General features: G+C 37.1%; 1 long non-coding RNA gene across 1 annotated transcript; it reads left to right on the forward strand.

Moving 5' to 3' along the window:
* The first annotated feature begins 22420 nt into the window (after positions 1-22420).
* Positions 22421-57327, forward strand: LOC143434221 (uncharacterized). Its single transcript, XR_013103560.1, has 5 exons — positions 22421-22506; positions 41673-41759; positions 42690-42826; positions 43025-43202; positions 56755-57327. It is a non-coding gene; the product is annotated as an uncharacterized LOC143434221 (long non-coding RNA).
* Positions 57328-72089: the final 14762 nt, after the last annotated feature.

The following is a 72089-nucleotide window of genomic DNA, read 5'->3' on the forward strand; positions in this document are numbered from 1 at the left end:
TACTGGGTGTTGACTTAAGCTTCCAGTGATCTGTGGGCAATGGGAAATAATAAACAAGTGTACAATGAGAGCCTGACTGTGTGAAGGAATACAATCTGAAGTAAACGACAGGCTTCTTTTTGCTGAATTGAACTTTGTAGTTAATCTTTATAACTTTTGAGATTATAATTACATCATTCTTTTCTCCCTCTTTTCCCTTCAAACACTTGCATCTATCCCTCCTTGACCTCTTTTAAATTCATGTGTCCTTTTTCATTAATTGTTGTTACATGCATATATATGTGCATATAGAAATATATATTCCTAAATATAACCTTCTAGGTCTGTATAATGTTGCACATATGTGTGTTTTCATGGCTGACCATTTGGTATTGGATAATGGAGTGGTAGCTTTTCTCTAGAGAAGACTGTTTAACTTTCAGCATTGTCTAGGTTTTTGCATTGCTAGTGTTCTTCACTCCTGACCATCTTAGTATATCTCATCTTGTTATCCTTGTTCACTTCATATTTAGGTAGTCATGGTGAGCTTGTATGGGTATAGCTTCTGATATACTAGAAGACACAGTCTTAGAGAAAACTCTATGATCCTCTGGATCTTACAATCTTTCTTCCCCCACTTATGTAATGATACTTGAGCCTTAGATGTGGGTCTTGTTTTATAGATGAATCTGTCGAGATTGGTTCCACATTTCTGCATATTCATTGGTGGTAGTTTCCTGTACTGGTCTCCAACTGTTACAAAAATAAATTTTCTTGATGAGGGGTGAGGATGACCCTTATCCGTGAGTATAAGTTTAAATGTTTAGAAAGTAGTTAGGGGAAATATATTTGATTAGAAAAGTAGGTTCTCCTCATTACTTCACTAGCCCAGGTTAGTTGTCTTTGTTTCAAGTACCAGATATGATTTCACTCTTTGAATAGATCTTAAGTCTAATTAAAGAGCTGTTGGTTCTACACACTACCTAGGTATGTGTGTCCCTACTGTACTCTCAGATATTCATGCCATCTTGTTCACTGATGTGGTTCATAGACATCATTGCTGTAAATAACTGTTTGTTGCTTCTCTCCCTTAAAAACTCACCTAATACTTTCTGGTTGCTGTTAGTCTGTGGCAGGTAGATAGTAGGAAGCAAGGATGCAGCTTGTTTGTGAAAATGGATATATTTAGAGTAAACAATAGATATTATCCCCATATTGAACATTTTAAGTATTTCCTTTGTTCAAAAATAATATAAAGAGGAGGCATCCAGGTCAGTTCCTCCTGGTCCTGTGTCTGAAAGGCATGGTCTTGACACCAGTATAGACTTAACCTTCCATTTCTGGGGAGCAGATAAAAGAAATAGCAGTAGTCTGTAAAGTTTGGGGAGTTTCTTGGATTTCCCTGACCTGTGTTTTAGATATCCTTAAGCTGCAACAATTCAAAAGTCAGCTTCCTTTGCCTGGCATTGGATTTTTCTTAGGTGGTCTTTAGCTCTTAGAGTAAATATTGTCAGCTCAAATGACACAATTTCATTTAGACTACATGTGTATGTTTATACAGTGTTGTGTATACTGTTTTTCTAGGTAGATAGTTAATAGCATTATTCTTTATTACTTTAAAAATATTCTTACTGTTATTTTACCCTCTGTGTTCTGTTTTTGTTTCTTCTGCCACTCTTAACTAGAGCCACATTTTTCCAGATCAGTTTACTTATAACAAGTCCCCCCCTCTAACTTCCTACCCTGGCAACAGTCTCAATGTATTTTTTTCTATTTCACAACAGGGTTTTTTTCTTTTGATTGAGCTTAATGGGAGTGTTAGCTACTCTTCCTCTTGTACCATTTACATAGTTTCTAGCTTCTTGTTAGCAATGACCTCCTTGTACCTTTGTTGGGAGGCAGATGAGTTAAGCCAATGATTATGTTAATAAATAGATGCTTGTATTTGTAATGGGAGTGTCAATAATACAGACTCATTATTGAGGAATGTAAGAGTTGCTGGTGGTAATTTATCTAATCAGAAGCATCAAAATAACTACTTTGTGAAAATCTGAGTATGCCTGTAGATACATTTCCATATATGCCCATATATATTTTTATAAATCAACTCGACTAATGGCTAAATATCATGAAATTCCCCAGAAAGTTAAGCAAGTATAAAACAGAGGACAAAATTGTTAATGAGGTTTAGGTTATAAAGGTTGAAGTGATGCTACATAGAAATGATCTTTAGAAGTTTTGTATTCGTTGACCTTGAAAATTTCATGACAGCTCTCTTGCAACTATTTACTCATTAAACAATTAAGTGTCATATTGTATTCTGTTGTAATGGCTGAGTGTCAATATTCCACAGGTCTATATAAAGCACAGTGTTTCCACCTGCACTTAATGCCCCACCATGTGTTATTCTTGGGCTCACTTAGCCAGCTTATTATTTTTTCTTTGCTATATGTAATAATCAGGAAGACTGTGGGCATTGATGTTGCTCCTGAGCTGATTATCACTCACTCAAGTTAGCTTGGTGACTGACATGTTGTATAAATAACATGTTGAAAATACAGTATGGGAATAAGGGGAGCCAATTGTCAAAAGAATGCTCTGAAAATAATCATTCAAATTTATGCAAATTGCCCAATTAATTGACCTAATTTTTGCTTGCAGATATTTGCTGCCTTCCCCTTTGTGAGTTGGGTACTTTTTATTGTGCTCCAAAACAATCTTCCAAGCCTAATTAAGTCTTTCAAGCCATAGGTTAATATTCAATTCATATGTAAACATATTTATAAACGTTAATCAAATCTAAATTGCTCATTTTATAAGTACTGTTTTATTCATTTTAATTTAATAGATGTGTTCGCTGCATTTAAGCAGAGTTGGTCTGTTGAGTACATGTTTGGGGAAAGGATAGTTATTTAAATGGCAACCTAATGTTTACTTTCAAGTTGATTACCATGTTGCCCCATTCCCAATTGTTTGTTTCTATAAAGATTTAGTAGAAAGTCTTCACTTTCTGTGTCAGTGGAGCGTATAAAATATAATGAAGATGATCAGAGAACTATTTCATCCTAGAGCACTTGCATTTAAAAGAGATGTCAGAATTAAGATGGGCTGCCTCTTTGGGTTGTATGCAAGCAAGAACAGAATCCCAGTAGAATCAATAGAATTTCAAATCTAGCCTTAGCTAGGCATGCATTTATTTATCTAGTAAATGACTAATGTATTTCTTTGCCTTTCCATTCTTTCAAACATTCAATACTATCTGCTAAATATCTACTTATTTTAAAATTTGTAAAAATATTTCTTCTTCAGTAATGCCCCATGCTTTCTCATTGACCTATTGAATCTGATATATATGACAAACTCCATGAGAAATTTTATGTGTATCAAATTTAATAACTTGTCTTATATACCCTATGTACTATGCAGACTCTAAAAGAGTAATCTGGTGACAGAGCACTGGATATGCAACAGTGAATGAGGCAGACATTTCTTTACTTAAAATTCTATATTATATTTCTATATTATGTCTCCTCTCAGGAGACATAGTTGGGTGATCTTATGGGACTGAGCCTTGAGATCTCAAAACAAATCAAAGTACAGGAAATGTCTCTGTAAAAAACTGTCATTTCAAGAAGAGCCTAAAGAATGAATGGGATCTTTTCACACAGAAAATAATTAACCAGGATACATAGTATTGTGCTTGAGGAAACTTCACAGTGTGTGTGTGTGTGTGTGTGTGTGTGTGTGTGTGTGTGTGTGTTAGGTCATGTGACACTAGAATCTGAGAAGAACCCCATCTCTCAGGAGCAAGCTTGTGATCCAGGAGTAAATGATATGACTTAGTGTAATTCTGCAGATCTGAGAACTGGAAGACAATCCCAGTTGGAAAAGGAAAGGAATGAAGAGAAAAACAGTGAAGTCAATGAGTCAGGACAAAGCACACTCCTCCTCCTTTACTGTTTATTCTGTTCAGTTTCTCAATAGATATATAAAACATGTGAAGTATCATCCAGAATCCCCACTAATGATGAAAATTATAAAATAAAGTGTAAAAAAAGAAAAGATAAAAGTATCCATTATCCCCTCGTGTCATGAGTTTATTCCTAATCTGGTATTTCTAGGGACATCAATAATGAGTCTTGTGCCATAACACCAGACATGATGGGGTTGCTGTTGGGGCAGTGGGCTGTCAATTCAATTACATTATTTTGTGCTTTGTATTAATCTTAAGGGAACATCAAAGAGCCAGAGTGATTTATCACTGAATACAAAATCTTCAAAATGTTGGCTTGGTCATAATTTCATCTCTAGATGATTTATGGGCTTAAATAAAATGTGGTCTCCAGAAGACTCCTCAGAGTCAAAGATTATTGCTTGTCCTGCGTTTATATTTGTAAACAACTCTTAGTTGCAACCTCTTTGTAGACCTCCTTACTCCTTTATTTTCTTCCCTTTCTTCATCTTATAGCATCTTGTCATCTTCTTCCTCAATGAAAGGATCATTCTTGAATCCTTCTCATTTTAACCCAGATGGAAGACACTCATGTAAGGTATGGAAGAAAGTCATCTGCTGCTAAGACTACAACCTTCTTTCCCTAATATGGAGTGACTCTACTTTTATATTTTTCTCTTAAGTGATGGAGAGACAATAACATAGTCATTTGTGACTTCTGGATGAGCCATGTAGCCTAATTTCTCGTGTTGAGGTTTCTAAAATGTACAGTTTTAAGCTAAAATATGTTTCAGTTTATTAGTAGTAAATAACATGTGTGTGTGCGTGTGCATGTGCATGTGTGTATGTATGTGTGTGTATGATAGTTGTGAGCCTAGTAGGGAGTAAATAGGAAATACACACAGATTTTTCTAAAGCTGAATGTGGGAACATGGTAAAGGCTGGGTTGATAGGCTGCTCCAAACATAGAGGAGAAAACACAGATGAGTTTGTGAATGCATGTAAGTGCATGTTTATGCACTATCTATGTGCCTACGTGACTGCACATATTTCTGTGTTTATATATTTGGACATACAGTGTGCATGTGTGTTAGAATGTATAGAGAGAACTCTGAGGAATGACTGTAAGATGCATTGAGGCTGTAAATTGAATTTTGAAGTTTGTCAAGGTACATCTTCAACTTTATTCCTGCACCCAAGATTCAGGGACCATTTGAAGATGAGAGGGTGGAAAGACTGTAAGGGAGTTTCCTGGAAGATTGTCACTTTAGAAATGTCAGAAGCCACACCCATCCACTCTCATCAACATGACTGCCTAAACAACAAGAATAAAAACAATAGACATGCTAACATGGATGGGAGATATTCCCTGAGTTAAATCATTCAGACCTATAAGCAGCCCAGAAATGCCAAGAGCAGGAGAAATAGTATTCCCCATGGAAGAGAAATCAGTAATCCAATGCCAAATGGCCAGTCCAGAAAGCATCTGAGTAACATACAAACTGAGTCGACTGTGTTTATATATTTATGAATATGTGCATGTACCTGCTTGCATGCACACATATGCAACTACAATTAAGCAGAAAAGAGGTCATAAAATTTAAAATGAGCAGGATGGATAGTGCATAGGAGGGCTTGCAGGGAGAGAAGGGAAGGAGGAAAGGATGTAATTGAATTAAGATCTCAAAAACGTATTTAAAATCTCTCACACTGCATTTGCTAGCTAATTGACAGAATGCAGGTTTCTTTCTTTTCACTGTGCTAACTAGTTACTAAGTGATTAGAAAACAAAACAGATGGAAAAGACCTTGTTAATTGTTTTTACTGGTTGCACACTCTTTCAGGAAAGACCCGAGACTCATCCAGATGATGTTTTAAATATTTCTGCATGGAAAATACAGATTTATGTAATTAAACATCCTTTACATTGAAAAAAAGATAATTTTTTATTCATTGCATTTTAAAAATTTACTTAAGTATAGAAAATATCATGAAATTATACAAATAATTAAGATGAATTTTTTAAAAATAGTTTAAACATATTTGTGGAACTAATAACCAAATCAAAACACGAACATTACAAGATATAGAGAATGCTTTTTGGTTCTTTTCAGTTACCCTTTTCCTCAGAACTGATCACAGGCCTGGCTCACTACACCATATTTCACTTTACAAGTTTATTCATTAGTATTGTATAAAATAAGCACATACTCCTTAGGATCTGACAGCTGCCACTTCTGTTTTCTGTGACATTTAATGACACTGAAGGAATTTTCAGTTTTTAATTCAGGCCACTTAGTATTAATTCTATAGCGTGAAGACATGAAAATTTATACTTTCAGTAAATGTGTGAAATATATGGTTTTCAAGTGGTTTAAATAAAGTCTCTGCGCATGTTATTATGTTTGAGTTTGATACAGGAAATGACATTCCTTGGATGGACACTCAGGAGTAGAGTTGGTAGGTCGTAGTGTGTGTGTTTCCTCCCTTGTTGCATCCTGATTTGCCAAATTGGCTTTGTCAATTTGTTTTTTCTAGCAAGAACATCTAGAAGTCCCAGCATTGTGATGGACTCACTGGCATTTCGAAGTCTAGATTCAGCATTCTTCTTTTAAACAGGGATATCTTAAGCCTCTATCTGAAATCCTATTTCCTGCACTAAATCATGCAGCACCCTTAGGCTAACCATTTAACATTCCTGTACTTGAGTCTCTCTATGGAAAATGTAGTTAATATCTACCTCAATATACTGAAGGATTTAACAGTATATAAATGCATGTGAGCCACAGAAAAAAGCACTTGGCAAACAATATGTAATCAGTAAGATCCGTGATCACCACTAATTACTATTACATTTTATTTTGTTTGGTTAAAACAAGGTTTTATGACCTAAACTAGGCTAGCTTGGTGCTTGGCATGTAGACCAGGTTGGTCTCAAACTCACACTGATCTGACTGACTATGCCTCCCAAGTTCTGGCCTTAAAGATGTATGTCACCCTGCCTGGCCTATATTTGTTTTGTAGAGAAGAAAACTGGTCTAAAATGGCTAAGAAACTCTAAGACATACAATGGAGTAGAAAAACTGAATTAAGTAGAAGGATGAATTCTATAACAGACTTTTCTCTCTTTATGTGTAGGTGGAATTAGTATCATAAAAAATGGAATTCAGATGCCCTTTGTCCTAACAGGACAACTGCAGCTTGTGAATGTTTCATGGATGCTAAATAGTTTCTGGTTTTCAAGTTCTTATGCATTTCTATGACAGCTTCTTTTTGAAAAATTCTAATCCTTATACCTACGTTTTAAAGTGATTTTGGAATGTTGTTTTAAAATATATGACAATGAATAATAGGGTGTATAGATTTATAGATGTGTGTGTGTTTGTCTTCTAGACACATCCCCATCACAATTATCCAATTCAAACACAATAGGCATCCACAACCCAGAAAGCTATATTACTCATGACTTCTCCATTACCAGGAATTACCTACCAGGTAGCAATGTAACCATGAAGATGGTTACATATGTAGGAAACTCACAATCTTAGTAAATTTTTAGGCTAAACAGTGGTCTCAAGAATATCCACTCAGCAGCACTTGCCTGGAAGGGATTTGTTAAATCAGCCATAAACAACCTTTATTTTTGTATATACACATACATAATATTCCTTGATCAACGTTCTTTCATTATTAGACCCTTCCTACCTAACCCTGCCCCCAATTTCTCTGCTACTTCCATGTCTTTCCCCCTTCCAGATTCATTGTGCTTAGTCACAGTTGTCTGCATGAGCATGGTCTGGATATTTGCTTGAGTCGAGCAATGCACCAGTATCTACACCTTTTAGGAAAGCAACTACCCCTCCTCCTGCAGCTTTTATCTGTAGCTCCTCTGAGAGGGATGGGGCCTTGTGAGTCCCTCTCAGATCCCAGGGAACAGTAGGCAATTTGACTCTCAGTATTTGACTCTCACGAATGTTCGAACGGGCATTTCTCGTAGAACAGTGTCTTCAGCTGGAGAGTTAAGGGCACTGAGGTCCTAGGTATGCAGGTTACCAGGGCCTCGGACTCTTTTAGGAATTTGTACTGGGAAGACATTTAGGCAGTTGTGAGCACTTTCCTGAATTCATTGATGCTTCTCTGGCCCCATTCATGGTGATAGTCATTTGATCATAAATCAGAGTGTTTATGCTGCCATGGATACTCCAATGTGAATGAGTGTCTAAGTGTTGCCACATGTGCAAATGAGAGTCTCATTTGTAGCTTTACTTAGCAAAGATGTTCCACATTCTTTAGTGGCTGAGCTCCTCTGAATTTATCCTAGGAAGACTTGAATTTGGGATCAAAATAAAACAGAGCTAGAGGAAATTAGGGGAAATGAGAAACACCAAGTGGGAAAGAGGATACAAACCCCAGATGTGGAAAGAAGGCAGCCATTTGAAAAAAAAACATTCACGTTCCATTTTCAGGGTGAGTGCATTTAGAGGTCAGTCATGAATGAAAGGTAGGTAGGAAGCATTAGAATTCTGCTTTCCGAAGCTAATAGCTGGAACTTGCTTGCCTGGATGTTTTTTTAGTTTATCTTAGGGTTACAAAGTTAGAGAGAGTCTGCTGTGTAACTGAGTCCACTGAGTCCATTTAAGTCAAGTAGAAAATAATGTATCTCCCCGAAGAACTCAGCCAATGAGAAATTCAGGGAATAGGGAAATGCTAATAAAAACGTAAAAATAACTCTTTTTGCACAAAATTGGTGCAAATTTCTCTAGGCTGACAACTGAGTTTGCAAGCTCCTAAAATAAATCACTTCACTTCAGTTACTCTGAGTCTCCAGGACTCTTACTATGAAGTGAGGATCACCCCCTAACTGGCAGACACAGGCTCAGCAAAAAAGGCAGTCATTTCAAATGCTGAACTTGCAGGGCAATCTTGGGAAAGTTATTTAATGCTTCTGAGAACCTATTACTGCATTTTAAAATTTCGATGACGATATTGGTACCTAACACGGGATGAGTGGCTTTTATGACAGTATATTTGCATTACGTTCACCACCTCTGAAGACTCTATGTGAATCCACTGTTGTAACTGCTTCCAGCGTCTTGTGTAACTCATGGTCAGGACCCTTTCCTTGCACCCCTGCACACTCTTCCTTTCTGAACAGATCTTTGACTGTGTCATCTCTCCTGGACATTCTCACAGATTCCCACCTCAACACTGAATTCATTATGCCATTTTCTGTGTTCCCAGAATGCCTGGCATATGTCTCTTTCCTGTAAGCTTTTCTCCTCATCACTACATTATGAGTTCCTCAAGGGCACAGATTGAATTCTTTTCATTATTATGTTTCAGGAACAGCACGCAACAAAGGCAGGAAATCTGAATGCCTTTTTATATTACCAGTCGCATACATTCAATAGCAATGTACCATATTATTTTAGCAAATCCACTACTAATGTGAGTAAAAAAAGGGATAGTCTTGAAAAGTGCAAAAGAGCTTCATGCATCCATTCCAATCATTTATTTTCTGTTTTTAAGTTCTCGCTTTCCCTTTAATTTTCTATGTATTTTGATATATATAGGAATGCTTTATGTTTGTTCTTTGTATTCATATTTTATGTTAAAGGGTTAAATGATTATATATTTTGAGTACTGATTTAGGGCTGTTTCCATAGATACCCGGCCATAATAGCTAATTACATGAGCATGTTTGTGAAATCCTTTGAGTGGCATTTTACAATAATAAATGCCCAGCTTTTATTCAATTAGCGCGTTTTTCTTATTTCTCTCAGGCAATACTCATAAATGCTACATGATGTCTTGCTTCAATAGATAAAATGTAATAGGACTCAGGTAATCTTTTGATCCCTGTGTGGAAGACTCATTTTGCTCATTGCTCAGATTCAAAGTCGTATTTTCCAATTTAATGAACTCCCTGAGCAGGAGACCCCCACAACAATGCACACGTTTTAGCTTAGAAAAATGTGTCCTGTATTCCAACTCATTAAAACTTCACAAAGAGCCCAGAGATATGAGTACAATCATCATCTTCATTTCACATCCAAGTGTGGATACCCTCCCCACGTAGAAGCATTGTTTTCTTCCTTGACCTCACTGTTGCTTGGTGCATCCTTGAGCCCAGGCTCACACTGACCTCCCTGAGATACTAACCTGAAATGATACATGAGCTGTGAATCTTCCCCATTTTAATCTATCTCATTTTGGTATTATTTGTTTCTAAATATTGAATTATTACTGTTTATATATCTGATGCAACTTCTAAGACTTGGACTGAATTTCCTTTTTTATACATTTATTCAAAGCCTATTTATTGCTGATCTTAGGCCTGAAGATGTAAAGATACAAGAATAGGTAAATACAGTCCTTACTCCTAAGAAACCAGTTTTCCTGTGCTTCTTCAAAGGCCTGCAGAATTTCTGTTAATGAGAGGCCTTGTAACAAAGATTTGAAAAAAAAATGCTGGTTTTTTAATACTTAACTAGAAAGAGTATTAAGTAAAAAAAATTCTCTACTCGCTTTTCATAAGTTATATTCTGTTAAGATTTAGTCATTTCTTTCTTGAATTTCCTTTCCTGCTCTTGTTCTTTATGGACAGAGTTTTAGAATTAAAATTTGGCTTCTGCATGGGTGCCCAGTTCAGTTTTCCATGTGAGTTTTGTTTTTTGTTTGTTTGTTTGTTTGTTTGTTTTGTTTTGCTTTAAACAAGGTTTAATTGTGTAGCCAAGGCTAGCCTCAAACTCATGACAATCCTGCTGCTTTGTTCTCCCTCCCAAGTTCTGGGATGGTAGGCATGAGCTTCCATGCTTGACTTGCTGGAGGATCCTTGTATTCAAACAGGTTTGTCCCTCCTTGAGTGCCTACACCAGCTGCACACTCTGCCTAAATGCTTCTCCTACAGGCTTCTCAGGAAGAAGGCTGACTGCTGCTGTGTGCCTCCCAGCTCAAAATTACCATGTTCAGCAATCCTTTCCCTAAGCTTTGCTTTCAATGATGCTACCGCCTTCTGCCTCTTTGTTTTGTTTTAATTTTGTTCATTGAACTTGGCAAGAACAGAATCTTTCTGTTCATACCCAGCTCCCCTCCACTAATGGATTATGTCCATCACAAAAAGAAGCTTTTAGCTTTTTTATTCCCTCCTATTTGGAATCTCTCTAAATCCTTAAGTCATATCTGGCTCTTAGTGTGGAATCAATAAACAGCTGTTTCTTGGTGAAAGAGCCACACATGGTCCACCATATTGTACACCAGTAGACACTGGAACAGAATTTCTTCTCAATAGTTGCCCCAGCCTTCTGAGATTCAGATGATCGTCAGGAGAGGTTTAGTTCATGATCATCATGGTAGGGAGGATGGCAGTATGTAGGCACTCACTGGAGCAATAGCTGAGAACTAACTTCTGATCCATAGGCAGGGGTGGGGGGGGGAAGGCTGGTATCAGCATTTGGAACCTCAGAGCCCATCCTCAGCAACACTTCCTCCAACAAGGCCACACTTCCTAATCCTTCCAATCCTTCTCAGATACCGACACTTCCTGATGACTACGTATTCACATACATGAGTCTATGGGGACTATTTCTATTCAAACCATCAACCACCACAGCTCCAGCAGAAGCTCTGTTTCTCTGTTTCTCTATCTTCTGTCATTTCCCCATGCTAACTTTTCTGTGGAATAGTCCCCTTTCTCCTTGTTACCTGGCAAAGTTCAGATACCTGTTGGCTTTAGTGTGGCTATCATTTCCAGTGTGGCATTCTTCCTGAGGTTCACCCTTTAGGATCCTTTCCCTATCTTTTTAGATTCTTACATATAATACCATTATAAACGGTATTACCAACTTCTAACAGTGCCTTATTGTATGTCTGTGGATGCCATGAGCCTCTAAGACCAGAGTTGACAAGCAAGTATAAAAATAATCTTGGCTGAGTAAATGGGTGCTTATTTCAAGAGAGAGGGTGGAAGAAAGGGAAGTTAGCACTGGACACTCCGCCTGTTTCAGTTTTATATCAAGACTCAAGGGGTTTGATATGATAGAGGATAGAAGCTACTTTGAGTTACAGCAGGGTGTGGCTCCTTATTTTTATTAATTTATTTATTTGAAAATGCTGGTATCTAGGGAACTTGCATTCCAGCAACATGCAGGGCTGCAGTAAGAAAGAATCTTGGTCTTAGCATGTAAGGTTATGATACACTGCCATGATTGACAAAGGCTTGTTCTGAAACATGTCTCTTGAAGTGAACAGTGGGCTGGTATCTATGGCTTGTTGATTACACTGCTGTATGAGACTATTATCTCTTCGAAGAGTAGAAGCTTGTTGTTATCACTAACAGATTTCCTTAGGTCTCAGACAAGAGTCCTGTGGCTGAGCCTAGGAAAGCAGGCAGGATCTCACGGGCAGTTTTCACTTCGTACAACATCTTGGGGAAAAAAAAGTAATGCTATCATGTATTTGTGTATTTTCATGGCCCACGTTAATAATTGCCTCCAGATTTAATAAGAAAAATGAGTAACACAGAAAGAACTACTCAGTGTCTCCTAGTTCTACTCTTTCTCATTTTGTGACCTTGGCCAAACCATATGCCCTCCTTTATACATTGAAATGATTAATCCCTGTCCTGTGTTCTTGCTGGCATTTGTGAAGATTAAATGTGATAATAGTTGGAAAGTGCTTGGAGAACTGTAAATTGATGTGCAAATGGAAGGGATTAAGGGATTAGCTCCAATCCAGTAAGGATTTTCTCTTTTATAGAACAGCCCTCCATAAGCTGTTGGCAAGCACATGACATGTCCCAGACAAGCACCTCAATTTGGTTCCATTTACCTCAAATTTTCATGTATCCTACTTTACCCCGCAACACATTAAGATCTTTGTCCAGTATAATGTAAAAGTATTTTTTGTTGCCCTCTCCTTCTGTCTCTTCACACATGTTCTCCTTTTTTTCCCTCTTCCTACTCTCTCTCTCTCTCTCCCTTCCCATGGTAACTTCCCTGGCCTCCTTCCCTGAGGTCAGTCAACTCCCCTGAGAGCAGCTTACCAACAATCATCTCTACATATATTTAAAAAACAAAATACCGAAAAACAAACAAACAAACATAACCTCCTATATTTTGTTACTGAAAATAGTGTGTGTTTATAAATGTGAAAGGAAAAAAGCCCTCCAAAACAAAAATTTGTGAGAAAAACAATAAATATTTCTTGTCTTACTTTTTGCCAAAACTTTTTAGAAACAGAAATTTGGTTTCAAAACAATGCCCCCTTCTGAGATCATGTGTCATAGCTTTTTATCTCTCTCTGAAAGAATGCTTACTATCTTATTCTTTTCTATTTTTATTTTGAGAATCTCCTCTCAAGCATCTTGCAAATTCTCTCTCTCTCTCTCTCTCTTTCTCCCTCTCCTTCTCCCCTCTTCTCTCTCTCTCTCTCTCTCTCTCTATATATATATATATATATATATATATATATATATATATATAAAAGTAATAATATATATATATTATTACTTTTACTTTTTTATAGTTCAGTCATTGCACCTTCCCACTTGGTCCAACCTCTCACAGTTTCTCATCCCATTTCTCCTCTACCCTGTCTCCAAGAGTATGGATCCCAAGTTGGGATGGTCACTGGACCAAGTCTCTTCTCTTCTCAGTCTCTTCTCAATTTTTGTCCTTGCAGTTCTTTTAGAAAAGAACAGTTCTGGGTCAGAGTTTTTATCTGTGGAATGGCAACCCTATCCATCTACTTAATGCCCTGTCTTTTTACTGGAGGTGAACTCTTTGAGTTCATTCTTCAGCATTTCATCTAAGGTCCTTCCCTTTGAGTCCTGAGAGTCCCTTACCTCCCACATCTCTGGTACCTTCTGGAGGGTCTTCCCACCTTCTATTCCCTGAGGTTGCATATTTCCATTCATTCTGCTGGCACTCAGGGCTTCTCTCCTGTCCACGCCACCCCATACAGATCATCTTTCCCTTTTCTTCCTTCCCCTTCTTCTCCTCTCTCCCACTCAGGTTCCTTCTTCCCTCTGCCTCCTGTGATGGCTTTCTTCTCCCTCCCAAGTGGGACTGAAGCATCCTCACTTGGACCCTTCTGCTTGTTAACTTTCTTGAATTCTGTGGATTGTATCCTAGATATTCTGTAATTTTTTGACCAATATCCACTTATTAGTGAGTACATGCCACTCTTATCCTTTTGGGTCTGAGTTATCTCACTCAGGATGATAATTTCTAGTTCCATCCATTTGCCTGCAAAATTCATGATGTCCTTGTTCTTATTATCTGAATAGTATTCCATTGTGTAAATGAACTACATTTTCTGTATCCATTATTCCATTGTGGGACATCTGGGTTGTTTCCAGCTTCTGGCAATCATAGATGTGGTTACCATGAACATAGTGAAGCTAGGATTCTTGTAGGTTACATGCCTCTGTGGTATGGTAGGACATCTTTTGGGTATATGCCCAAGAGTGGTATAGCTGGATCATCAGGTAGATCTATTTCCAATTTTCTGAGGAATCTCTAGATTGATTTCAAGAATGGTTGTACCAGTTTGCAATCCCGCCAGCAATGGAGGAGTGTTCCTCTTTCTCAACATCCTTGCCAACATGTACTGTCACCTGAGTTTTTGATCTTAGCCATTCTGATTAGTGTAAGGTGGAATGTCAGGTTTGTTTTGATTTGCATCTCCATGATGATTAAGGACTCTGAACATTTTTTTAAGTGCTTTTTGACCATTTGAAATTCCTCTATTGTGATTTCTCTGTTTTAGCTCTATATCACATTTTTTGATTGGGTTTGTTTGGTTTTTCTGGAGGGTAGCTACTTGAGTTCTTTATATATTTTGGATATTAGCCTTCTATCAGATCTGGGGTTAGTAAAGATTTTTTTTCCAGTCTGTAGGTTGCCGATTTGCCCTATTTTCTATGTCCTTTGTATTAGTCAGGGTTCTCTAGAGTCACAGAACTTATGGGTAGTCTCTATACAGTAAGGAAATTTGTTGATGACTTATAGTCTGTAGTCCAGCTCCCCAACAATGGTTAGCAGCAGCTGTGAATGGAAGTCCAAGGATCTAGCAGTGGCTCAGTCCCACAAGGCAAGCAGGCAAAGAAGAGCAAGTCTTCCTTCCTCCAATGTCCTTATATAGGTCTCGAGCAGATGTGGCCCAGATTAAAGGTGTGTACCAACATGTGTGGATCTGGATTAAAGATGTGTACTACCTTGCCTGGGCCCAAGCTTTTCATAGCTACTATGCCTCAAGATTAGGATCACAGGTGAGCCTTCCAATTCTGGTTTATAGTTCATTCCAGATATAGTCAGCTTGACAACCAGGAATAGCTACCACAATCCACCCCTTGTCAACTTAAAACAAATAATATTTCATGTCCACATGAAGCAATAACAATATCATGAATATGCCTAACGTAATAAAACTATTCCTCATAAAATCACAAACACATTCATAAGTTTACAATGGGGCCATGTCCCTTGGGAACATTCTTTTAGTATCTCAACTTAAATACCAATTGATATTAAAGAAATTAGAAGAAAGACAAATGTATTCTTATCAAAATAAAGCAGATAAAGACAAGTGAATCATAGGCAGAGTCATAGTGACCTGTCTCTTGAACCTTCACCCAGCTGATACTCTGTTCTGAAACATATCTGTACTCCCCCTGAACATCTATGCTCCTGTGTCATCCCCTTCCCCACATGCTGCATTTTTGTGTTTATAACCTCTGTGTTAAAAAGTAAAAATTATGATTTGATTATAAAAATATGGTAAAAAATAAAGCATAAGCATTCATATTACTTTATAATCCTTGTGTCTGAAACTGGTTATGTGGCCCGAGCTGGTATTTATAACTACTTTCCTCTACCACCCATTCTGTATTTCCTCCACCCTTGGCCAGCAACTCAGCAGGTCTTGGCTCTTTTTCTGGAGAAGTGAGCCATACCTTCATTCCTGGTGGGTCTGCATTCTTTGTCATCCTGCTTGGATTAGGCTGTCTTAGTTTCCCAGTGACTTTAATAACAGGACATGGTAATACTAAGAGATGCCCTAAGGGATCTTCTGCACTCCAGACATAATCCTGCTTACCTCCACTGTGGAGAGGCAATCCAATTTCCCCATGGTAATCTGGATCTATCACCCCTCCTAACATTGTTTCTCCTTTCTTAGCCTGTTGGTTTAAGGGCATTAGAAGCACAAAATGACCAGCTGGAAGTCTGAGCTTCCAGTTCAATGGAATGTTTGTTGTGGCTCCTGGTAGGAGCACTGCCCTGCTCTAGAACCAAAACTTTTAGGCCAGCAGAACCTAGAGTTATGGGGACAGAAAGCAGAAATTTTCCTAGAGGGTCACTAGGAGTGATAGTGAGTAGAACTATTCACGTTTCCACCCCTTGATTTCTGGACTCATGGACCCTAGGTATGGGAGAAACTGTACCATATATTGGATGCTGATTCAAAGCATATATAGCCTTTTGAAGAACTCTGACCCAGCAGTAAAACATAAGCCTTTCAGTTTCATGAGGTCCCATTTATCAATTCTTGATCTTAAAGCCTGAACCATTAGAGTTCAGTTTAGGAAATTTCATCCCATGAAAATTATGTTTCTTAAGAGTTTTTGATCATAGATTGGTGTCTAGCCCAGTCATCATCAGAGAGGCTTCACCCAGCAACTGATGGAAACAGATGGAGAGACCCATAGCCACTCATAATATGGGAGCTCAAGGAATTCTGGGAAGAGGAGAGAAAGGATTGTAGCAGCCCAAGGAGTCGAAGACATCACAAGAATACCCATAGAATCAACAAACCAGGACTAATAGGAGCTCACAGAGCCTGAACTAACAACCAGTAAGCCTGCATGGGACTGACTTAGTCCTTCTGCATATATGTTAGCTCGTGTAGCTTGGTTTTCCTGTGAGACTCTTAAGAATTTAAGCAAGCACAATCTATGACTGTTTTGTCTGCTATAGGGTCCCTTTGCTCTACTGGGTTGACTTGTTCAGCTTCAATATGAGGGGAGATGCCTTGTCTTACTACAAGGTAATATGCCATGGTTAATTGATATCCATGAGAGGTCTGTTCTTTTCTGAAGAGAAACACGGAGGAGGAGGAGATGGTGGGAGGCACAGGGCAGAGGCTGAGGGGGACTGGAAAGAGAGGAGGGATGGGAAACTATAGTTGGGATGTAAAAAGAAGAAAACACACACACAGAGAGAGAGAGAGAGAGAGAGAGAGAGAGAGAGAGAGAGAGAGAGAGAGAGAGAGTATACACACCCTTTCATGTGCACCCACCCACAAATAAAAAACTATAAAGACAAATTTTTATCTGTAAAAAGAGAATCTAGAAAAACACATGTAATAAAAGGATTACCATAGATTTCTATAAACCCTTCATTCTATTTGTTGCTGCCCTTAATTGAGGCTAGGACATTTTCAGCTGCAAAGAACCCAAGGACAATTCAAATAGGTGGTAAAATGTCAATATGTAAATTTATGAAACTCCAAAGAAAAGGAATGGCAATACCAATATTAAGTACAGATAAATCTATGGCCTTCAAAAGAAAAAAAAAAGACTTTGTTCTTACCGTCCTTTCTGTAATTCTGTTGATGAAAGTAGCAGAAGAGTGAGATCAAAATTATCAATACACCCAAGAAAGATCAGACTGGAAACCCTCTTCACAGAGGTGAACATGTAAGAGAGCAAGAACCAAGCATGCATACTATATGCAGGTAACATTCAGCCTTTGACCCTTCTTCATCTCTGGCCATTTGTACCATCCAAAGTGTGCATCTACTTGAATAATCTACCCCATCTTCTGTTATTATCAACATCATGTGGCTTTCAAAATACATGTTTTGGATCACAAGAACTTTGAAATCCCAGAGAGCAACCACTACACTACAGTATCTGCCTATAACATGATGGCTCCACTGATAAACTCGTGAATTTTACTCTTCAGAAGAAAGCCATACCTGTGTTAAAGTCTCTATGAGGGTCACTGACAGTAAAATTTGAGATTGTGTAACTCAAAGCTATAGAGTCATTGACAAAGTAGATTTAACCTTAACAGGCATTGATTGCCTACACTTGTCTTCCCTAATGTCCTTGTGATTATCAGGTGAAGTATTTTCACATGTCTTTACAGACCACTAGCTTCCAGCAGCAGAAAAACTAAAAATGTCATCAGACAGCATCTGAAATTTACAGCAGAAATTCCCACAATTCCTTGTAACCTCTCTACCTGATATTTCCACCACTGTATTTGAAAACGCATCTTGATCATTCTTTTGTTATGTGATTGCAAAAAGCTCGTGACATGTTTTCACATTAGAATATGTTATTTGGAGCAATCCAAATCTTTCTTTGGAAACCATTCATATGAGGTCACTCATATTTAGCTTAAGGGAAAAAAAAACTAATTACCCATGAGGAGAAAGGGCTAGGTTCTGTGTTTAAACCGACTTAGAAAGTGTGGGACGTGAACAAAGAGAAATCCCAAGTTGTGTCTGGATGTGTTTGCTGGAGTTTTGAGATAACATTAGAAGTGGCATATACATTCTTTGCATTTCTATCTCCCTTCCTGCAGTGAGATCCCTTGAAGTAAGACTGTAATTTATCTCTATATCCCAGCATTTAGCTCTTACCTATGATAGAAACAATTTTGTTATTTAATAAAATGATGTATGGTATCTGTATACATGTATTCACACACACACACACACACACACACACACACACACACACACGTACACACACGTAGTGTTTATATTCTCCTATTTTCAGTGAACATTTTACATATTAATCATGAAGGGTGGTTCTTTCTGTAATAAATAAATCCATCAGTATTTTATACATAAAACCATATTTAGAATATAATTTAGAAATTACTCCTATTCACTCGCACATTACTGAATATTTATAAACGGTGTACATTTACTTCCAAAAATTAAAAGAAAATTGTACAGTAAAATTTCACTTTACTCTGTTTTCAATTTAACTCTCATGGGGAAGACATGGGTTGAATGAAAAGCAGAAGATCAGGAAGAACTCATTTTGTGATTCTATGTGACTTTATATTCTATCTGCTATAGTTGGGCTGGGCAGGATAGGAAGGCTGGAGGCAGAAGATGAGGTGGGAGGGAAAAATATTTGAAGGCAGCAGATAGGAAATCAACCAAATGAAAAGGTGTATTAGTTATGGGGTACAGAAGTCATCCAGGAAAATGACATTTTTCCTTGAAATTCCAGCAAGGGAAATTAAACTCCTCCTTCTCCCACCACATGGCACTTCACAGAGGTCCCCGCAATGCTCCTGCACTCCAGGAGAGTCATGCTTGCTGGGTGCCTGTCATTTTTTAATGGATTTTAAAAATAATTACCAATTAAAAAACATTATTAAAATATTAGGCAGGCTGTTTCCAAATTCTGGTTCATTCATACAGGGTGCCTTCAATTAGTTTTTTAAGCTGTTTATGTTGGAGAAAATTTACCATGGATGCTAGCATTTAATTCAATGCTATGAACAAGCAATTTGCAACACAAATGAATGTTAGTGTTGGAATTGTACCGATTTGCCTTCATCACTCAAAGGGTAATTCGATGCTGATAGTAAGGAAGAATGGAGAAGCAGGTGAGACCCACCTCTTCCATCGTTCTACATACCACCTTCTGTAATAGATTTGTGCTAAAATCTGACGAAGCCTCTACAGATAAACACAACCTGAAAGTGTTCTGGGAAACTCTAAAGATGAGCTGCTATGCAAATGTGCTTAAGTGGATGTGGAAGTGGCTTAATAAATGTTGGCAGAATTTATTAAGAAATCATAAGTTTGTTGGTATTGTATTGAACAGAGTAGATAGAGTTCATTATCAACTAAGCTTGGTTTTTATATTTATAAGTTTCTGTCATTTAACCACAGGCTTTATGAATTCTTCAGAAAGTTCTATACTGAGGTCTTGTTCAGTCTCTTGCCTTGATTTTGAACTTACAAAATTTTTTTTGTGTGTTTCTGGAAGCAAGTTTGTGCATGTACTTGTGTATATATGTACATGTATGTATGTGTATGTGTGGACGACAAAAGGTCAGATGTTTGTTTCTCATTTACCATCTGCTTTTATTGCTTTAACAGATTTTTATTTTATTTTATTTTGCACAGGGTCTTTCATTGTCCTGTATCTTGGCACATTTAGCTAGACTGAATAGCCAGTAAGCTCTAAGGATCTGCCTGTCTCTACTTTCCCAGCACTGGAATTACAAATGCTGGCTACCACACTTGGGTTTTCTTTATATTTCATTTTTAGTGTGTGTTTGGGGGATTAAACAGAGACTCTCCTGTTGGTGTAGCAAGCACTGGAGTGACTGTATTATCTCCCCAAACACACTTGAAATTTTTTAAGTAAAAAATCAACCAAAGGGAGGTACATCTGGCTATTTACATTTGTGTGCTTTTCTTCAGGTTACACAGAAGAGCACAATTCAGCCTTGCTGCATGTTGTTGTTGTGGCATCACAGATACAATTTCTAGACCTGACTTAGAAGACAATGGCCAGGTTTCATTTTCTTGTTATAAGATACTGAACAAGTCAGAAGATTGCACTACCCTTTAAATTATGTATTTAATAATTAAGAGATACTTTAAAGGGCTTTATTTATTTCTAAAGGCATGAGAGAACTTACTAGTTTAAAACTTGCCACAAAGTTAATACTAAAACTGTCATGTACACAAGCAACTTACATAACTTATCATGTACCATCACTGTGACTTTGAAGGACACAAACTGGTTCTTTTTCTACACGTGAAAGAAGGCTAATGATTATTTATTCAAATTTGTGTGATCATTGATAGATTCTTTAATATTTTCACTAATACCTTTTGAGATCATGGGGTACTCAGAACTGTCATGGTCTGAATATTTTATTTTTTCCTAAAATTTATCTTGTGAAATTCTGCCTCCCAAAGTGTTGATGTGAGGATGTATGGCCTTTCTAATTGATTATGTCATGAAGGTGAGTCCTTACTATGGTGTTAGTGACCTCATAAAAAAGCTTGAGAGAGATGCCTTGCCTCTTCCACCATCTGAAGACACATAGCAAGGTGACCTCTGTGAACCAGATATTCATTAGATTTACAAGCTGATAGCACCTTAATGTTGAGCTGCTAACCTTCAGCATTGTAAAGAAATAAATTTATTTCATAACCAAGTAGACTGTGACTCCTTACAGTGTCATGGAAGAAACAGAGTAAACACTCTGCCATAAGGTTTTTCTTAATTCTCAACCTCTACCATCTTCCCAGGTAGGATAATTACCTGTTCAATTGCTTTCAGAGACCCTCACTAAAGAACTGAAACAGGCTGATAAACTTTCAAAAGAAGGGTTTCCTTACTATCTTATTACTCTCTTGAAAGAGACTGTCTGTGTTCCTTGAAGATGGCCAAAGAATCAGTCATGCTATATTCAAAGTCACTGACACGGAGTAGTATTTATGTGTGCGGGGCCAGAGATGCAAAGGTAAAAATGAATATAAATGCAAGCATGAGAAGTCACAAATTAACCTTTTAAAAAATAATATCCCAACAGCTCTTCCTTCAGAATAGGCAACATGCCATTGTGGATGATGTCACTGTCAACTTTCTTGATACTTTTAGAATTCCAGGCTTGGGTTAGAAATCCATTGTCATTCTACTCCCAGTACACTGTGGTGCTTAGTGCAGGCAATTAGAAATAAGTGTAATTTATTTCATTCATGAATTAGGGGCAGACATATATAAATTTTGCTATATTTCATGTCATGCAGTTGTTTCTATACTCAATAATTAAGACAGGGAGACTGGCCATGCAAGATTGGTTCTGAAAAGGCCCATCTGTTCCTATCAGTCTGACCTGGAGAAAGAGTCCCTTAAAACAAAAAGGAGTAGACTCAAGAATGATACTTGAGGTGATACTTAAATGTACAAGTTATGGATTTTTATGAATAATATCAATAATTAACTGTAAGATATTTACTGTGTTAGATATATCCCTAAATTTTGTTATTATCCAATAACTTGGATGATCATAGAATTTTAAATTAATGAATTCTCAAAATTCATCCAAGGAATTTCTGCATTTTGTCTTACTGAGGGAACTTTAACTTGCTCCATGTAGAAAAAAGATGAACATCACAACTTGGGATATATATTATACTATTATCCTATTATAGTGTTAGATTCTAGAATCTAATACAGATCCAACAATATTGTAAAATATTTAATCATTCTTGGAAATGAATATACAATCTTGTGAAATAAAATGCTATTAAACAAGTTAATCATGTAGAAATTATATAGATTACATTGGGACAAAAGTATGCATATTTGCATATTGAGATTTGTATTTGCACATTAAGTTCCCTGTAGATACTCAGCAAGTTCAATTTTAAAAATATTAAGGTATTACATATCTATGTCCACAAAGTTCACTTTTTGTTTGCTAAGGAGTACTTTTTCATATGTATTTTCAGGTTGCTGACCCTGAGGAGTCTATATTTGCAGAGTCTGGAAGCACAAATTTCCTTGATGCGTCACTGTGAGTGCTACATTGACCCCTCTATCACTGAAGCATGTGTTCTTCTCACTGGGGCTGCAGTGCAATAAACTTGTTATTCATAGCACAGAGTAGGTCCTCAGGGATGGTATTCATGCTCCAAAAGGATTGAGCCTGAGTCACTGTCTTTAACATGCCAGTTCTAGCTTGTTGGTTGTTGTATTGGTTACTTTTCTGTCACAGTGATAAAACACCATTGATCTAGGCAAATTATAGAAGAGTTTATATTAGCTTATTATTCCTGAGCAATAAGTGTCCACTATGGTAGGGAAGCCGCAGAGATGCCAGTAAGTTTCAGGGCTGGAGTGACTGTCTGAGAGATCATGTCGAACAGCATGCACAAACTAGGGAGATAAAATGAGAAGTGGAATACCAATACTATTATACACTGGGGCCCTAGAAATTTTGGATGTGGTAAACTAAAAGAAGATCCATACATCACCTATGGGGCACATGAGTTCCAACAGCATCTCCAATTTGCACACCAATTTTTCCTCAGTTTTTTCAGTGACCATGAGACTCTTAGTTGAAATAATGGCTTATAAGCCTTTTCTATGGATCACATCCTTTTGACCTTATTTTTTTTTCACAAGGGACAAACTCATTAATCTAGACTATTAATATATAATGGTTGTGTATTTTATATGATTACAAACTAGGTATTTCCTCATCTGATTGGTAGTAAAAATAACATGTTTCTTAGAGCCATGTGCCTATATCATATTCCTGAGGTCATGTTAACCTAGTGTTCCAAGAAAAGCATGTTTGATATGGTACCAAGACAATTATATGACCAGTGGCTCATTGTATTATACTCACCGCAGGAGACATCTTATTTCTTCAGGGCCTATACTGCTAAGTGTGAGATCTGTAGGGTCTAATACTCATGAATCTCCCTAGGAATAACATCACTTTCTGACATTCTCATTTCCTGTAATTCAATACTACATTTGTGGTACTATCTTTTAAGTCATAAACTCTGATGATTACTTCCTGGTCTAGGGCCATACCATTTTCTAAATTTTCTAAATTTCACATTCTAGAGAATGTGAGAGATTCTGTGTAGAAACATGAAGGCTACTAGCTTTAACCTCTCTCTCCACTGCATGTGACTTACAGTTGATGCTTGCCATTGCTATAGAGACCACCATTGATGCCTTTATCATCACGATCTAGATCAAACAGCTTCCTCTTTCCTGGTCTGCTTTCTTTACCAACAGTTTCTATTTTCCTGAGAGAGATGATGCAAGATGTCACACAACAATTAGATCCTGCTGAGAGGACAAGATTGTTCCTTGGAAATAAACAACCTTCAATGCCCATATAACAAATATTAGACCAACTCTCCAGGGCTTTCTTAAATAGGCATCACTTATTTGTGTCAGGTACAGATCCCCTTCCTTCTCCATCTTCACTATCATCCTTCCAGTCTTTGCTGACATGAACAATTCTTGTTTCTTGCAAAGTTCTATTTTCTCTCTAATTTAATTTATGTCTCTTCTGATATCCTTGGAGTTTTTGATTCCCAGTATCGTCTTTTACCTCTTTATGGCCACAGAGACCAAGTCAGCTGATACATATACTCTCATACTTTATACAATCTTTGTTTCCACCTTCGTCACCTCATCCACTCTCACCTTCATGCCAACAAGTTGTGGTGCTGTGATATAGAGTATAATATGGAAAGATCTGGCATTTCATAGATTATGTAGAGTTTGGACTCCAGGAATAGCCTAAGTCCTCACACTAAGCAAGTAATATTTGAGCCTTGGGGGCTCACATGGGAATCCAGACACTACAGCTCCTCTTGATGAGTCATTGCTCATCTTTCCTCTGTTATGTTCTAGAGTCTCTGTTCCTGTCTAAGCTCAGGTTAAGCTTTCTCTTCTATCCTCACCATGGCATGGTACAGTATTCTTAGGATGGTCCCTTGCGCCAGGGGAAATCAAAAGGACAAGAGGTGTATATTCTACTCACAAGTTGTTCAAAGTAGTTCCAAAGACACTTAATGACTATAGATTATTATTGAAAAATTCTAGATAAGTTCATAAATTTCAAAGAGAGGCCTATTTTTAACTTAAGCCTAAAAGAAGAGTTGAACTATGCTCGAGGTTTGAAATTGCTCAGCTCTCCCAGCTTTGACCTTAGATTAGGAATTTGATTTCTTAATGTCAGTTGTTTCCCTGCAAATGAGAAATGTGATTCATTTCTCCTCGTTTCAACAAGTTGTTAAAATAATTTGAAACACCATTGTAGATTCTAAAGTATAGTTCAGTTTGTCGTCTGCTGTTAGGGCCTCTTATACTTTAACCAGATATGAAGGAGAATTAAGAGTGAAAAAACATGTTTTAATACTTACTGAAGTAGAAATGGCAACTGCTTAAATTCTCTATACCTCATTCATAGGAATAATAATAATAACAATAATAATAATATCAAAAACAGTGATACTAGTAATACCTAGTAATAACTAATAGTAATAATAAATTTATAATAATCTTATCATAATTGAATATATGTTAATAAGTTATTATGGACCAGGGTTATATAGCCAAAGAGGATGTATTTGGTGCTAGCTACAAACCACATAGTTATTAGACAGTATCATAATCACTTTGATTAGAACATTATATTGGAAACCTAGAAATAATATGGATTCTATACCCTTTATGTAGAAATAGACAAAATTCTACTACTATTATATGTAGCAAATATTATGTTTTAAATATTACATAATATGTGTATTCATCTTCATTACTTCTTTAAAGCCACAAATGAATACAATTTCAGCATAGTATCATACTAATTTCTATAGTCAAATAGTTACATGAATGGTATTACATACATCTATAGTATTCTAAGCAATTTCCTCTTCTGGAGTTAAATACATCAAACTTTAATTTAACTAATGTGCACTCATTGTATTTTAATTAATGCTTAATGTGTCATCAGTTTAGGGTTGTTATGAAGTTTTGATTGATTTTTTTTTTTTTTTTGGTTCGTTGATATCTTATATCACTACTTGCTAGTGTCCTTTCTAGTATATTTTCTTAAAATTTATTGGTGAATGTATATTTGTCAATTTTATAGACACAATATCCAAAGTTGTTTCACCAATTTGCACTGGCATTTAAGTAATTTCAAAATGACAATACTTAATATTTTTATATTGTGAAATGTGTTTCATTAGGAGAAAAGTTGCCTCTGTTTCTTGTTTTAATCTTATCTTGACTATTGGTGAGGTTCAGCTTCACCTGAATTATAGCTAAGTATCTTATGTCTCTTTGTTGTTTAAGAAGCTATACCTTATACCAAGGAAGGGACATCAGAATGAGCTTGGTCGACTAAATTCCACACAGTAGAGAAAAAACTCCTACCATACCCAATTGTCTATTTTCAATATGATTAATTAATTTCTTCACTTGAATCTTACTTTGATTGCAATGCATGCTTTTGAGGCTCACATTTACACCTTAAAGTGATATTTGCATATCAGTTCAACTCAGAATATTGTGAATTTTCTATTTCAACTTCTTTTTTACTCCTAATTTTCAGAGTATTGTTCTTCTAAATTTCTGTGTGTTTAAATGACTGTGTTTTGACTTTTTACATGAATCTCTAATTTTATTGCTATACAGCACTGAGCAAGTACTTTGTGTGTGTGTTTGCTTGCTTGCATGTGTGCGTATTCATGTGTGCATTTGTGTGTGTACATGTATACTCAGGCATACAGCATCCATATGTATGCACATGTGTATAGGATACAAACACCAATTTCAGACATTATTCACGAGGTACAGTTAAAGCCCTCACAACTCTGAAACTCACCAAGTACATTAGGCTGGCAGGCTAGTGAGCCCTAGGGAATCTTCATATTTTGCTTCCTACCTCCTCAGCACTGGATTGCTTATAGACACTCTTTTGACTTTTTTATTTGGATTCTGAATATCAGACCTCAGAGCCTTGTGACTGTGTAGCAAATTGTCACTGACTGAGTCATCTGCTCAAACTTTGATGATGTTAGCTCTCATATGATCAGAGACTACTACTAATATAATAATAGAATTAATATAATATAATATAAAGTATCATATACTAGGTCTTATGGTCTATTTTTATATATTTTTTCATACTAGCACAAAATGTGTATATATTTTACACTTGTCCAGTGTAGGATTTAATAACAGTTTTGTCATTTGTCATTCTACTCTAAGACTTTATTAAAATACAACCCACTGAAAATCCTGTCTATAGCTTGGTCTGCTTTATGTATATGTAAGCTTTAAGTTAAAAATATCATGACTGAGGCATATATGAACTCACATAAACCATGGCAGCATGCACTAGGCCTGCACAGTTTCAAGACAGAATGGATTGCAATGTTGACATGGTGAAGGACACTACTATTCAAGGATCTATCTTCAACTGATGCACACCAGCAAAGGGAAAATCTGTGTTCTGCTGTGGAGTCTCACTAGGTATACCAACTACACTCTAGCGTAGGCTTCCTGCCCAGGTGTAGTTGGCTAATACAATGAAAACTCAATGGTATTTTTGCAGACTTTTTCGATCATTTTTTCTTTGTTTGAGCTTTTGGTCCTATTGGGCATTTGCTTGTTTATTTTGATTTCTGTTTTTGTGGGGTGGTTTGTATGTGTTGTGTTGTGTTTGTGTGTGTGTGTGTGTGTATGTGTGTGTGTGTGTATGTGTGTGTGTGTGAAAGAGAGAGAGAAAGAGAGAGAGAGAAAGAGAGAGAGAAAGAGAGAGAGAGAGAGAGAGAGAGAGAGAGAGAGAGAGAGATAAAGGGAGGAAGAGAGAGGGAGAGAGATGCAGAAAGAGATACATACAGAGAGAGGCAAAATGGAGAGACAGAAAAAGAAAAACAGAGAGGGAAGGTCATAAAGTTTGGGGGGTATGGTGTTAGGGAAGATCTGAGAGGAACAGGGAGAGAATAAATCATCTGAAGATGTATTTTATGAAAAAAGTATCATTCGATTTTTAAAAAGGAGTGGCTTTGAGAATCATTGGATACCAGGTCCCATTTAATCCATTGGTACAGCCCCTGGGTAGCCTTTCAAGAGTTAGTAAATAGTCTTCCACCCATGCCCCTGCCTAAATTCAATGAGTCACCAAAAAAAAAAACAACAAAAAGAAAAAAAACATATCCATAAAAGCAGAAGTTTGTCTTCCTGAAAAGGTGCGTCTCAGCAGGAGAGAGGATGATAAAAGAGGGTAATATGTGTGCATGTTCAAGACATAAACAAATATTAAATTATTAGAGAATATATAAAAATGATGGCCTTTATATATGTATAGGAATTCATGTATTAAATTTAAGTTTATATTAATTAGAAATAATATATAACAACTTGTATCCATATAATTATATTAAAATAGCACAATATATTATATACAATGGGTAGAGAAAGTGAATACTATAGACTGCATGCCATCTGCAAATCCTAAAATATCTACTGTCTGACATCTTACAGAAAACATGTACTAATCTACATTTTCTTGGTTTATTTCTGCTTAATTTATAATCTCTTACAAGTATGTGTTGACATCTCCTCTTGAGTTAAACAAACCCATTAGTTAAACAATTGGCACTTTTGCTTTGATTTAAAAAGTTATAATTTTAAGTATACATACATCCAGGATTTATCATTCTGGTGAATTATCCATTTTATAATATATAAGGGTCGACCATATCCATATTAATAGCTCACTTCATTCTCCTAATTAACATCTCTCTTGCCTATATTAAAAGGAAGCTGGTATCCAAATGTTAATACTTCAGTAAATATTATCACCAGGAATATTTTCACCGTAGGTATTGTTTGGAATATCTTCTACTTTTGAAATGTTATCTCAGAAAACATTTGGGTTTTCTTCCTGTGTACCCCAGAGATGCTTCAGAACCGAGAGAAGTTAATTTCTTAATATCACCATAGAGATGATTAAATAACCATACAAGACAGCCTGAATCTTAAGCAAATGTACATGTTTCTTTGGGTGTTTGATAGTTCTGAATAACAATGCCCCCACCCCCTGGGTTATCTGCTCAGAGTCACAGTTCATTCTTTTTCTGTTTGCCTGACAAACACTTGCCCTCTCTCATTCTTTACATTTGCATTGCTTGTCTTAGGCACAGTTTCACGGAAGGAATTCATGGTAACCCTAGCCAATTAAAAAGGCGTCTCTCCTATGAGGTTAGTTATCATCCCAGTATTCAGCATCCTTGCTTGGGTTTTAAGAATCAAATCCTGGGTATGAGTAGGTTTAACAAGCTAAACTTAGTCACTGTCTCCCAATATATCAATTAGAGTTAAGTAATAACATAAAGTAGGAGAAATATATTTACTTAAGCTGATAATTTTACTTGAAAGAGGCACAAATAAAGAGGCCAAGTGAGCCCTTGAATCCATTTGTAGAGTACTGACATGAGATTTAGGTTTAATTAGAGATGAAGAAGTATACCTATCTAAGCATTATTGACCAGGGTATTTCTGGTTCAGCACTCATCCACCATTGTCTTGGCTCCAGTGTCACATGCACCGTAATCTGACATGTAGTAAAACTGTGAAATCTCTTTCTGGGAAGAAAAAAAGTACCTTGTCTGAATGACATGAGGCCTTCAACTTTTCTCTTCCTCCTGTATGACATTTTTGGAAAATAGAATTCAGCTGGTACCACCTTTCTTTTTAAGGTTTCATAGTCAAAGGATGGGTCATAAGTGGCTCTTTCCATTATTTTAATTTTTTTAGTTTTAATTGTTTTTATACAGTATATGTCGATCATATTATTTCTCTTCTTCTCTTTAGAGTGTCTTTGATCTTTCCAGGATGAGTGCAGCACTAATTCCAAGTCATGGGCCTTTTACCCTAATACTATTTTAATACTTTACTATAATGCCAGTTCCCAGTTCTTTCTCTTTTTTTATTAGATATTTTATTTATTTACATTTCAAATGTCATCCCCTTTCCCCATTTCCCATCCCTAGAACCCCCTATCCCATCTCCTCCTCCTTTATGCTTTTATACAATTTTAATTACATGCATGTATTAAGGTCAGTTCTAGGTTAAGGGTCTAGCAATACAACAGATGCAAATAGTCAAAGAACAAGCAAGACAATAAACACAAATAGTCAAAGAACAAGCAAGGCATTCAACCCAATTACATGAACACTCCCATGATCACTGTTTTTAAGGAGTTATCAGGATGACCAAAATATCTGAGCCTACTTACCTGTCCTAGCCCAAAGTCATTTTCATGTCTGAAGCCTACTTCCTTGTTCTATCCTAAAATTTGGATTCCTGCCTGAAATTACTTTGTTCTGGCCTAAGATTTATATTTCTATGTGAAATAACTTCTGTGTTCTAGCCTAATGTCAGATTCCTGCCTGAAGTCTATTTCCTTGTCCTTGGACAATGTTATATTCCTGTCAAGCAGTCCATTTTCTTGTCCTTGGCCCATGTCAGATTCTTGCCAAGCAACCCCAAAGCCTCTCCACCTCTCCCCCTTTTGTATTTCATTAACAAGACTGAACCTGCCTTAAGTCATTCTAACAAGAATGCCTTCCTTACCCACCATGGAATATGCATTATCAGAATCAATGCATTTCCGTCTTAAGTTGGTAAGGCTCTGTGCAGAATCTTATCTGCCCTTGGCTTGACAGCCTGTTAAATTAATAACTTCATTTGGAAGTCCATTTTCAGGTTCAAGCTATATACTTTGGCTGCCAACATGTTGATGTTGTTCAAGACAAGCTTTCACAGGATGGTCAGGAATAAAAGTATTCCCAGGACAAAAAGGGCAAGCATGATCAAGCTATATATGCCATTCTTGAAGCTTGACCAAGATAGAAATACTGACCACAGGTCATGGGTAATTTTATCCTCAGTATCTACTGCATCAACACTCAGCAGAGCAATATTCTTAGAATTTATAAGCTTACTAAGTAACCTTAAAACATCCAGAGAGGTGTTAGGATTATGTCAAATACCAGTTTTTTCTAAACTAGATTTTTGTGCTCATTTATATGTTTAAAATTTATTTTATACATTATTTTGTAGAGGCATATCTGTGTTATAACACTATAATATTCTATCATATTTCAAAATTTGAACCCAACTATCTCATCTCTTTACCCCAACAATAGTGTATACAATTATATTTTATCATTATGTTCATCATAGGATGGTTGGCCTTAGCCACATTAGGTAACTTGTAAATGAACACATAACCATTAAATATAAAGCAAAGAATAAAAATACCTGGTCTTTTCTTTGCTATGTCATAATTCTGACGGCTTGCAAGGAATTAAGGAGAAGTGAATAAATATAACACAGAAGATTACATTCCCTAGGATCCTGTATGTTGTGTGTGACAGAAATAGCTCAAACTTCTCTAAAGGGAAAATGTTTTTCATGCCTGAAAAATCTGTTCTAGTTAGGGGTACCTCTCTTCATTTCAGCTCTGATTTCCTATGCACTAATTTCATCTCTGGGCAAGCAGCTGAATATATTAGAAAGATAAAAATATGCTTATCTCAGTCTATATTCTTCAGTTTAGTAACCTTAAAACAATAAAAATCTTTCTCTTCTGACATCACCAGCAAAATCCAAGGGATGTGCCACTGACTTCAGTAATGGGCTGGTGACTCACTCCTATTAAAAGATTTTGTATGGTCTTGAGAAGACCTGATTAAGTAAGGAAACTTGAAGCATTCTGCTTCAGTACACCAATGGTTCAGGCTCTAAGAACTACAATTGATAAATGGTACCGCAGGAAACTGCAAAGCTTTTGTAAGGCAAAGAACACTGTCAATAGGACAAATTGGCAGCCTATAGATTGGGAAAGAATCTTCACCAAGCCTACATCTGACAGAGGGCTAATGCCCAAAACTAACAAAGAACTCAAAAAGTTAGACACAAACAACCTAAATAATCTAATTTAAACTGAGTTACAGAGAATTCTCAACAGAGAATTCAAATGACTGAGAAGCACTTAAACAAATGTTCAAACTCCTCAGTCATCCAGGAAAATGCAAATCAAAACATCTCTGAGGTTCTTCCTTATATTCATCAAAATGGTTAATATCAAAAACTCAGTGACAATACATGCTGGAGAGGATGTGGAACAAGAAGAACAATCCTCCATTGCTGGTGGGAGTACCAACTTCTACAATGACTATGGAAATCAATTCTGTGGCTTGTAAGAAAACTGGGAACAGTTCTACCTCAAGACACAGCTGTACCTGGGTATATACCCAAATGATGCTCCAACATCCCACAAAGACCCATGGCCAACTATGTTCACAGAAGCTTTATTTATAATAGCAAAAAACTGGAAACAACCTAGATGTCCCTTAACTGAAGAATGGATAAAGAAAATGTGGTACATCTACACAATGGAGTACTATTCAGCTATTAAAAACAAAAACATCATGACTTTTACAGGCAAATGGATTGAACTTGAGAATATCAGACTGAGATAACACAATCCCAAAGGGCACTAAGGTACATACCCACTTATAAGTGGATATTAGCCATAAAGTACAGGACACATATGCTACACTCCACAGACACAAAGAAGCTAAACAAGAAGAAAGGCCTAAACAAGGAAGCTTGAATCTCCCTAGAAGGGGGAATAAAATAGTTATTAGGGGTAGATGAAGGGAGTATACTGGGGGGGGGGGCATAGGGGAAGAACAGGAGAGATGACTAGATGGCCATGAAAATGTATGGAAATTTGCAACTGACAGGGGTGAGGAGGTGGGAGGCATCTCTAGAATGAAATAGAGATGTGGGATAAGTTAGATGCCCAAGCATAAGTTAGGGTAACCTTAGCTGTGACTCACTACATTGGCGATATGAAACATGAAGAACGCACCTCTTCTATAATCAGGCAAGAATCCCAGGGGAGCCTAGAGACACCAACCTACCTACAATACTTTCAACTCAAAATTTATCCTTTCTACCAGAAATGCTGGCAGGGGGAACAGACAAGAGACTGAGGGAATGGCTAACCATGAACTGGCCCAACTTGAGACCATCCAATAGGCAAGTACCAGTCCCTACTATTAGTGCCACTCTGTTGTACTTGAAGATAGGAGTAAGTTGTCCTTTGAGAGGCTCCAGCCAGCTGTTGACTCAGACAGATACAGACACACACAGCTAAACAGTGGATGGAGCTTGGGGACTATTATGGAAAAATAGGAGGAAGGATTGCAGGCTCCAAAGGGGATAGGAACTCTGCAGGAAGACCAACAGATTCAACTAACCCAGACTCTTGGGGCTCTCAGAGTCTGAACCACCAACCAAAGGGCATACATGGGATGAACCTAGGCCTCCTCGAATGTACTTAGCATATGTAAAGTTTGGTCTTCATGTGGGTCTCCAACAACTAGAATGGGGACTATCCCAAAAGCTCTGGCCTGCATGTGAGATATATTCTTTTAGCTGAGATGCCTTGTCTGGCCTCAGTGGAAGAGGAAGCACCTAGTCTTGTAAAGATTTGAAGTGCCAGGCTGTGGGGATACTTGGAGAAGCACCCACTCAAAGGAGAAGGGGAGGGGTTTGGGGGAAGGGTTGCAGGAAGGGGTGACAGGGAGATGGGTAGTGAATATGAGGTAAAGTGAATAAGTAAAAAGGTAAAATATTTAATTAAATTAATAAAAATATTGAGGTATTAGGATTTCTTGTTTCACATTTTAGTTTATTTTTAATTATGTTCTAATTCTTTTATCTTAAAAAATTCTTATAGAAAAGAATCAGGTAATATTCTTGAATATAGTGTCAACAAGGATTTATAGAAATAAATAGCAAGCCTTATCTGGGTTGTATTGAAGATTGTCTTAAGGAAGTCACCATAGAATGTATCTTCATAGAATGAATGATTTGAAGGGCTCTATAACGGCTCTTTGGACTAGCACATCTTTCTGTATTATGAAAGTTTGCTGAATTTTCTGAAGAAAAGGAAAAAGACAGTAAGTAAATTGGGATAATTTATATTGAGTAACTACAGTGTATCTGTCCTCTTGTAAGCATATTACATAGGTTATCATGTTTGTCTATTTAATTCAGTAACTTGCTGAGGATCATATATTTCAATTTACCTGCCAAAACAAAACATAATAACTTTGCTTTAAAAATCCTAAGAGTTAACATTTAAACAGTTCTTACCAAATTCCCTGTTTTATACAGATATTCTCTTTTTATCATCTGCATATTTCACGAATCTGAAGTCTCTTTGAAGTTCACCAGCAAGAATTAGAGGACAAGTAAGAGCCTAGACAGGTCTTCCAGCTAGTTAAAAAGCAGGCTTGGGATTTAGCCAAGTTCTTGCCCTTTCAAGCAGGCTGGCATCTTTGTTCTTTAATAGTCACTGTTGTTACTTGCATGCCCCCAAGTGGAGGAAAACCAAAGGTCACATGGCATCTGAGTAGAATTCATTAGCAGTATCAAGGGGGAAGAAAACCTTAGAAGAGGCATGGACAGGGTAGGGCAGTGTGCTGTCAGGAAGAGTCTCTGAGAGCTCAGGGGCAGGCAGGGGCTGCCAATCGTGAGATATGAGGACAAAGCCCTTTTACTGTGGGTGCATTGTGCAATGTGTGTACTTGCTATTGGGTGACATATGTCTTTGTTTGCCTATAATTCCACAACGTCTGTTAGAACCTGTTGGTGCTCTGCTTCCAGGGTGATAAATGCATGCAGACAGCTCACACTGGGCGAGCAGCTTCTGTGTGCTTAAAGAGAATAGAACACAGGCTTAGATATTGCAACCCTTCATTCTCTGGTTAAGAAGGCAGGATGCTGTGTGTTTTTATGTACTTATAGATATGAGTATAGACTCATAATGTATACTCATATTTGTACATAATCACATATGCATGTATAAAATAGTTTTTCTGTGCATCTCTCCAGCTTAAAAGAAAGTCGTTTCTCATTGTCTGCAACAACGTTCTCCCTGATAAAGTATAAGGTTCATGAGTGGTCATTCTGACTTTTTAAAACAATCTTATTTTTCCAATTGCACCAATCTTCACCCAAAAGAGAGAAAACATAGCATAGTTTTTTGAGGGAGAAAATATGTATTCATATCTTTCCAGTTTTCTCATTCTGTTAACATATTAGCATAGGTTATATTTTGAGAGAGAGCAAAATCAGCCAGGCAAGGGACCTTTGAGAGAGTGATAGAATCTTCCCTTCCACCACCCCATTTCCAATGACGCATACAACATCAGAATAGGATTTCCTCATACCTCCAATGCAGCTTCTTTATATCTGGCCTCTAGCTTCTCACTTTCAGGGATACAGCATTTCTCTTTAAACAACGAATATCAAGCTTTTCTGGGTGGAACACCAAAGGGGGGAAAAAAAAAACTAACCATTGAAAATTCCAGCATTTACTAATCCCCAAAGACTTTTTCTGTATCCAAAATTTATGTCAGTTATCTTGTACCGTGTAACGAGTTGTTCTGAAACACTTCAGTTCCAAAGGAGAAACATTTATTATCTCAACATTAAGAGTGAGTAAAAGCTGTGGTCATGGGTTAATTGCTTGTGGTTCAAAGTCTCTCTTGAGGCTTATTCAACCTGTCAAGCAGGAGAACAGTTTCAGTGAAATCCCATGCCGTGTGTGTGCTTCCGAGTTCATTCACCTCTGAGGCTACTTGTAGAATCTGGCTCCTGACCACATAGACTTGTTTCTCAGCACTCCCACATCTTGACATCTGAGTTCTCCCCAACTCTCCCTTGGGAATAGGATCAGACACAGTGATAAGTGTCTAGAATGGAAGGTGAGGCCTTTTTAGAGCATAATCAAATACATAACTAATTCCAGTGTCCAGTCAAGTGGGGATGATTAGCAGATTCTGAACACAAGACCACAGGAATGCCTCTGTAAGTCCACTAGCGCGTTTCTCAACACTCTCAGTTGCAGGACAAGGGAGGAGATTAGGATAGCAGAGCACTGCTGTACCGTTCTCTAGGGACTGGCATGCGAACCAACAAATATTTTTAAAATCCAACTGAGGATCCTCATTATTTCTTCAAAACCAAAATTGCAATAGGTCTGGTGCAATCCTCCTGGTTCTAAGTAGTAATGTTGTAATAGGAAAGTGACTGTTGAGTGTTTAGACTCTGACTTTTAAACTCTTTAGATAAAGATCACCCATGTTAAACCAAATGATGCCGTTTATTTCTCTTGTGACCTTTTCTCTATTATTGTCAGACACTGTTACTTTGTAAGAGATTAGAGTATCAGAGTTTAGAAAAAAAAATCAGTGTTTGCCACACCAGTTTTGACTCATTGCTCTAAACTTCAAATTCTTTCTTGTTAATGTGGGAGACTCCTCCCCACTTTATGTGTGTATTCATATGTGCATTTCAAAAAGGATAACATTAGATAAATTAAAGTATTTTTATAATTTGTCAGGCAGAGATATTTCTGCTTTTGTAATTAATGAATTTAATTCAATGTGCAGGGGAAATACATGTTAGTGGTAGAGCATTTGCCTGGCACTTGGCCCATGGTTCCATCCTTTGCACCTTTTCTTAATACACAACCTAGAAAAAAAATTTACTACCAAAATATCTATGTATGTCCACTCAGTAGTTTTGTGCTGATATGTTCTCCCAGAAATATAGTCATTTTACTTCCTGTGAAATAATTGACTTTACAGTGTGGTTGACCCATTTGCAAAGTGACCTACTCAATCACTCAGTATTCTCTTTGGTTAGAACTGAACATTTAACAGCCTTGACTTTGTGCAGACACCTCATACTTCTTGTTCCTAGTGAGTTTTTATCTTCTATATAATTGTGTACATCCGCAATTGAGGGACACATTTTATTCTTGTCAGTATAGTCAAAATCTCATATTTATTTATTTTTTTATCCTCTAACTTATTTCAGTCAGCTTTGAAGTTGTGAAGGTTTATCTCCATAAACTGGATTTAGTCACAGTAGAACCCCCCCCCCCTCTTTCTCACTGTACTTGTTTGTGTATAAATGTTTCTGAGAAGGCTTACCTATAAAGATATTACTAACCCTTGATATAAGTAGTACCTTTCAGTGGGATGGAATACTGGACTGAATCTGAGGAAGTAATTGAGTAGAAAACCCCATTCACTACCCTTTGATTTTTGGCTGTAAAAACAATATGACCAGCTGCTTCATCCTCTTTCCCCTATGGCCTGCCCTGATGATTCACTCAAATTGTACTACTTGACACTGGGAGCCAAAATAAACCCTTCTTTCTTTCAATTCCTTCTTGTAATGTATTTAGCTATAGCAATGAAAAAGAAATTAATACAATGGTAGACTGTAGAACTTCATGCAAAGGGATAGATTAGAGTAATAATTCTGACTCATTTACTGTGATCTAGCCACTGAATCAATTTTTGCTGCGGTTGAATGTTGTAAACATGGTAATAGCCAAGACAATTTCTACTCTGGGGAATCTCTATAGACTGTCTTCAATAATGCTTAGTTCTTCACATTGTCTAGTGCCCTGATCCTCTCTGATTGTAGCACATACCCTTTTCTACAGTGCCTAGGAATGAGTACAATGTGTTGTCCTTTAGGAAAGGCCTGTGTGTTTCCATCATCATTTCCATCCTAATTATATTTGTGAACATAACTATGAATGCTTTAACCTTGCCTTTGGGAATTCAACCATTTGGTAATTTATATATTTCTAAAAATATTTTCATAATTTTTGGAAATTCCATACATGAGCACTGCAGTTACATCACTTCCTCCCCCTCCCTCTCCCTTCAACTCCTCCAAAATCCATGATCTCTTTTAAAATTATTGTTACACATATATGCATACACATACAACCTACTGAGTGCATTTAGTTTTGCATTCATTCATCCATGTGTCCAGGATTGACTTCATGGAATTGGACATCCCATATAGCATTCAATGATTTCACATGTTTCAATTTTTAGTCTCCTTTCCATCTCCCATTTTTTTTCACAGTTATCCATTAGGAAAGAAGAACCGACTTTATGGAATAGATATAATAATAAAGTGGATATCTTACGGACCTGTTCTTTGTCTTCTCAGTTCAGCTCCTGCACTATGGACTGTGAATGTTTTGAATTAACTCAGTTGATTATGAAGAATCCCTTAAACTTTTGCTTTAACAGAATCTAAGCTTCTCTTTCCAGAGTGATTCAATTAAGATTCATTCTAACTGCAGAACCCTGTCTACATAATTGTTCCTTTAAAGTCCTCTAAAAGACATGTATCAAATTCCCTAGTGCTGTCTAGATTCTAGTTTTACCTCCAATTCCCTACTTAATGAAGCTGAAAAGAGCGAGTTATTATATTGTTCCTTTGTTTTTATTGGACAGGCCCAAGAGAATTTGTCCAGTTCTGCTGAAATACTACTAATCTGACATTTTCCCAAGGATTTAGAACATGTTCTTTGTATGTGCAAAATGTGAGACAGCGATTTCTTTTCCTTCCCTTCCCTCTACCTTTCTCTCTCTCCCTCTCTCCCTATGCTTCTCTCTCCTTCCTTCCTTCCTTCCTTCCTTCCTTCCTTCCTTCCTTCCTTCCTTCCTTCCTCTCTCTCTCATTTCTTCCTCTTTCTTTCTCTCCTTCTCTTCCTTTGCCTTTTTCTCTTTCTTTTTTTTCTGGGTGGCTGTACATATATATGTATGTGTGTACATGTGTATGTGTTCATGCATGCATACATGCGTGCATGCTTGCCGATGTAGCCCAGACATTGCTGGAAATGTTATCCCTTATTTTTCTCTCCCATATTGTTTTGAAGAAGGAACTCTCACTGCAGCAGAAGTTCATTATTTCAGCTATAATGGTCATTATTGAGTCTCAATGTTCTAACTGCTTAGGTGCAAGTGATACTGACTGCCACACACAGCTTTTACATGGATGCTGATGATCCAAACCCAGAACTTTGTGCTCTCATAGTAGCTCTGTATATATGCTACAATCCTTCTGAACCTGTGAGAATATATTTCATATATTCTTACCAAAACGCTATCTATTGATACTAGTGGCTTTTAGCATGCTATAATTTCAGTCTTGCTTCTTCCGGTGACCTTGGCTTAGTGGACAGTGGGAAAGTACCATGGAAAAGCTGTGTGGCAATGAGGTACTGTCAGTGACTTTTCCCAAAAAAGTAACACTATGCCATCTAGAATCTGAGACATTTATCTGTGCTTAGAAGAGTTATGTCATGAAAGTTTGTTCAGGGGATGGGACATTTACGTGTTGACTAACAGGGAATATGAAAATAAACTACCTGGAAGAATTCACTGGGTCTCACCTAGTTGCTAGACAAAAATACAAGAATAAATAAATTTAAGTGTAAGGCATTTCTTTTACTTCTTTGTCTTTCCTTCTTTCCTTCTTTCCTTCTTTCCTTCCTCCCTCCCTCCCTCCCTCCCTCCCTCCCTCCCTTCCTTCCTTCCTCCCTTTCTTTCTTTCTTTTCTTCATATTTTATGTATCTTTCTCTTACAAATGGGAACTCTATGGAGCAACCAGGTTCTAGACTTAAAACATGGTCTCCATGTTCTTGATCCCATACCTCCTTTTCATGGTCCTTTTTCTTTTGTTAAGACTAGGATATATCCTAAGTAACTCCAGGTTTGCATGGTCCACATCCTAGTAACAACCCTGCCAAGACCCATGTCCTAGAAGAAATAGCAATCCTTGCTTGCTCTGGAATAGACTCGAAACAGAGATAATTGCTATCACCTGTGAACACACCAATGTGCCTACTAGGCTCAAACAGACACTGGTTAAAATAAGTGCAGCAGAAAACAAAACCAACAGTCATGAATCTGGAAAAGGAAAGGTAGAGAGATGAGGTGGGTTGATAAGGAGATAAGAGACTGGATGTGGTCATAGATTTCAGAATACATTGTAGACATGTATGTAATTTGTAAATATAATTGATCAATAAAAAATTTTAAAAAACATGTCCTGAACAAATTAAAAACAATTTTATGCATGCTCATTTATTCAAAGTTAAGAATCATGTGCCACAGATAAAGTCTTGGAGCCTGTGTGAGTCTGAAGTTCTGGCATTATTTATAAAACATTTATTTGCATATGACCTGTGTTTGTGAAATCTGAATTTATTTTAAATGATGCATAATGGAGAAAATCTATACAAATTTATGGGATGCCATGTGATATTTTGACATAAGTGTATTTTGTGCAATACAACCCTCAAGTAATTACCACTTAAGTTTAAAACATTCTAATTCCTTTTTCTAGTTTTCAGAAATGTGTCTTATCATTTATAGCCACATTACTGTAGAATATCACAGCAAAACTTCAATCCATCTATAAATTAGCAACCCTTGCTCTACTATTACGAATTTGGCACACCTTCCATTTTTCCCTAGCCATTGACAATGACCATTCCACTTTGCCTCTATGAGAGAGCTTTAGATTATACATAAGAATGATCTCATATACTTCTTATCTTCCTGTGTCTAGCTCATTTCATTTAATGCAACAACCTATTGGTCTGTCTGTGTTGTCATGTGTGACAGAATTCCATTGTGGGAGGATCTTGGTTAATTTTGATTCTCATGTGGAACCAGAGGATGTTTTTCTAAAAGCCCTAGTGAAGTTGTTGCATTCTGTGGATGGCACATTGATTAGGTCATTAGTGGTACACCAGGTCATTTGTAATGGATGCAGTATAATGGTGGGTAAATGAGGTTGCTAAGAGCAAGGATTGGCATTGAGAATGCTAGGACAAAAGTTCAGTTCCATGATTTTTGGGTCTGATCACTAGCATCCTTCCTCTTAGATTCTTTCTCTGCCAAATGAATGATTAGTGTTAATGATATCCTGCCAAGTAGGAGCACACTTCTGTTGTGATAAGATGGTTTCTACCTCTGATTGGTTTTGTGATCATTTGAGCCTCAAGTTCATTAGTTTGTTTCTTAGCCATTTGCCTCTTGGATCCATATTTTAACAAATTTGATACCCACAAATACTCACCTCTGTACACTTCATCACTTGCCTACCTCATTTCTGGTCATCGGTAAGATGCGCCAGCTAAAGGTTAATGTGAAGGAAAAGATAGATGCCATCACATTCATTCTAGTTGCTTACATCTATCATATGTGCTCAGAATTTGAGTGGTATGCATATGATTCTATCTAATGTCCCACAGAAAATGATTCACCTAATCTTCTGAACAAGTTTCTGAAATCTTTGTCTCTGGTCCTTAAGTTGTGCATGACAGTGGTGTACCCTTGAAGCTACTCCTTGGACCACTGGCATCTTCTAGCTCTCTGAACAGTGCTGAAGTCAGCTGGGATTAAGCATCTCTCATTGCTCATCATTAAAATGGGTTAAAATGTCTAAGTTGTTTACTTCCTGTGAGAATTACATAAGATAGATTTGAACGTACATTCCATGAACAATAAGGTCACTGCTCAGAGTCTCCACTGATTTCAAGTTATATTACAAAACTACATAATTATATATACAACATGGTGCTGGCACAAAAACAGACAAATAGATCAGTAGAGCAGACTACAGAGCAGAAATATGAACCTACATGATAACAAAGACTTGATTTTTAACAAAAATGCCATAAAATGCATTGAAAAAATAGCTACTCAATAAACGGTGCTGGAAAAAATGAGTATCTACATGAGTAAGCTTGAAACTAGGTTCTCATCTGTCACCCTGCTCAAAACTCAACCTACTCTAAATGGATCAATGACTACAAAAAAAAAATGTGAAAATCTAGAGTATTAGAGAGTACCTTCAAGACATAAGCCTAAGTCTTTTTTTTTTTTTTTTTCAGATTAGGATTTTGGTCCCTCAGGAAATAAAAACAATAATCAAAAAATAAGATTTTTGACATTTAATAAACATAGTTTCATTTCACACATGCGCACATTACACAAATCGGTGAAATATGTTTTTTATTGGGATACGCAACTACTTTCTGTTTCAGAGATCTGCTCAGAGGAGGAAAACTCATGGCTAGTACTGTAAACCTGAGCAAAACCCCATGACTTATGAGGTCATGTAGGCTCCATAGCTTAACCTGCTGTTTTGCTAAGTGGAAATGTTATCAAACTACCTTCTAAGTATTTATACTTCTGACCATTTATCATTGTTGCTCTCAGGATTGATATGAGAAACTTCTTCCTGCAGTGAACAGCTGTCAAGGCAGAGAGACCCATAACTGTTCAAAGTTCCAAGAGCAAGTAACTGTGAGTACTCAGTCATAAATGGGACATCTATATCACCAGTCCCATGAGGCATAGAGAACATTGTGGATGAGGGCAGAAAAGTATAAGAACCAGAGGATAGGAAGGAATGTTGGGAAATGTTCTCCTCCAAATATGACACAGTTTTGGACACATGAAGGCATAGACGTTGTGGTTGCAGGTACAAGAACTGTTCAAAATCAAACCATTCCACATTTTTGACTCAATATTCCAGCATGAATTTTGGAGGAGTTTATCTGAAGATCTATAGACAGTAGAGGGCTGTTTAGAGAGGGGTTGCCATGTTTCCTTTGAGGATAAACTTCTCATCTCCTGAAAAGGCACATAGCACTAATTGGATTTAGTGGTTACAAGAAAAAGAGTAGAAAATGAAGGTTGTGGGAGGGGAATCATACAGAGAAGTCTAGGGAAAATAGGGAAGGGAGATTTGGATTGATAAGTCAAGAGTTTACACGATAAACCAAAAATATACATGAATTAATCGTCAAAGAATAAAATATATTCTAAACCAAAGAAAGCATGACAAATATTGAAAAAATGTAGATGATGTCAGAGGAATGGAAACTGGTGCATCTTCTTTTTTATTAATCATTTTATTTGTTTATATTTCAAATGATATTCCTCTTCTCGGTGGTGGCTACCCCTCCACCAAACCCCATTCCCCCTTACTTCCTCCCCTTTGCCTCTTTGAGAGTGCTCCTCCAACCATCCATCCACTCCTGCCTCATAGCTCTAGCATCCCCCTATGCTGGGGCATCAAACCTCCCTCCCCTTCCATTAATGTCAGATAAGGCCACCCTATGCTACATATGTATCTGCAGTTCTGGCTCCCCCCATGTATACTCTTTTGTTGGTGGTTTAGTTTCTGGAAGCTTGAGAGGTTCTACCAGTACTTGACCAATACAGATGCAGATTCTTACAGTGAACCATTGGACTGAGCCCAGGGACCCCAATGGAAGAGCTAGGGGAAGGACTGAAGGAGCTGAAAGGGAATGCAACACCATAAGAAGAACAATATCAACTGGTGCAGTCTTCTGAGTTCCACACAGGTACAACTGCACACACAAGCATGCACAAACACATGTAGGTGAAATGTGACATTCGTTTTTCCTGTAATATAGTGTTACCCACCCTGAATACTGTAGTAGTCTTGAATAAATCATACCTTCTCTCAGGGATGCAATTAAATAGCATGCAAACAAATGTAGTTGGAGAAAACTCATATCTTTTTTTATTTTTTTTTTCAGATTTCTCTTACAAGCAAAGGTTCTCTTTCGTCTGAGAGCATGGTGATGGGATGAGGCCATGTTATTTCTTTCCCTTGATATCTTTCCACATAGTAAAGAAAGATTAAAATTGTTTCTATAGAACAACTGCAGCAAAAAGGAGCAGCAGCTGGCTAAGCAAATGTGAACTATAATCCAGGTGTGTACTCCAGATGTTCAGATATTACTGTCAAATGTGCAAATAAATGCCCAACACAACCGGGATGCTTTTTCTTTTAATATTGTTTTAAATATTTTTTAATTTTTTGAGATTATAATATAGTATTATATTTGTTGAGATTATAGTATAGTATGTATTATTATAATATATTATAATACATTATTTTTCTCATTTCCTTTCATACCTCTAAATCCTCCCATGTACTTCCCCAGTCCTGCACTCATTCAAATACATGGCCTCTTCTTATTTTTATTTTTTATTAAATTTATTTATTTATTCCCTTTACAACCCCACATCAGTGCTTCTTTTCCTCTTAGTACCCCTCACTCAAGTCCTCCCCTCCCCATTCCCTCCTCTCCTTCTCTTTTGAGAAGGGAAAATCTCATTCTGTGTGTCATACTCCCTCCCCCCCCCCCACACACACACATCAAGTCACTGCAGGAGTAGGTACATCCTCTCCCACTGAAGCCAGACATTTATGGCCATGGGATTCACAGACAAGTAGGCTGGCAACAGGCTTAGGGACACTCCTTGCCCCAGTTGTTTGGGGAACCTGCATGAAGAACAAGCTGCTCCTTTGCTACATATGGGCATGGAGCCTAGATCCAGCCATGGCTCACTCTTTGGTTGATGATTCAGTCTCTGGGAGCCCCTAAGGTACAGGTTAGTTGATTCTGTTGGTCTTCCTGTGGAGTCTCTGTCCTCTTTGCGTCCTTCAGTCTTTTCCCCAACTCTTCTATAAGACTCTCTGAACGCCATTTTATGTTTGGCTACGGATCTTTGCATCCATTCCATTGGCTGCTGGGTGGAGCCTCTAGGGGGCAGTTATGTGAGGTTCCTGTTTGCAAGCACAACAGAGTATCATTAATAGTGTCAGAGACTGGTTTTTGCTCATGGGATGAGTCTCAATTTGGAGAAGTCATTGATTGGCTATTCTCGGAGTCTGCTCTATCTTTGTCCCCAAACATCTTATAGGCAGACCACATTTTGCGTTGAGGACTTGTGGTTGGTTTGCTGTCATGAATTTCTCAGGAAAACTAGAAAATATCATCCTGAGTGAGGTATCTCAGACCCAAAAGGGCATGCATGGTATATTCACTTGTAAGTGGATAATAGCCATAAAGTACTAGATAACTATGCTATAATTAACAGACACAAAGAAGCCAAATAACAAGGAGGGCACAAGGGAAGATACTTGGATCTTTCTCAAAAGGGGAAACAAAACAGCTATCAAAGATCAATGGAAAGAAGGAACTAGATGGAAGAAGGAGTGGGGAGAGGAGCAGGGGGTATCATAAGTAGGGAGAGAAGAGGAGAGAGAAGGGAGGTCAGCTTGGAGGGTGACAATATCTAGGATGAGGCAGAGATTTGGGACAAGGAGTGGCTCCAGAGCATCTAAGGGGACCACTTTAGCTGAGATTCCAAGCAGTGGGGTATATGGATCCTGAAGTGGGCACTTCCTGTAGCCAGGCAGAACTCCCAGTAGAAGGATAAGGACAGTAACCCATCTACAAAGCCTCTTCATCTTCAATTGTTGTTCTATATGTGTGTGCACCTAAATAGATAAATACAACCTGCCCAGTCCATATAACGTTACTTGTATATATCTGTTTTCAGAGCTGACCATTTGGTATCAGATAATGTACTGGTGTGTTCTTCACTGGGGAAGGCTATTTTCCCAGTCTCAACAATTGTTCATTTTATTTTTTTTAGTTCTTTGTCTAGAGTTGAAGTCTTATGAACTTTCCTTTGTTTACATTTACATATCTATTGGTGTCATACATGTATGACATGTCATACATGTTTAGGTAGTCATGCTGTTGACACTTCATGGATGTAGCTTCTGACATTTCTAGTAAATGCAATCTCATAGCAAACTTCCTGTTCCTCTGGCTGTTAAAATCTTTCTGCCTCCTGCTGTGTAATGATACCCAAGCCTTAAGTGCAGGAGTTGTATTAAAGGTGTATTGAACTTAGGGCTTTATTTCTGTAAAGAGACATCAGGATCCCAGCAACTCTTATAGGAAAATATTTAATTGGGACTGGCTTATGGTTTAAAGATGTAGTCAATTATCTTCATGGGGTTAAGTATGACAGCATATAGACAGATATGGTGCTGGAGAGACAGCTGAGAATTCTACATCTGGATAGGCAGGTAGCAGGAAAGAGAGTGAGCCACTGGGTCTGACTTGAGTTTCCTGAAACTTCAAAACCCACCTCCCTGTGATACACTTTCTCCACAAAAGCCACGCCTGTTAATAGTGCCACTCCCTAAGGGCCTAGTAGGCAATTTCCATTAAAAACATCACAAGGCATACCATTTAAAAATGGCCTCCTTTTATTTTTATTCTTTATTTTTATTGCTGGAGAATAGACAGCATCTTCAATGAATTATACTGAGGAAACTGAATGTCCACATGCAGAAGAATTAAATTAGACATATATGTATCCATCACCTTGCATAAAAAACTAACTTTAAAAGGAGCAAAAGCCTAAAGCACTGAAACAGCTAGAAGTAAACATAGGCAGTACCTGATATGATATAGGTGCAGGAAACAATGTTCTGATTTAGACTCATAGTTTCTTGCTTGAGCCTGAGGGGGATATGATTACTGATGGAAAAGCAGCCAATCAGTGGCTATACCATTGAAGACCTTCCAATTTTCAGCAGAAGAAGAATGACATGGGGGAAAATTTATTTCAAATTTTCACTTAGAAACTACAGTGGCTTCCACAGTGAGATTATAGACTACAGGACCTAGTAGAAATTCTGATTTTAACTGAACTACACAAGCCTTCGTTTCTCCCATTACAAAATGAAGGCAATGTCAATTACATTAAAATACTTTATAGACAAAATTAGAACATGTACATCCATTAATTAAGGCACCCTGATGCCCCAGAATAAGAATAGACACTTCATTGCCAGAAGAATCTGTCTTGGTGATCATAATATACAAAACGATGACGTCTTTGTCTCTGTGGGACAGGCATGTGTGCGTGCTTGTCTCTGAAGATGTCGCTGCCACTGGTAACACATCTTAGCATATCAGATTCTACTGACATCAAACAGCCCCAGGAAAGATTAACTGCCCTGAATGCCACACTCTGTCATTTTCAGCATGACTTCACCCACAGATATCCCAGGGGATTTCTCATAAAACCCAGCTTAGTGAGTTAATCAACCTTCGGTAGGTATTAGAGGACAGGATGGATGTACATTTCAAAGGCGCTTCATCCCTAAATCATTCCAAATCGGGTGTCTGAACAATTTTCTTCTCTCCTGCAGTTAAGTTGTTGGTCGGAATTTATTGAATGCTTTTTAGTTCCTCTGGTTTAAGGATGATACCGGCTAGTTCCCATCAGTTTCATGAATGCACCCTTGTTTTGGTAGGCTGTCTGTGAAAGGGAGAGGCTCCTTTTTAGTAGAGTAGTAATGGTTTAGAGCTTTAAAAGTGGCAACCCCTGCTTAAGTTTGCAAAAGTCTCATCCTTTGCAGAGTAGTTCAGGGACCATCTAAGCCTTAAATGAATGAATTTTTAACTTTAACATAGACTGATAGTGATGTTTATTAATTATTGATCTCTAGTTACCATAGAACAAGCATTTTATGTAGATTAAGTCACTGTTCCACGCTGCTTATCATAGGCACCCTGGGAGCACCATCTAAGTGACTGCTCAATTTAAACTCTGTGAGAAAAAAAATTATTGAACTAAGTCATGAATCAAGATCTAAACCTGTATCATCTTCCATTCTAGCTTGTACTTACTTCCTATGTACATTTTTTGCCCCACAATAAGAGCCGTTTGTTTAAGGAAGCAGAGACATGAAGTAATCAGTGTGGCTGGGCCGCTCCATCAGAACTGAACCTTAACTGAGTGACGCATGTCATTATTCTAACTGCTTTTCACCTTCAGCATGGAATAAAAGATGCTGAAGAACTCGTATATCTGGTGATTTTCATTTCAAGAAAAAATGAGTGTTTTGGAAGGACAGTATAAATTACAGGTAAATTCCTTACCTCTACGTTCTTGGTTGAGTGAGATTCTTAAGTTTAGGATATTTCAGAGGCTAGCACTGTGCAATGCACAAAACAGGAATTTTTGTCTGCCAGGTATGCTGATACACTTCATACATTAAGTAGTGTTTCATGGGGATTAGATGTTCAGCATATACTTGATAACTTCTCTCTGTGCTATCTATAATGCTGAGTGCATTCAACTCTGTCTGCAGCTCGTGCTAACAGTCCTTCTTGGTGCTTATAAGCATCAACCTTATATGCTTATAAGCAGTGAGCCAAACATGGAGGATGGGAAACCACTTGAAGAATGGTCCGAGCCTTGTTGGGTAGCACGTGTTTAGGTTGATCTGTGCTTACCCCTGTGTTACTGTGATCAGGAAAGTCGCCATTTCACTAAACTCAGAGTAGGATGTTTTAATATTAACTTCCTTGGCTCACAAATTCTTTAGCACATGGCAGTGTAGATTTATGTTGTCATATGATAGACCTAGGTTTCTGTCACATCAGGCATGCATGTCGACTTCCTGGCTATTCTCTGAGGTCAGTGGATAGAGCTTTAGTTCCTTGACTCTTGTAAAGCTTAGACATTTATGATTTTGCTCTTTAGGAGACAGCTCTGCTGTGCAAAGGTGTCATGGTCTGTACTCCCCACCCTTTCTTAATATTGAGTATTCATCCCCAGGGCACATATTTGGTTAAAATTCCCCCCAAAACAATAATTCTTTAGTTTTATCATTTTTGTGTTTCCATCATTTTGTGCTTGTTCTTTATCTCTCATTGGATTAATGTTATATATGGAAAAGTAATATGCTTTGGCAGAGTTTTGCCCTCTATGTGTTTGATTGATGTTGCCCTCTGTGTGTTTGGTCTTGGAGAGGGAATATTCATAGATAAGTTCAGTCTGTGAAGCTGAATGGAAAGTCTAATTACTATCACACATAGGGAAATGCCTGATGTGGATGCACATGTTAAAATTACAAGTTTCTGATTAACTGTTGCCTTGCTGCTACTTGATCTCATGACTGCTAAGGTCCTGCTGTGTCACAAAGCCTGTCCCTCATATCCACATAACATAGATTACCAGAAGCACTGGCAGTTTGGCTGATGGTCATTCATCCATTCAATTTCACTCATGTTTCTCTGACTTGTTGACACCTTGAGTCATCTGCTCCCACTTCTCCAACCCAATCTTGGGAAGATGTTCCAAGGGTGAATGGGCTTTTAATAATTTTTTGCATTTTTCCTCAAGGATAACTATAAACATGTCACTGTCTACTGTACTGCCATCTTTGATTTTATTCTTGGAACTTTTTGTTTCAAAACTTCTGTTGTTTTGTAGAATGACCTAAAGTTGGATAGATTTGCATTACAGTATTTTGTGGTGTTATGAAGCCACACCTATACTTATTGTCAATCAAGGCAAACTAGATTTTAAGGTCAGCAACAGTGTGAATTGTTTCCCAAATATGATAGTTAAGGAATATCAAAATATGAGCCCAGATAGTGGCTAAGATATAAATTTCAAGAGTTAGGCATTATTTGTATTTTATAGACAGAGAGTATTTGGGGTCATTAATACAGATAAGGAGACTACAGTCCTGTTATTATGACTAAGACTCCTAGTTTAGACTCCTAGTGCAGAAACTTACTTGGGAACTGCGGGTCTAAATATTTTTATTTTTAAAAGGTTTTGATTTTAGTTACTGTTTGTATGTGTTTCTGTGTATAGGTTTGTGTGTGTGTGTGTGTGTGTGTGTGTGTGTGTGTGAGAGAGAGAGGGCAGCACCTTCATAGTCTAAAAGAGGATATAAGATCCTTTGAAGCTACATAAAGTTACATGAGGTTGTAAGCTGCCTATGTGACTGCTGAGAACTGAACTCAAATCTTCTGAAAGCACAGTTTATCGTCTAGATTGTCTAACCACCTCTGTAACGCCTAACTACCAAATTTAAATGTCATTTTATTTTTCTTGGTTTTGCTTTTTTGGGTTTTTGAGACATGGTTTCTTTTTGTAGCCCCAGCTGTCCTAGAGCTGTCCTGGAGCTCTCTCTGAAGATCAGGTTGGCTGTAAACTCAGAGATCTGCCTACCTCTGCTTCCCAAGTGCTGGGAACTAAGGCATGTACCCATCTTCACTAAAGCAGTGTGTATGCATATGTGTCCACATTCACAATTTTATTTTACTTTTGAGATTTTGGTAATTAAGAATCCAGATATTAGTGCATTATATTTTCTTCAATAGAGGAAAGACAGGATATAAAGGCTAGGGACTGGATACACCTGGTAACACTGTGGAATTCACAAGCCAGGAATGTCTTTATTCTCTGACCTCTAGTCAAACAATAGAACCAGTGAGGTATGGCTGGAGAAGGCTTAGCTAGAAACAAAGAGAAATTGCCTTTCCCTATGAATGAAAGACAAAAAATTGAGGATATTTTTTATCCCTGCCATGCTTTTCTGGGGAAACCTTATTAGGTTGTTACAGTCTCTGCAGATAAATCTGAGAATTCATTTTTATTTATATGTGTTTGCTCGGCATTTCCTGTGATAGACTTCAGTTGTAAAGAGAGTTATAAATGCCGTTTCTGCAGGCTGTTTTTACTGTACTGTGTCTGTGTTATTTCCAAAGGGCCCACTGAGACCTGATTCTAAAAGGTCTTGTTGTTGGTAGAGGTCTGCTTCTTGTTAGCTGTAGTACAGAGAGTTCTTGATTGGCATTCTGGAGTTGTTCCAATTACCCCAACTGGTCAGGCAAGGCAGCCATGGGATATAGCTCTACTGTGCATCCACACACACTGTTTATGAGGTTATTACTCAGTCATTTATTAACTTAATGTGAATATGGATCTTTAATTTGAATACAATATCTACTATCTCTCTGTCATCTATCTATCTATCATCTATCTATCTATCTATCTATCTATCTATCTATCTATCTATCTATCGAGAAGCCTAAACTGTTACAAAAATAAAGATATAAAATAGAATAAAGACAAACAAAGCAAAGGTTTCTGCATTCTTGTAACATATATTATTGTATAGGTTGGCAATAAAACTAACAAACTATCACTAGTTCATCAATAAAAGATGATATCCAGACTTGATGGCTCATGCCTGTAATTCCAACAACTTGGGAAGCTGTGATCAGAAAATCTTATGTTAAAGGTTTGCCTTGGCTATGGACGATTACATTTCAAGCCTGGTGAATTTAGCAAACCTTAATGAGATATAGCAGGTACCTAGCATATGTAAGATCTTAGGTATAATCTTCAAAATCAATCAATGAAATAAACAATCACTAAACAAAACATTAAGTTTACATAACAAGATAAGGTGGGTCAGAGAAAAGCCAAACCTTGGCTTAAAGAAAGTTCATATAAAGAAACAGGGAAATAGAAGGAAGAAGCAGATATAATGTTTAGTGTGGGCATCAGTGAGAGTACAGATTTGCCTAGAAATCTATGAAAAAAAAAAGGCGAGCCATGTAAAAGATTGTGCTACAAAGAATGAAGAACGGGTAGAAAGCTCTGAGCTAGAAACACACTTGGCATGTTTAAACAGATGAATATGGCTGGTTGTGGTGGTCCACAATGATAGGATTTGCTGAAGGATGCAGAGGCAGAAGGATCATGAGTTTGAGGCCAGCCTGAGCTACACAGATGTATATAGCTACTATGGGTAAAGTATAGCCACTGTGAGGTAGGGCAGTAGTGGTGAACAGGAGGATGAGGAGGAGACGAGCATGATGATGTAGAGTGACAGGAACCATGTGACACCTGCCAAAGATTTTATTTTTATTTGAGAAGTGCTTTGATTATAATATGATTAACCATATCAAAGAGCATTCTAGAACTTGGCAATTGGAAGATGAGAATGCCATCAAGTAGTGAGTCCAGTAATTGGCATTGATGCAGGTGTTGACAGCACACTGAGCCAGAGAAACTGATGAAGAGGCTTTTCTGTTTCATGTGTTTTGTTGGAAGTTTCAAGGTATAGCATGAAAGATTGTACAGAGGGCATTACTAAGTAGGACAAAGGATAATTCTTAAGATTTTTTTCTTTACCCTTGAATGTCTGGATAAAAGATCACCCCATGCAGAGATGGGAATATGGGAGAGTAGTAAATTAGAGAGAAGAGCTGACCTTCAGCTGGTGTATATTTCAGGGCATATGATTCGGATGGTCATGCAGGGAGTGAATGCCAAGAGAGATAATATGTCTAAAGATATGCTCTGGAGCTCTGCAATATTTGGAGGTCAAGAAGAGAAAAATGACATTAAAAAAAAAAAAAAAAAGCACACACAGAAATCAGCAGACAACCAGGGATTTTGTGGGACTGAAAAATCAGTGCTGAATATGTTCCAACAAATAGAAGGATCAATTGTGTTTAGATCTGATGGTCTATGATGTTAAAAGAAATAAGACATAGCCATTGGATCTTGAAAGCAATAGGTACTATTGCTATTGGAAAGGTTTTGCTAATGAGATGATGGCCCTGAAAGCTTGGCTGGAAATGCACAGGTGGGATCATGACTTAAGGGGGGAGGAAATTGAGGACAGATGATCTTTCAAAAAGTTTACAAAGAATTACAAGAAACTGGAGAGAAGCTGAATGTCTGGGACCACTATGTAAAGCAGTTTCACTTAGCAGGTAAGATATTCTCCTGGTATTGTTCCCCTCCTCATAGTCCCTCCTCTTAATAACCCCCCCTCCTCATACCACCTCCTCTTCCTCACTTTCATTCTCCTCTTCTTCCTCCTTCTTCTCCTTCTCTTTCTCTTCTCCCGACTCCTCTTCCTCATTCTCTCTCTCTTCCTTTTTGTCCTCTTCCCCCATTGTGAGGAAATTTAAGCTTAAAATTGCTGCTCAGTGTCTAGGTGTGGAATTGGTAGAACAAGGTATCATTTCTAATAGAATATTCAAGGGAACTTAAGTTTTAGCTTAGAGAAATATAGTCTAGGGATCAAAATCATGAGTGATATTTTCTGTATGTGTCAATTTGTATCTTAAACATTTTTCTTACATCTGTTCTGACATCTCATTCACCTCAGAGGTTCAGTGACCCTATATAGAGTGATTGAACTGTCATGATACTGTATGCAGGCAGTCAAGGTGGCTGCTTTGGATCATTTTAATTCATTTATTTCAGGTTCTTACTTCTCTTTTCTTCTATTCATTCTGTTCTCTCTCTCTCTCTCTCTTTGTGGTGTGTGTGTGTCTGTATCTCTCTCTGTATACATACACATACATATATAATCTCTATCAATCTATCTATCATCTATCTAGTAAAATATGTAGTGATTTGTATGAAGTCTTTTTCATTTCATCCATACCATAAGTTTGAGGAATTATGTTCTCAGAACCTGCAGACAAAGCTGTCCCTTTTGGTACCTGTGGCTCTCCAATATTATGAACATAGTCAAGCTGCACCTTAACAGTTGCTCACAGTGTACCATGCCAACAGCTCATGGATCAGGGACTCCCTAAGCAGTAGTATTCTCTGACATGATGCATCATTACAGTTTTGTTATAGCCTTTAGAGTCAATGAAGTGGGAAGAATAAGCTATCATTTTTATCCCCAAGGGAAAAGAGCTATTTTGCCTTCCAAATGACACCTCCTACCATTTTATCCACGCCCAGTACTTTAGGTTTTATTCCTTAAGCTTTAGCATATATTGAGATATGACACCCAAGAAGCCACATTAAAACAAATAAGCAAACAAACAACTTTTCATTGACATTTTGGTGGTTTTAGTATTTCCCAGTTTATTCAAAAGAGGGGAGTAAGCAGGAAAATCACCAGAAAAACTGTGAGACAATATCTTGTCAATTTTTTGAGATTTTTGGATGGTGTCTCTTTAGTACTGGTTTATGGATAGCGAGATATAAGCCAACATCCATAACATACACATTTAGTCAATGCATTTATATGTATATGGATGCATATCTAGGTGTTGAGTAGTTCAGATCTCCAAAGCCTTAGGTTTGACTACTTGCAATCCTAACTCAGTCTTTTTTTTCCTCTCTAGAGTTGTTTGTCCTGTTGTGGGCCCTGTTCAGCCCACAGTACTGAGGGGAGAACTGACGAATTTACCAGTGTGAAAGCACAATAGAAATGTTAGGAAGAACAGCTGTGCAACACACACACACATGCACACACACACACACACACACACATGCACACACACACACACATGCACACACACTCACACAAGCACATGCACACACACACTCACATGTGCATGCACACACACAACTGAGCAGTCATTCACTGAAACAAAGAGAAGTAGAGATTTTTTTGACAAAGATTTTTGAGCATTTATCATTTGTTTGGATACACTAATGACTTCAGAAGAAGAGACCTGTGGTCATGCTTTTGAAAGTATTGGTGAGAGTAGACGTCTCCTTACATTGAATATAGAATGGAAGTTGATTGTCAGACAAGAGTTGAATCAATTGAAGAACGTTGTGATTCTGATGACTGGAACTTTATTTGTCATGTTTAGTTGATAGTTTAGGACAGCCTTGAAACATGTCTGGTGTTATACTTATATAACTCAAAATTCCTTTGAATTTCTTTTTTGATACCAGAAGTACTTTGCCTGTATACTATGTAATGCTCACAAACTCAATATTTGAAAGGAACAATCAGAAACTCAACATTTCTGAAGCAAGGGAATTTGAGTTTGAGGCCAGCTTGAACTATACAGGAAGATGCTGTCTCAACAAAAAAGAACAAAGATAACCAATAACTAAACAGCTAACCCCAGGTCATTTATGTAGCACATTGTGTTAATGTGTGTGTGTGTGTGCTTTAATGCAATTAGTAATCCAGTGCCCGTATGGCTCTGAAATTCTGTCACCATCACTTACACAGACATTAAAGTTAGCCCAGGATCTGAAAGAAGCTTACAAAACTTGGTTGTCATATAATTGAGATGAATCTGGGCCTAGAGGTGCCTTGAAACCCTGGGTGTTGACATGTTACCTTTCAAGCCCAGACAAACTCAGGGAAATTTAGTGCTTTTGAGCTGAATCAGGAGACTTAGAGACCTGTCTATTTACTATGCACATCATGGGGTTACTTTACTGTCTTTTCAGTATTGTAATGCTTACTGTAGCTATAATGGGAGATCTGACTTAACCTTATTTTTTCCTGGGTTATATTTTAACAAATCCATTTTAGAATATTTCTCTGGAGGTTTTGAAAAGATAGGTCTTAACTCAAAGCAGACAATGCAAATGTCTCTCCATTTATGTTTATCATAATTTTAGCAGTTCCCAGAGATCAAACAAGTTTTAGACATAGCAGCCTTGACTGCAGAGCCAGCTCTGCCTCTGTAAATCCAGGATTTAACCTGAAGAAAATTGCTTAACCTACTTAAGTATCATTTTCTTTATCTGTGAATTTGGAATAATTAAAGTGAGTGTCTTACAGGGTTGTTCAAAAGATCAAGGTTATCCAATCCTCATAAAGGGCTAAATACAATTGCTACTGGACTCCTTTGAACAGCCAATGAATGTTGGCTGTGACACTTAATTCTGGCTCTATTAGTGATAAGTGATAGCATCCTTAATCCATGCTTACATAATGTCTCTGAGGCTCAGTCTTTCCTAAGAAGATGGCTTGCTATCCTGTAATTATTAGAATGCATTACTTCATTGTTTACAGCAGTGCAAATGAAGCCACAGTGGTTAAGTACATTGGCGAGTCTGAAAAGGATTTTTACTATGGTCATTATTCCCTCAGAAAAAGTACATTCATACCAGCATCTGGAATATTGGTACAATTTGGGGCAGACTTGAATCATCCACATTATATCCAAGGTGAAAAAACCTGAAGCTACAACTGTTGGGAGATGTAATTAGTTTGGGGCATTAGTCAGCTGAGCATAGCTCCCAGTGATGTTCACATCCATCCCCTTGGAACCTTTGTGTTACTTGATGTGAAAAGTGGGACTTTGCAGACATGAGTGGGTTAAGAAGGTTTAATTGGGATATTGTTGTGAGTATTCATGGTAAGTTCACAATCTCATTTTAAATCCCCAAGACTTTACTTCTGAGCCTGGAATGACTGGAGAACATGACTACTGAAACCCAGCAGAGAAAGATAATGTTATTGCTGTAGAGTGCCGAAATGGATCCAGGATGTGTGCACTTGTTTAAAGAAAAAACAAGGACCTGAATTTTTTTTCAGTGGGAGCCTTCTGAAGGAAACATAGCTCAGTCTAATCCCTTGATCTCATCTCAATGAGTCACATCTTTGAGGTCTCTCATCTTTCAGCCTGCAAAGCCATACATTTAAGTCCTCAGTGTGGAGTAATTTATTGTTGCACTATAGTTTAGTAAAAAAAAAAAAAAAAAAAAAAAAAAAAGAAAGAAAGAATATAGTTCTCTATGTGAAAGTACAAAGATTTAAGCACTAAACAATAATTAAGCATCATCTCCTGAAAGGAAAAGAGGAAAGATTTGACAAAAAAAAAAAAAAAAGTCAAATAGCAATTTCAATTCTTTACCAAGTCTTACTTAGCAATTCTAGGGCAGGTGTGGCCTGTTAAAGATGTGTCACTTTTAGGTTAAGTGATGACTTGATACTCTTGTCTATTCCCATAACCCAAATCTAGTCTTCCATAAAATGGTATTGCCTGGTGTAAACCATCACTACAGACTAGGCAGACTGAAGAAACTGACTTCTGACCATAGCATAAATTACTCTTCTGTTCAAGTCAATGGGGATGCATCTCCATGACTACTGCACCCACCCACTGTGATGCTCTAATCCTACCTTTTATCATCAATTAGGATCTATTGTTCTAGGGATATGGGGTTCCTTCTTTCTGAGGAGAAAGTGGAAGAAAAATGGACCAGATGACTGTACCACCCTTTAATTTCAAGCCTCAGAAGATAATTATTATCACACTTAATCTTTTCTGGCTTTCTATCTAAGCGACCACCTTTCCTGACATTAATGATGCCCCTATTAAGAAAATTAAAGCCCTCTTGTCCCAGCAACTAAACTCTGTTCACCGTGTCACTCACAGATGAGGTTGGGATGCTGGTCTATTTAGAGTTAGAGGATTAGACAGGAACACTCAATCAAGGTTTCACATATCTTCCCTGCTCTGACTGGGTAACAACAGCAGCTAAACTTCCTGGTAACCTGGCTCAATTTCTGCTACTGAGATAGTGATTCCTCTACTTCACTGAACATCCTTAGGGAAAGGAAATGAGTAGCCAGGTTATTCGGTGAGATTTATACTGGGATTCCAATGAAGACACCATTTTTTAAGATATATGAACTCTAATTCAGAAACTTATAATTTCCCCCATGGTCATTGGTTGTCATGGTAAAAGAGGCCCAACTTGGCTTTCATAACTTGATTCATATATTAATAGTCTTTCCTGTGAAAAATATATAACTACCTATAGAATGTTAGTGATTTATATAAGATACAGCTTATTCCAGTTACTCCTTACCTGGAAGTGATGCTCTCTGTCTTCTCACTAGGAAGAATATGTGCGCAGCTCCTGGATACATAGGAAGTTATAGGATTCTGGACCCCTTGAACTTGACCTCTTTTCATTATCTACACTTCTCTTGCTGATGTAAAGGACCCTTTGCTCTGAGTATTGGAGAGACTCAAGGTGGATGGAACTCTGTTGGGAGAAAATATCTGTCTACTCCTAACACAGCTAACACAGGATACTTGGAGAATGAACCACAGAAATGCCCTTTTTAATAATGATTAATATTATTAATATTAATAGCATTATTAATATTAATAGCATTTAGTAGCATGTACTTGACCCCAAGATTTTGAGGACTATTGCCACACTGGAGGCTTAATTTTTCTGTTAGTGCAGGTGGTTTGATATTTGACAGTAGCTGTCTGTGAGAACCATCATTGAGAATGAAAATATGTTAGAATATTAGTACTTTTAGTTTTTCTACAGCAGAGTCCCAGGCTTTACTGAGTGACTCCAAACAGAGGCTTGATGCTCAAATTATTTTCTGTTATTTTCCCTGTACATTTTTAAATGGTAGATGTTCTTAGATACATATAACATGTTATATAAACCCTTTACTACTCTCTGCATATATATATATATATATATATATATATATATATATATATATATATATATATTAAAGTAAAAGTCCATGGAAAAAAAGTTAAAGTACATGGAGAATATATATATATATTTTCTATGTACTTGAACCCTAACTTCTCATTCTCCAATTGTGGTAATTACTAGCCCAGCCTTTGCTCACTCTTCAGATAATTCAACAGTGCAGTGCTGCCTCAGCTATTCTAACCCCTGCTGCTTCCTCTTCCACCCAAAGTGAATGGCACAGCTCAGTGCCTAAAGCTTTTCCCATTGGGAAGACTTTGCATTACCACTGTTTTACAAGACTACCTCTGGGCAAGGCTGTGATGCAGCCAGCTTCCAGTGTTGACTTGTAGCCACACGCTGAGCTGTACATCTGTCAACCAAGCTCAGTATTTGTCTTGCTCCATTTGCAGACCACTTATGTATACACTAATGTGTTCCTCTATGCTTTTCTTTGAACCAGCAGTGTAGTAATTTGTCAATGTTACTAATATTTATATATAAGCAAAGTCAAGTATTTAACTTAGTCTAATTTGTAGTTCATTGACTTTTACTCCTTTTGAATTGATTTCTTTCTTTCATTGTATTTATTATTTCTGTGTGTATACTTCTTAAATTAGAATCTTGGATCACCAACTTTTGAATTTTATGTTTCTATTTGTAGGTGAACAAAATAATAAGTATGCTTTCAAAATGCTGAGTTTTATAAGGTTGTACTTTGTTTTCTTTCTTTTTTCTTTTTTTAAAATTGGATATTTTATTTACATTTCAGATGTAATCCCATTTCAACATTTCTCCCCCGACCCAAATTACTTTCTGAGAAAGTAATTTTATATCTATCTTTGTAAAAATGTCCATGTCTTTTTAGTTCTCAGTGTGTAACATGATTAATTTATTCTACACCACCCTTATGCTTTCTTAATGAATATGTTCCTTAAATAAATCCCTTTAAAAACGTGTGTTGATGTTCATTTTGGAGAATATAAATATCCCCACACTATCCTTTATTACTCTCAAAGCTCTTTTTACACCATATTCTTTTCTTTCTTCTTATTCTCTGCCAGACTTTATGCTCAATAGTTTTTTGGTAACAAACTGTAATCAGGCCTTGCATTGTATCCAATCCTACAGTGTCCTTCTTTTCACTAAAATTCTTGAGTTTGTGTTTTAGACTGTAAATACCGATGAGCTTCTATGTGATTTCTGTGATTTCTATTTGTTTCTCATTTATGCTATGCATCCTTTGTTCCTCTGCCTCAACGCTGCTTTCCTATACTGTTAAACTGTTACTATTTCATTATATCTCACTTATTTAGTGGTGTAAGTACTGTCAAATATGTCACTTCTATAAATGTTATCATTTCTTAATGAATTGTTTTGGTACCAGTTCTTTCTAGATTCGCAGAGCTTTTGTAAGTGTGTAAATGTGTGTACACTTGCCTATGTGCATATGAATATGTGTGAGCATACATATGAATTCATGTGTACCTGGTGTATTTTTTTATGATTTTTAATGTTTTCTCACCTAGCTTATTTTTGTTATTATTTGCCTTACTTTTACCTTATTTTAATTAAATATATAATTTCACAAGTTTATGGACTATAGTAACAGTTGATATAAATACCTAGTGCTATCATCTCAAACACAATTTTTCTTAAGTTTATTTTTCTAGTTTAAGAATTCAATGCATGAGTACTACATACATATAATTTCTACCCACTTCTTCTGCTCTTCTTTCCTGTTGTGGACTGCACTGCCCCACGCTTGGGGGCCAAAATGTCTCGGACCGCTCTGTCAATGTTAGAACCTGCTTTGCCAAAAGCCTTGGGGGCTAAATTGTTAGAGCCCACACTGCCCCAAGCTGCTCTGGTCTGTGGGTCAGGGTTCAGCAAGAGAAAGCGTGAGGACAGACAAGAAAAAGGGAGACCAGACAGAGTGTGATTCAATCCCGTTTATTCTTCAGTATCTCTTCTTCTCTCCAAGTCCCTAGTTCCAAGTCCCTAGTTTCTAGCACCTAATCCTAGTTCCAGTTGCTAGTCTCTTTCCCAGTTCCAAGTTCTTTCTCCAAGTGCTAAGTACCTAATCTCAAGTGTCTAATAATTTCTTCTGTCTGCCTCTCACCTTTTATATGTCTCACTTCTAAGTAATGCCCTTAAGTCAGGCCCTTAAGTCTTATCTCTAAATTACACCTTTAAGTCTCACTCACTCAAGGGAAGATCCTGGGTATCTAAAATAAGATGTTATCAGAGTGTGCTCAGCTGTTGTAGGCTGTTGTAAACAAGTCTCTTGTCAGGGTATATGGCTCAAGATGGCTGCAAGGATGATAGCTGCCTTCTGTCAGCTCCCCATACTTTCCCATTTTTTTCCCATTCTCTCTCAAACTCATTATTTCTTCTTTAAATTTTACTGAAGAATACCCTGCCACACACATATGTATGTACCAACACATATAACATATATGTGTATATTTAATACTGATCATTTAGGATTACATAACCTATTAGGGATCTCAACTCTGGATAAAACTATTTCTCCCTTTCACAGCAGACATAGTTTGCCTGCAGGTCTTCATCTAAGGGTGGGGATCTCACGAGTTCTTCATTTATGTTGTGTTAATTGGTGTTGTCATTATGCTGGTCTTGTGTATGCTGACCTAGCTTTCATAAGGGATTAGTTTGTTCACAGTGAATAAGTTTCTGTTATCATTTTTGTAGATAAATACCTTCATCTTCTATACAGCTGTCAATGTATTTATTTTGTGTTAATTTATTTGGAATAATTTTAATTTATCAATAGTCTAGGCTGGTTTTTATTTTCTTTCAGATATTTGAGTATGTTGCAGCTTGACTGTAATATATGTGTGTATGTGTATGGTATCTTTAAAGTAATCTTATTCTGATTTACTAACCTTTTCATTACTGAAAATTCATATCTAGAAAATAGGTATGGGGTAATTCTTAGACGATCCTTAAGGCTTGCCCACATTTACCCTAAACAATTGCTGACTTCAGTTTCATGAGCTATATTATTAAAATTGTTCCTCAGGTTGTGGGGTGTAACCCCCTTTACATCCAGTCTCTGTCTTTGAATTTTAGGTCATAGTATGTGTATTGACTTGTTCTCAAATTCGTAGCCACTTTCTATGGCGTGGCCATAGGTGTTTGAAGTCCATGAAATGACAGGAAACTTCATTTGGGGAGAGAGCAGGATTCAATACAGGGTTTATCTGTGTGGTCTTGGCTGTCCTGGGACTCATTCTGTAGACCAATCTTTGACCTCACACTGATCTGCTTATTTCTGTTTCCCAAGTGTTGGGATTAAAGGTGTGTGCCATCACCACCCCAAAAAAACCTTAATTTTTAATGTTCAATTAATTAATTTAACTAATATCTCTTTATTATGTTATCTGAATTTGTCTATCTTATTATATATGCCTACATTTGCCATTTAAAACCATTTTTAGAGATATTTTCTCATGTACTGTGGCTCCCTCAAACTCATCCTACCTGTACTTTTTATGTTCTTGCCTTACAAGCTTGTACCACTAGCATGCCAAGCATGTACTTTACTGACTGAGAGACATCTCTATTCCCAAAATGTAATCTTTTTTTTGCTACTTTAAATTTACAGTATTGTAATTTTAGCTTCCAGGTTAACCTTGGTCCTGCTTCTTTTGACTAATTTTTCTCTTGGCCATATGATACTACATTTTACATTTGTATCAGGTCTTAGATTTTTATTCAGATCCAGATACCATATGTGAAACACAGTAGAAAGTGAGTAAGGAATACTCTCACCTACACAAAAAGTTGTGTTGCGTATTTGTAGGCCATAGCTACTATGTGGGGCATTGATTGAGTACATGCTCCAAGACTGGTGGAGGATTGATTGTGTACATAATCCCAGACTGTTTGACAGAGTGTATGAAGGAATTGGTATTCTAAAGGAGAAAAAAATGATAAATTAAGATATTAGCAAGACAGTGGGAGAGTCGAATATATGATCAATTTTACTTTTAGGCAAGTATGACATAGAAAGAAGAAACTGTGATGAGTGAAAGCTATCATATCTTTGGAGATCATAGATAGGTGTATGAAATATAAAAGGAATATTTGAAGGATAATCACATGGTGTATCAGCTCTCTCTGCCTCTTCAGGACAGGTCATAAGCCCAACACAACACATAAGTGACTTACAGGCCAAATCCAGAAACTGGCATGAGGTATTTGCATGTTAGTTAAATAGAGCAAAACTCGGCAGATTTTAAATGATAGTTAAAGACTCTGCTAGTATACCCAGGACTCTCCTTGCTGGATATATTTACCAGCAGACGGCTGTAAAAAATGTAAAAATATTTCATGGACATCAGAGACAATCCAGCTACTGATTTTAATATCCTGTCAAATAAGCTGCTTCCTGGCAAAACTCGGATACTTTCTTTGCCTAATTCTGTGAGAAGAAAAGCAACACTGACCCTGATGAATACTCTGCTATATTTCTAAAACATTTTAATATTTCAAACCCTTCGTGCATGCCACAAGACTGCCCAGTAAGCAACAAATAGGCCTCAGAATATTGTTTGCTTAAACTGCTTTGTAGGCTTCTGAACTTACAAAGCATAGTTCTGTAATGACTTGTTTCTTGTGCATGACATGTGGGGATACTAATTTTAAAAAAATAAAATGGAGCAAATATAATATGTTCCCAGAAGCACAAAGTCCACTGTAGCCAGATAGATACCTGATACTTAGGTTGTGATTACCAATATGGTGAGATCAGGAAAGCAGGTAGAAAATGTAGTGCCTATTCAGAGTTCACAACCTCTTTTTCAAGTTAAAGCTTCAATAGTCTCGACAATATTGACTCCCTCATATGTTATTCCTGTTTAAACTTCTTCAATCTCAAACTTCTCTCTGACCTCTGTATTCAGGTGTTACTGAAGTGACTCAAGGATGGGAGGGCAAAAATTTCAAGCACAGACACTAGAGCAATGGAGACACACTAAAGGAATCGCCATCTATCTACCTTACAGTGAAAACCAGAATCCTTCAGGTTCTTTCTGAAAGACACCACACCTCAACTCTGTTTTATTTTATCTGATTTCATACTTCCCTGACAGTAGGGTTGTTTCTTTGCTGTTTGGATTTAGGAAGGTATTTTTATTTAAGTATTTATACAGAAGATATGAGCCTGAACAATTAAAGAATATTTACTAAAAGCTTAGTGTTTAACCCCTACCCAAAACCCACCAGTTACAAGCAGAAAATTTTATAGTTTTTAATGTCTGTCTAATTTTCTAGGGCTTATCAGGTCGAATTTGTATCATTAACAAACTCTATTTTATATATAAGATGAAAGTTTTACCCTCCCTCCAGAGTGAAAGTATTTAAGTCCTGATGGTCTAGAGTTCAGTATTAGTACACCTTGTATAGCTGTGATCAAGTACTCCACAGAAACAACCTGAAGAAAGAAGTAATTATTTGGGCTTATGATTTTAGAGATTTTGGCTAATGTTCAGTTGACTCCATTGGATCTGAGCCTGTGGGGAGTTACAGAATCATGGCAGTGGGAGGAGAGCTGTTCACTTCAGGACAGAAAGAAGGGGGTGAGGAGAGGGAGGAAAAGCTACAGTCAGGAATGAGATGGCCCTAGGGATAAGACAGTCCCTATGACCTCTTTCACCTAGTGAAGCTCTACATTTTAAACCTTCCAGAATGCCCTAACATAGCACAGCCAAAGAAACCTAGTCTGTGATGGACACTTCATAATTAGACCCTCAAGAAACCCCAGATAAAACGTGCCCCTTTACCCTCTGTTTATAGATCCTTCCAAAGGTTATAGTTATGTGCCAAATTTTTGTTCTCACTTGGAACACTAACTATACATATATGAAAATTAAACTACGTCCACATGCATGTTTATAGAATATTTGGCACACATTTTTGTTATTAATTAAGTAACAGATTAGCATTGATAAACATGCATATCCCTGACGAGAAAATTTATAATTTCAAGTGGTTCCCATTGGTGCAATTCATCAACACATTCATAGTTTCTCATGTGAGCTCTGGAGAAGTGTCTATATCTACTAGCTGAAAAGAAAAGCAAAAAGAAAAATAACATGTACTTATCCCAATACTGTTTTCAAGTTGAGGACAACAGGTTTCAGGGAAAGACAGCATCACCATCTCTGTCCACAAAAGGAGGTCGTGAGAATATCTCCACATGACTTGGACTTGTGTTAAATGGTTTGGATGAAAATTCATAGAAGATGGTGTTTGTTCTATCTTGGTTGTTGTCAGGAATGGGATTCGATTAGTACTCAGTTTTACCCAGGAAGTGGGCTGGAGTTGGTTTCCCCTATTTCTTAGCTGCAGAGTACATTGTTGAAAGTTTTGGCATAAAACTGGCTATGCTCTGAGACTTAAGACTCTGAACGTATCTGAGCAAATCAACTGTAATTGAGTGATCAACTGTAATTCAAATGATTGCCAGAAACAATATGGCAATATTTTTTTTTACCATGTATTTATGATAATGTTTATTTTTTGTAATAAATATTAAGGCAGGAAATTACGTGGCCAAATCCAGGCTGCAAATATGTCTCAAAACCTAGGTAAGTGTGTTTTCGAGAGTCAGAAGGTAGAGAAGTTTTCTTTAAAAATTTTTTAAAACATTTTTCTTTGAAAGAAGCATTCTAGACCATGGGAATAGCATCAATGTGGAAACACCAGAGCCCTTCATCTAAGATGCTGTGCTGGCCATCAAGAAAACAATAAAACTAATGATGAGGGGAAAAATGTGACAATAAGTCTTAAGAAGAATGCAAATAATCAGGCTTATTGGTTTAAAGCCATTTTCTGGTTGCATTCTCACTGAATAAAACCCAGTGAGACATTTCTTTGATTTTTTTTTTTCCCTTAGAAAGGTAAGTTGATTTCTTCTAATATATGTTTAAGAAGGAGGCATTTGTCAAGGTGATATCCTTTGACTGGGATCAAAATTAGTAGGACAACTAGAGTTTGATTGAGTCAGTTTCACTCCAGGGCTTATCTTCTGCGCATGCCACAGAGTATTGTAAAGGGAAGTGAGAGCAAGTATTTAGAAAACTCAGAAAAATGCTTTATGATGAAGTCAGGAAGGATTCTAATTGATCAGATGATGGTAAATAGAATGTCCTTTGGTATTCCTTATTACACTCATATGTCCTTTATGATCTCAACCAAATGATTCTATCCTTGTTGCAAGAACAGTATAAGACGAATACTTGGACTGTCATAGAGCTTGGGTGCCACCTGTATCTCCAATGTGTTTTCTAACTACTAGATATTGGAATGGAGAAGGGATTTGTTTTAAATGGTGATTTATTCCAATGCAGAGGGAAACACCTTCACCACAGACTCACTAATTCTTCTTGTAGTTAATTTTAGTTTTATCTCTAATTTTTAGTACGGTGTCTGACATTAAGTTTATTTTCAATATAGGCTCATTAAATGATTGAATAGATTAATTCTATCAGAGACATAACATGCTAATATCCAGCTCTAATTTGCTTGCTATAAATTTCCACAAAGTTTACCTCAACCATATAAATAGTCTCATTTTTCATTTTACTACAGATCATAAGGCACATGTGGTCTTGTGTGGAATGTCCACTTTTCTAACTGCCCATATTTCCATTGTACTCCCAAGGATAAGAGTAGATTGCCCCTAAAAATCTGTGTGCAATAGTATGTTATCCTTTCATCAGGCACACAGGGCTTCAGACCTAGAATATAAATAATGACCTGAAAGCAAGGTAATTTGGAGCTATTTCATAGCTGATGAACCATTATTCCTCCCTCTCATCAATGCATCTAAAACAGGCTCTCCTATCACCTTGCTCAACCTCCATCATAAAATTAATTACCTTTGGATAGACCCCATTTAATTGCTCATAAAATTGATCTTACTTTTCAGATTTTATAGCAACTAGTAAGTCATCAACAAAGGTGCTGAGAATAAATGGGGTGCTCATTAGGTACTTTGAAGTAAAATAAAATAAACTCATGATGCACATAGGGGCCTTGGCATTTGAGATGATTGTATGTGGTGGATACCTGTAAACAGCACAGAAACATCAGAGAGCATACTGAGGAGAGTTCAAAAGCTGCTTGAGCAATTCAAGACACAGTAGAAATAGTGTTTTGACTCTGAAAATCAAATATATTTCATTTCAAACTAGCATAAAAACAGTTATCACTGTTTATGTAGTACTATGGAAACACTTAGACTGTTGAATTAACTGTAGGTTAATATTAGGCAAACCAGAATTCCAAACTTGTTTCTTGATGTGGTAACTCCTAAAAAAATTGTTTCCATTACATATTGTAGCTGACTCATGAGTACGTTAATCACAATAATAATTGTTTCATAGGTTGTTGTTAGGGTTTAAATGAGATACTAAATACAGAACACCCAGTGAAGAATTTGGTCCATAGACAACATTTAATAAGTGTTAATTGTTACCATATTGTTAGTGCTTCACAGATTCATGAGCTAACAAGTAGACAAAAAACAAGTGAGGTGGATTTTTGGAAAGATGATGACTTTTTCAGGTCAGTGTTTGGAATTCAACTCTTGAACTTGAAATCTTGAGTGACACTCTTTGGTCACTCTGCCCTTCCATGTACTCATTCTATGAAGGGATTATTACTCAGTTGGATTTGAAGATATCATTAATGAGACTTAACTCAGAAGAATATGTGCTGAAGCTTGCCCACATGTATGGCAACCCTGGCTTCTGCCCAAAAACACATCATTCTCTTCCCATTTTGGATGGAGGGATGAAGGTCACTCATATTCATCTAGTATTGTCTTATGTTGACTGACAAACTACACATAGGGCCAGGGACTCACCTCCTTGATACCTGTAGCTGAATGGTGCTCTGATATCCAATGGTTCTATTCTACCATCAGATGTTTTAGTACTTTCATGGGATTCCTTAGCTATTGTTTTCTCTAAGATTCCATAACTCTTTATTTCTCAATCCACAGGTCTTTGAAACTTATTTTACTCTTCTAAAGAGAGGAATAGTATCACACTGTTGGCACCAAATTTGACTTATGTGGTTCCATTTGTAATCACTAACATCCTGCTTTCACATCAATATTAGTTATTTTTTTATATTCATTCCTGTCTACTCTCAGAGGCAACTTTCTCTTTCAGCTCTTCAAATGGTAACCCTGTGTTATTTGCTCCTTATTTTCAAAATTCAATTCTACTCCTATAATGCCCTATGTGTAGTTGTGATGTATAAATACAAACATGTGGATGTACTAGTCTGCTCTACCTCTAAATTCAATGCAGGTTTCCCTAAAGGTGTGTCAAACTATTGGAAGGAATCTAAGTCAGTAAGGGGATCTCATGGGCCAGAGACTATGTGATAGCTCTTTGAGAAGTATCAAGATTGAAGCTTAGACCCAAATCCCAAGCCACATAGTCCAAAGATATAGATCAAGAAACATAGAGAGTCAAGGTGCCAGAGTAGACCTACCACAAAAAGAACTATCAATTTTAATATGTTACTAATGTCTGATGAGTGATGAGGGTGGTTGTTGCAGGTCTTAGAAAACTTAGATAATGAGCTCTTAATTTATTGTCTACAGGAACAAAAAAAACTTGGATTCTTATTGGTATCATTTATGAATCAACACTGGCATATATAACAGAGTGCATTTTATCAGGGGCATTCATTATGCAGAAAGTGTAGCCAGGGATGAAATGAGTCTGAAGAGTGTTGGTAAAGCCAAGCACACCATAGAATTACTAGACTTCTCAGAGTATTTAATGCTAATATGAATTTCTAATCTCTGGCCATTTACCAAACAGTATGAGCAGATAATCCCTTCTTTTTTAAAATTGATAATTACATGGAGCTAGTATCCCATGAGGATATGCTTTGAGAGTACAGCCCAATGCTATTCTTAGATTTTCATATCATTTTCTTGTGATCATTCTGTGTATTTATTTGTGGCGTTCCTGGATTTAGAAAAAAAGTTTAAAGCAATCAGTGCATGAGCAATCCTCAAAGACAAGCTTAACTTTGTTTTTTAAAGCTAAATGCATTGCTTGACCCAGGATTTCTATAGTCTTTCTCTTGTAAGTATGAGAAGTTACTACTTCTCAAAAGAAAAAATATCTCAGAAGTATCGGCAAAGTTTCACATGAAGGTAGAGGGTAACTCTAGAGGGATTCTAGAGTTGAATCTTGAAATTATATACTTAGGATATGAAATTTCCCCAAGAGCTATGTGTCATCAGACTGTCAAACTGAGGAATATGCTGGAACCAGGACAGTTTGCATGGGTTTTTTTTTTTTCTATTTACAAAGAACTACCTAGCATCTGGAGAACTTTCCTAAACTTTTGTTTGTAAACTATCTTAATTTTATGATATATCAACTTGAAAACAAATACCTATGTCCATGGTCCACAGGTTACTGACATTAAAGGGGAAACATGTAAAAAAAACCCAAAACAAAACAAAACAAAAAAACCCTCCCGATTTCATAAGCAGAAGCTTCAAGCTTATTTTCTGGGAAGATGTCACTGCTTATGGTGCACCCCATCAATTCCAGAAGTACCCCAAACATATACTAAATATACTAAAGTTCTACCATTGGAGAATGGGAGAAACAGCTTCTTGAAGGTTGGGATTGACAGATTGTAGATTCTTAGCAAGTATTAATTGTATGTGGAGGAAATCAGTAGGTGGAAATTTCAGCCAAGGGACATTCATGATCCCAAATGGGACATGTGTATGCATAGGCTTTCTGCTGTCAATACATCACAGAAGGTGGCACTGTAAAGTGTTTTGTGTGAGAATGTTTGGGTACTCCAAGGAAGAGGAACTGCATGTAAATAGGGGACTTTCTTTGTGTCATTTTGGTTATATAACATATCTGTATCCAAGTTATCCATTGTTCCCAGAGGCTGCTCTAAGCAGATTTCATACCAGTGTCCTATGCACTTGCTAAGCTTTTGTTGATTTGGCAGTCCATAGAGTCTAACTCACAGCACTCCAGAATCTCTTTATTGTTTTAAACCTTGAAATGTTAGCAATCAGATTGTAGCCCTCCCCAGACTTATAACTAAACAGTAGCTATAAAAGGGCATAGTGTATTCCTTAGTGCCCTATACTACCTCTCAGCTGACTTTCCCCTCAGTGAATCAAAGATGGAATCATCTTCAAACAACCACATGGCTTTCTGATAATTCAGATGGGACAAAAAATTGACGATGCATGGATGCTTGGTCTTTTAACATGCAAATAAATTTTATATGTAGTTTTCCCAAATGATGTTCACTTTTTAACATTATTAGCCAAGAAATTAAGACTTTGCAAATGTCTCTGCCATCAGCATCAACATCAACACCACCGAGGCAGGCAGCTGCCCACTAGGTGTAAGGGATATGTGAACAAAGTACTAGACGGAAAGTGAGTGCTGTCATACACACACACACACACACACACACACACACACACACACACACACCAGCTGTTCTTCACAACTTTCTTGTCAGGCTAATACCATCTAAAATCAGATCATCCCCAAGAACCTTTCAAAAACCCTAATGCAGAGCACAGGGTGACACCTTCACCTTCTTCATCCTCGTGTGTGACACCAATGTTTCCCCCCCCCCCCCCCCCAGTTATTTGCCTGAGGTATTCTGTTTCCAACTCAATTTGGAATGTAGCATCTGTTGAGTTCATGCTCCATGAAGCATGAAGAGTACCATCTTAACATCCCATTACAGCCCCATTAATAGTCCATGCATGCCTGTAAGCTGTTCTAACTCTTACTTCAGAGGTGAAAAGCCTCATTTTCAGGGAGGTGAACAGGGTCACCTATGCTATAGGCATTGTGGGAGCTCTCTTGCTCTATCATTTTGGTATCATTGATCATGTAACAGGATGTACCATCACTCTTTTTCTTATGTAAACTCATGAGTCCATGGACCAATCTTTATTTACCATACACTGGAGATGATCAGTTTTCTTTACTGCTAGTAGTAATCCAGGGACTCTTCTCTTGTATGATAGAGGAACTAAAAGCCACCCTACCTTGCATCCATGAGAAAGTAGCCATAGTTTTTCAGTTAGAAATGGCCAAAAATTTCTCCAGGCATTGTCAAGTGTCATCCAGATTGGGCACCACAGCTCTGCACTGATATTTTATTTTTACCATGTGTGTAGGCCATATGTGATAGAACAAGGATTTAATGAGAATAGCTGGCCTAATTTATTTTTGAAGATGCCATTTACCATCAAAGGCATATATATATATATATATATATATATATATATATATATATGTGTGTGTGTGTGTGTGTGTGTGTGTGTGTGTGTGTGTGTGTGTTTGTGTTTTCAACGTATTCAATGTATAGATGCATAGTGCCCATTGAATTCCAGCCAACGAATGTTTAGCAGAGAACAAAAAGATGTTTGTTTATATTTGTGTGTTCGTGTGAGATAATACACTTGTACATATAAACATGTAGAAATCAGAGGACAACTTGTTCTCTCCATCCACCATATGGGTCCAAGGGACTGAATTTAGATTGTCAGACTTTGCAGTAAGTAACATTACCATCTAACCAGCCCTGTAAAAAAAATTAAATTTGCAATCAAATTCATACCATCGAGTTGACAATGGGCCTCAAGACAGCAGATAATACGGATATATTTATTCTATTCCTTTTAACTGTATTGTCTATTTGAAGAATGAACAGTTTTCTATTTATGTCAGGAATGCTCCATTTTGAGGCAGAGCATATTATTTTATCAGAGAGTTCACTCTCACCTCTTGTTGGATTAGCTGTATTTCTCAAGGTTTTTTTTGCAGGTATGTGTGTTCTCAATACTAGGCAGAGTGACTTTATACCTGAAATCACATATGGCTAATAAACAAAACAATAATCCCTAATTTTCCCTCCTTTTCTGAAGTGCCATTTTAGAGTATTGTATACACAGAGTAATACAGAATAAAGTCTTTTGGAATCACCTCTTTACACACCGAAAAAGTCCTTAGAGGATCTTCCAAATTGTTGCTTGTGCCTTTTTATTGCTAAGTTGTACTCCATGATGTATATGTACCAGATTGTTAATGACTTATCTGTTGAAGGTCATCCAGGCTAATTCTAGTCTGAGGCTATTATACATATAGATCTTGTGAATGTTTGGGCACATGGTTTTGAGTGAAAATGAGTTTGTCCTCTATCCTATTTGGTAAATAACCAAATAAGCAGTTGCCCAGATGTAGGATCATTTTGATTCATTTTACAATAAGTTCCAAAAATCACTGTACATTTCTAACAACTCTGTATAAATTGTTTATTTTCTTTTCTTCATTGACACTATTTGGATTGTCATAAGTTTTCTTTATTAATTTTACCAATTTTGATACTATATAGTGATGTAACAGTTGTTTTGATATGCCTCTCTTTGTGTATTCTCTCAGCCGAAATTTTATTTGTTATCATTTTTAACTTTTGAGTTTTTTCTTTCATAATTTTATCCATGTATACTGAGCATTTTGATTATTACACCCCATAATATTCCCTGAACATCTATTAACCCACTTTCACTTCTTCAACTGCCATCCCCACATTCATGACTTAGAGATGTACTGTCTTAAACATGCCCAGTCTCATCTTTTTGTTATTTTTAACTATTGAATTTAGTGAATTGTTTTGATTTCTTAAATATAATCTAACTGCTAGGAAGAAGCTTTGAGAAGATTTTTCTCCATCCAAAGACTGTCTTTCTTCCTCTTTACATTATTTTAAAAGTACTGATATAGCTCTCTCTATATATAGAGATACATATGTATACATATATACACATATCATAATTTTTTCTTAATTTAGATCATGCCTCTGATGTCTAATTTCCAGATGGGAAATTTTCATTAAATATATATATATATATATATATATATATATATATATATATATATATGTGTGTGTGTGTGTGTGTGTGTGTGTGTGTTAGAGATATTTTTAGGTATGTAGTAGTTAATAGTATGGTTTCTTATACTGAAATTGCCCATCTTTTTTATTCGCTGTTCTGAGAATAAAGGTTTTGTAAGATTTATTTTATTATTACCTATGTATATGTTTGTGTCTCTGTGTGGGGGTATGGACATGAACAACGGTGCTCACAGAGCCTTGGGGCATGACATACCTCTTGAGCTGGAGGTAAGGTAGTTGTGAGGTACCTGGTATCAGTGCTGGGAAATGAACTTGGATCCTTTGTAAGATGAGTGTATGATTTTAACTACTGAGCAACTTCTCTGGCCCTGAGAACATATAAGTGACCTCTAAAGCACTTTTATTTCTTTTTCTTTCAAGCTTTCATGACTTAATTTTGACATCTGATTCATTATGATGTGAATTAGGTGGCTATCTTTTTAACTTCAAGATACACATTAAATCAGTAGTTTCTTTGTGCTTGGTTCTTGAAATGTTGCTATGGGCAGAGGGAGCATTAGCCATAATAAAGAGGAAACGCTTTACTGTCCTTTATCATTTTAGGGACTACTACTCCACTGTTTTGGAAGTGGTATTAAAATAGCTTATTTTCAGGAAGAATGTTTCAGATGGAATGACCTGGGCTGTTTCAGATTGGTGAGTCCACAGCAGGTCAGCTCAGTGTCTGGAGGCTTCCTTTGTTAGATTAGGAGGTAC

This window comes from Arvicanthis niloticus, chromosome 13, assembly GCF_011762505.2.
Source record: "Arvicanthis niloticus isolate mArvNil1 chromosome 13, mArvNil1.pat.X, whole genome shotgun sequence".
Lineage (NCBI taxonomy): Eukaryota > Metazoa > Chordata > Mammalia > Rodentia > Muridae > Arvicanthis > Arvicanthis niloticus.